At 32.6% G+C, this 71,645-nt stretch overlaps 7 protein-coding genes across 10 annotated transcripts in view; 4 read left to right on the forward strand and 3 right to left on the reverse strand.

Moving 5' to 3' along the window:
• Positions 1-10,440: 10,440 nt before the first annotated feature.
• LOC8269517 (receptor-like protein 4) lies at positions 10,441-17,969 on the reverse strand. Its single transcript, XM_015722517.3, has 9 exons — positions 17,627-17,969; positions 16,478-17,527; positions 16,235-16,385; positions 15,977-16,048; positions 15,276-15,344; positions 14,753-14,821; positions 12,906-12,983; positions 12,553-12,758; positions 10,441-10,871 (listed from the first exon to the last, which is right to left on the reverse strand). The coding sequence occupies exons 1-9, from the start codon at positions 17,685-17,687 to the stop codon at positions 10,765-10,767; spliced, it is 1,863 nt and encodes a 620-aa protein (XP_015578003.1). The 5' UTR covers positions 17,688-17,969; the 3' UTR covers positions 10,441-10,764.
• A 4,200-nt stretch (positions 17,970-22,169) lies between these two features.
• Positions 22,170-23,761, forward strand: LOC8269516 (probable galacturonosyltransferase-like 3). Its single transcript, XM_002524361.4, is given in 2 exon segments — positions 22,170-22,305; positions 22,308-23,761. Coding segments are annotated over 2 exon segments (951 nt in total). The 5' UTR covers positions 22,170-22,298; the 3' UTR covers positions 23,252-23,761.
• A 6,204-nt stretch (positions 23,762-29,965) lies between these two features.
• On the forward strand, positions 29,966-35,558 carry LOC8269515 (serine/threonine-protein kinase STN7, chloroplastic). Of its 2 annotated transcripts, XM_048373264.1 has the most exons (11): positions 29,966-30,515; positions 30,612-30,698; positions 31,042-31,164; positions 31,312-31,410; positions 31,777-31,945; positions 32,040-32,133; positions 33,196-33,289; positions 33,389-33,445; positions 34,082-34,495; positions 34,583-34,752; positions 35,259-35,558. In XM_048373264.1, exons 1-10 carry the CDS (start codon positions 30,078-30,080, stop codon positions 34,745-34,747), a joined length of 1,740 nt encoding a protein of 579 aa, XP_048229221.1. In that variant the 5' UTR covers positions 29,966-30,077; the 3' UTR covers positions 34,748-34,752; positions 35,259-35,558. The 2 variants fall into 2 exon arrangements, with proteins under 2 accessions (XP_048229221.1, XP_015577981.1); XM_015722495.3 differs by lacking the exon at positions 35,259-35,558 and having other exon boundaries at positions 34,583-34,977.
• A 3,736-nt stretch (positions 35,559-39,294) lies between these two features.
• Positions 39,295-39,903, forward strand: LOC107261665 (small polypeptide DEVIL 4-like). Its single transcript, XM_015722504.3, has one exon. The coding sequence runs from the start codon at positions 39,498-39,500 to the stop codon at positions 39,639-39,641; it is 144 nt and encodes a 47-aa protein (XP_015577990.1). The 5' UTR covers positions 39,295-39,497; the 3' UTR covers positions 39,642-39,903.
• An 8,060-nt stretch (positions 39,904-47,963) lies between these two features.
• Positions 47,964-52,200, reverse strand: LOC8269514 (SUPPRESSOR OF GAMMA RESPONSE 1). 3 transcript variants are annotated; one of them, XM_015722497.3, is made up of 6 exons: positions 52,008-52,200; positions 50,697-50,829; positions 49,826-50,012; positions 49,237-49,739; positions 48,450-48,848; positions 47,964-48,345 (listed from the first exon to the last, which is right to left on the reverse strand). In XM_015722497.3, the coding sequence occupies exons 1-6, from the start codon at positions 52,013-52,015 to the stop codon at positions 48,289-48,291; spliced, it is 1,287 nt and encodes a 428-aa protein (XP_015577983.2). In that variant the 5' UTR covers positions 52,016-52,200; the 3' UTR covers positions 47,964-48,288. The 3 variants fall into 3 exon arrangements, with proteins under 3 accessions (XP_015577983.2, XP_048229375.1, XP_048229374.1); XM_048373418.1 differs by lacking the exon at positions 52,008-52,200 and having other exon boundaries at positions 47,964-48,171; positions 48,266-48,345; positions 50,697-50,861; XM_048373417.1 differs by lacking the exon at positions 52,008-52,200 and having other exon boundaries at positions 50,697-50,861.
• Positions 52,201-62,376: 10,176 nt separating this feature from the next.
• Positions 62,377-66,374, forward strand: LOC8269513 (leucoanthocyanidin reductase). Its single transcript, XM_002524358.3, has 5 exons — positions 62,377-62,641; positions 63,742-63,882; positions 64,313-64,550; positions 65,536-65,739; positions 65,866-66,374. The coding sequence occupies exons 1-5, from the start codon at positions 62,441-62,443 to the stop codon at positions 66,120-66,122; spliced, it is 1,041 nt and encodes a 346-aa protein (XP_002524404.2). The 5' UTR covers positions 62,377-62,440; the 3' UTR covers positions 66,123-66,374.
• A 338-nt stretch (positions 66,375-66,712) lies between these two features.
• LOC8269523 overlaps positions 66,713-71,645 on the reverse strand; it is a 7,726-nt gene continuing 2,793 nt past the window's right edge. Inside the window, exons 6-15 of the mRNA XM_048373261.1 lie at positions 71,035-71,104; positions 69,746-69,815; positions 69,029-69,074; positions 68,679-68,928; positions 68,382-68,587; positions 68,191-68,265; positions 67,665-67,725; positions 67,478-67,558; positions 67,313-67,392; positions 66,713-67,157 (exon numbers count right to left, since the gene is read on the reverse strand). Coding sequence (XP_048229218.1) covers positions 67,079-67,157; positions 67,313-67,392; positions 67,478-67,558; positions 67,665-67,725; positions 68,191-68,265; positions 68,382-68,587; positions 68,679-68,928; positions 69,029-69,074; positions 69,746-69,815; positions 71,035-71,104 — 1,018 coding nt within the window. The 3' untranslated portion in view covers positions 66,713-67,078. The remainder of the gene's footprint in view (positions 67,158-67,312; positions 67,393-67,477; positions 67,559-67,664; positions 67,726-68,190; positions 68,266-68,381; positions 68,588-68,678; positions 68,929-69,028; positions 69,075-69,745; positions 69,816-71,034; positions 71,105-71,645) is intronic.

The raw sequence follows: 71,645 nt of genomic DNA on the forward strand, positions 1-71,645 counted from the left end.
CATCAGCTTTTAAGCAACCATTTATAAAAATTTACAATTTATTTATATAATACTTGTTGTCCGCAATAATATTTATTTCTTTACTTTAAGCAATTCTTTAAAATAAAATAAGAAGAATAAACTGAGTTAGAATTTAATTTTTAGCTCTTATTCCGGGTAGTCTGACACCTCTAAATTAATTTGATCTGTTTTATAATAAACCATTAATTAGCACATATTATTAATTTACATAACCTTTATTTAAAAAGAATTTCATGCATTAATGTTGTTCTTATATATCAAATCCAGCAATAGCAGTCTGCAAGAAAAAAATATATATAAAAATTGTGGGTTGGGGAAGGGGAACAAAAAATATTGCAAAACAAACTTTTGTGTTGCACGTTGCAAAATGTTTAATGTTAGTACTAAGATTCTTGAGTGGGTGCTGTCTCCTTTATAACAAAAGATAAGATAACTTCTAATGAAGGTGAAACCGGATGATTTGATGTATACGTGTTTGAGATATATTTCCACATTCCATACGTCTTTTGTGGGTCATTCATTGGTTCCCATAAAGTAACTCAAACAACATTAACTATCCATATTCAATCATCATATCTGATGGTTCTAATCCGAGCTACCCTAACCTGGAAATTCATCAGTTTTTATCTTTTTTTCCTGTGAAAGATTTAAATTCTGATAATATCGTGGCAGAATTTTACATTCTTGTTAAGGTCAAATTTGGGTGTCGAAAACATATGTTACATCCTAGTGCACTAATCGACCGTGAAAGGTCCAAAAAAAGAATCCTTTCATTCGTCCAGGTTAATTAAAGGGTTGGGTTGACTCTTTCTACCATTTTATCTTATCAATATCTACAAGAACCACATCTTAACATGTGCCCATTAGATATATATTTAACTATACTTTTTTTTTTTTAATACTGTTAAGATTTATTATGCATGTCTCAATGCAAAATTACATATACAAAAATAATAAAGAATTAAAATACTTTTAATTTGGAAAATTCAATTAATATATAACAGAATATTTAAATTTTTAAATATTGATTCTATTCGATAAATTTTCAATAAAAGTATAAAAAAGATATTTATTTTGAAGAAAGGGAAGCTAACCCCATAGAAAATTTTCATATAATGGCTAAAAAAGAGTGGCTAGTTGGAAGTATAGAAGTTTCTGCTACGTCAACAACAACAGGCATTATTTAGTGAGGCAGAATTTGTTTGTTTTCTTATATCTTCCAACTCGTTTCTTCAAAACGTTCACACGCAATCTCAACCCCAAAAAATAAGAAAAAGAATAGCAAAATAGACTAATGAAATACAGATACAAAAACATCAATTTATTAAATATAAGTATTATAATAAAATAAAATCTTTGACTGTTGCTTCCCTCCACTCAATTCAACCGACGTGGATACTGACCTTTCCTTACGGGTCAAACCACGTGACCCAATCAACCCTACTAATTATTGTAACGTTGCGTTACTTTAATTTTCTTTTAGTTTTGAATAAAATCCACCATTTAAAACAAATATGTATGATTACTGAGCGTTCCACTATAAAGGTCCCTCCTCTAAATCGGTTCCATCTTCTTATTTTCTTTTTCCTCTTACAGAAAATCTGTGCTAGTATTAGAATTTCAACGACTTATTCAATTTTGTTTTGAAGAAAAAAATAATTCGAGTTAAGAATAGAATCCAGTCGGTAGTTTCATAATTGTTAAGTAGAAATATCAAAAGATTTATTAGTTTATAGTTGAATTGGGTTTTGATTGCGAGATAATATCATTTATTTTCATAAGAGATTATTCCTTCATCACCTTGTCTAGGAAAAGAAATATGCCCTAATTTCTAAGTAGGGCCACACTTGGTGAAAATTAAGCCCGAAACCTAACATTTTATAAATATTTCAACATTTTGATTAGAGATTAGAGGTATATGTAATAATTGATAGCATCAAATTGGTAATTATTATCCTCTTGAAATTGAAAGATCTTTCTAGTTGCATAGTTGTAGCAAAAACAAGGAAAGAGCGCCTAACATTGTTTGTTTGTTTGTTTTTCTTTTTTACCAAAATGTCTTTGGTCAAAACCGGCTTTATTCTAGTTCTAGAGACAGTGAATAGAAAGATTCTTCTTCTAGTCTGTCTACTTAAACAAACAAACAACTAGCCAAATACCCAAAGTGTCTCATTTCAAAGTAAACCCAAGAAACAAAAAAAAATTGAAAAATTAAATAATAATAATAATAATAACAAAAGGACATTACCATAGGTTGCTTGGCTGGAAAGGAGAGGCAGTCCACACCAATCAAGTAACTAGAAGTTGCATTTGTTGACCATTACTCTCTCCCGATTGGTCATCCTATTGGGTCCCTCCATCCCCTGCATGCCACATAACTCTTCCCATTGGTTGAGATGAGGTCTTTGTCACACTACTCTCAACTTGGCAATTCAATGGTTCTGACAAGATAAAATGGATACAATTTTTCTTTTTTCCTTTTTCCTTCCTGTTTACATTAGATATAATTTGCTGGCACTCTTTAACTATTATTTTAATTTATAATTTTTTTTTATTTTTTACTATTTTTACATCTTAACTTCAGTTTTTTATTTTTAATATTTTTTATTTTTATTTACTTATATTATGAAAATTTATGTAAAATAGAATCAAAATATAAAAATATATATTTAAAGAAAAAAAATCAAAAATAAAGATTAAAAGGAGTCATAGATTAGAAAAGGCACCAAGAAATGTCAGGATTAAATTGACAAAGTTTAAGATTATGTATTAAGCCAATATGACTAACTAAAATTTAGCTATTGAATATTTACTTTATTAAAAATTATAATTTAGGAATTTAACATTCGAATGTCTTAATTCTAAAACCGACAAAATATATATTGTGATAGTTCCATTTTAACTTACAAAGTACTATTCATTATATATAAAAATAGAAAATAATAATTAAGAAAAAAAAGACTCACAAGTGACTTTACAATTGAACTAGCCAAGCCTTAAAATGTAAAAAAAAAAAATTCAGTTTCTCCATTTATAAATAATTACATTTGATATATGAAAAGTATTTGATTATTGCATTATTGATGGAATGATAAGATATGTAAGAAGGGGGAACAGTACAAAATTGAACAAATGGGGTCTCAACAGAATTGACTTGCTCAACCCTTATATATACCATCAATGAATTTCTCAACCAAATCAATTTCTTCATTTATGACAGACCTAACATGACCTCTTTGTTACTCATCTATTTCATGCCTTATGCCTTTCATGTTTTTTCTTATTCCTCTTACTAGTTTCTTCTCACATTTATTAAACTATTGCCTAGTCTTTTTACTTTTTTTTTTTTTTTTTTTTTATGTAGAAAAGCAATTAATCATCAAGTACAAATGAGAAAGGTCTACCAAGTTACTCTCATTACTTGTCAAGGCACTTTCTTCAATTTAAACCAAATGTTTTAAGAATTAAGTCGAAAAAATTAGCTAGCTGAATCAATTTAGTAGAAAATCAATAATTGGTTGGACTAAACATTAGATTGCTTAGCTAATTTTTCTTTTTTATTATAAAAATAAATAACTGAAAAAGTTTCATTATATACTAATGAGATTGAAAGTCCAATTAATTGGATTAACAGTTTAACTGATCCAACCGGCCGATTGAGTAATTAAATCGGATTATTTATTTGATAGTTAAAATTACATATCAAACACAAAAAGAATTGAAAATTAGTTACAGCACCTATCCGGCGAGACACTTGATTGCTAGCTATTGGGATGCGAGACCACATAATATTCCTGAAAATAGAATTGCATATCAATCATAAATGACCCCGTAGCTCATTGAAGGTAACCTCTGCCTTTTTCAATTACCATTTCCCGTAACAATATCATGAAAAGCTGCTTCTGTAAGGCAAGCTTCGGCTTCACCAGCATCAACCTTACAAAATAGATGGGTCAATGACATTAGCAGATAACATTACCGTCCCTTTGTCATCTTCCCCCCACCCCCTCAATCCCCAGTGCCCAAATCTTAGTGGCTAAAAATTACTGATTCACTTTGTAAGGAAGAGAAATTAAAATACAAAACTCTGTAATCACATATAATGTTTTTTTGTTCTTTCATGTAAATACAAATTAATATAATGATGATGATTTGTCGTCTGATAATAAATGGGTCCCCCAAAAATAATGTTGTTAAATACCGAAATAATCACATGTATAATATCCAGTTGTGATTCTAAACTATTGTTAAGCACGAAAAGTGGGTTCCGAAGTTGTCGTTTCTTAAGTGGAAAAATTGAAGCAGAGACTGATGTTTATGGCGTCATATGTTGCCGACATGGCACGCATATAAAACCTAAAATATGTTTCATAGTTGGAAATAAAATAGTATTATTTGTTCTTTCTATAAGGAAAAGGGACCAAAAACAAAAATGAATGAAATAATTATTAGCTAAGCCACTTGAGTGTTGCAGTTGGCTAGCAATAACTAACGGCCAAGAAAGACAAATTGTTTTTCATTTATTTTTTATTTTTTATTTTTTCATCTGTTGCATCAAGATTACCCATTTATATATCGAAATTAAATTAGATATAATTTTTTTCAATTTTAATTTGGGTTTAATTTATTTAATTTAAATGTTTTTTTAAAATATATAATTATTATTTACTCATAACTTTATAAAACAAACTAAATTTATGAAATGAATTATTGATTACAAATTTAAAGTCAAAACCTATGAACGCGTCTTGCCGCCACTGGTTGCCATATTGCTTTATTTGATAAGTAAAATAATGCTTTTGGCATCACTTCACCTCCCGTTGTTTTGAGCTTAATAAAACCACAATCTCTTTGTCTTTGTTCCTTTTTTTTTTTTTTTTTTTAAAGCAATATTGCTCGTCGTTATATTGTGAATCTATAGAAAGCTCTAATCACTGAGAGACAAATCTACGATCGCAAGGCAAATTGATTAAAGAGATACTAGCTACGCCTAACATGCTCATTCCCTTAATTGAGAATAATCGAAAAGAAACCTTAAATATTATTATTAATTTTCTTTTTTTGTAAGGGTCTTTTGCTCTAGTGTTGGTGCATCTAGTTCTTTCTTGTGCATTTCCTTTTTCCATCTATAGTCAAGTCTTATCATAATATCATAAAATTTAAATTAAATAAATATTTTTATAACGAATTGAACCGATTAAGATACTAATTTTTATGTTTATCATTTTCAAATTTTTTTAATTTTTGACAATAAGGAACATCCCTTTGCATCTATATTTTAGAAAAAAAAATTAATATTTTCATGATGTGGTTCAATTAGTAAAATTGTTATATTTAAATGTTGATTACTCGGGTCAAGATTTACAGAGTTAAATTTTAGAAAAGAGTAAGTAATATTTTCATGATATGATTTAAATTCAATATTGATTAATTATGTAAAAGAACTATAGGGTTGAGAGTTGAGCGTAGGGTTGGTTAACGAAGAAAACTGTCAAATGATAAGGGAGAAGATTTCATTTACAGAAATCGAAGTCAACCGAGTCAATGGTTTTCCAGAATATATTTTTATATGTAAACATATTTTCCCCATAAATTTGTTGTAGGAGAATATATAAAAGTGGACCTGTACAGCAAGAGTTCACATTTACATGAAAATTGCTATTTTGGAAATGAAGCAATGTCATGCCTCTTTGAAGTTTCATTACAAAATTATGTTCTTTATATATTAATATATATATAGAGTATTTACCATAAGAAAAGTAATAATAAAATTGGGATAATTATTAATTAGAGAAAAGTCAACAAGTCATACGTGGCATAAATTAATTAAGATTTAATGTTGATCAAGTGGTCTTAAAGGATCTAGCTGACCAGTGGGGCGGTGACTGACTGGTGGGTTTCTTTTCTTCCAATAATTTGACCTATTGCAGAGCTACCGGTGCTTTTTGTTGTTAATTTTTGCAGTCTATTAGGTAATATCTCACTAATTGAGACTCTCTAATACAAATTTAGTTAAAAATGGTGCTCAATAAAATCATTCATTATTTACATTAATAAATTAACTCCCATGATAGATATATATTTTAAATTAAAAAAAAAATTAAAATCAAATTCTTTCATATTCATGATTAGAAAAGTCACTACTCAAAATGAATAACTTATTGCTTGTTAATTTGTCTGTCGAGAAGGCTTGTATTCAAGGTGCTCAGCCCACTAGTATAATGTTCTTGTTCTTCTTTTTTGAGTTTCAATAAGTGGAAAGTTATTAGGGTGAATAGGAAATGAATGGGAATGCCAAGACAAAAGATAACCTGAAAAGAAGATAAGGATTAGACTGAAAGCACATGTTTTTTTTTTTTTTAATAACATTAACAGGGTAATTCAAAATCCAAATGGAACCCAACTTCTTTGCCTTGTTTTTAGTTGATAACATTGCAAGTGGCAACCATATAGTTAAATAAATGAAGATAATTAGTTTCCATAATTAGATATGTTTTGGACTTTTCAAAGCCTCCGTGGCCTTACTTAGCCCTCATAAATTCACATTAAACAATTACATCGGGAAATTGATGAGGATCACAACTTGCTAAGTCTTTCCATTATTAAATAAGCATGAGGTTTAATGGGGTTATTTGTTTGATACTCAAACAGGAACATTCAAGTTTATAGTTGGAAATAATAGAAAATTACTTAAACAGTCAAGTAGATTAACAGATAGGCCTAATTGAGATATTTTTCTTACCCTAAAAATTCCAGAAATTGAATCTTCACAAGGGCTTCACAGAAAGAAACTTTTCCAAAACCTGAATATACAACTAAAAGAAATATATGAATATAACTATAAGAGTAAATAAAAAAAATTAATCGTTTTAATTGTATTATTATATAATATATGCTTGAATTTATTAGAGATAATATTTAAACAAAAACAATTCATCATTCTTTTAAAATGGTCTCTCACTTTCTAGGTGTAATATTAAAACCCTAAAAAACTATAGATTTAAACTATTTTCTTGTTAAAAAAATGAATCCATATATAAAATTCTCCAATTGAAACCACCATAAAGCCTGAGGTGGCTTTACTTAATTAGCTCTCATACATTAACAACCAATGAATCAAGCAGTCCTGCTTTAAAACATGCACAATTACTTGCGCAGTCTCGTTAGGTGTTTGTTAAGAATGAATTACAAAGTTTAATACATCTTTTAATTTCTTCTAAGTTGCAGGCGGAGGTCATATTCAAAACCACAATTGAAAAATGGAAGATATCGGACTCAATGAGTGAAAGGAACATCATTTAAATTATAATCTTTTTAGTCAAAAATGATTTAAACATTACATTAAGAAACAGTCAACTTGAGCTTTGATGGGGTCCCAATTGATCTCAAATTATTTGGGGTCGCTCTAACTACGTAGTTAAAGCACTTCTGGTGAAATTGTAAATATATTTAGCCACAAGAGCTCGGCTGATTCGATTGGAAAATTTAAATTTTTACATGAATAAAGAAAAAAAAAAAACAACCTTAAAAAAGTGGACAATATTACATGGATGTGTGAAATGGTTTGGAGAAGTCGGATCCAAAAACTTTTGAAGACTTTCTTGAAAAACAATCAAATGTTTTACATTTTTGTTTTCAGGAGGTAGAAATGGTGAAGAAAGGACTTGGTGAGAAGCAAACCAGAGGAAAGAAAACAGAACACTAACGTGGGGTCCTTTCTATTATGTTTGTGATGAATATAATTTCACGGCTCCAACTTGGGAGATGAATGGTACAATTTTTTTAATCTTTTTATCTGTTGTTGTAATGTTCAAAAGTCAGAATTAGGGTTTTTACTTCTATTTCTTTTTGATATATTTGGGGAACATTATCAGGTCAGGTGTGAAACCATCAGAGATTCCTTCATTTATGATGCTTAACATAACACCGCCTTATAACCAATGAACTTTCAAAAATGTTGGGTGCAGTTTAAAGATACAACACATGTCAGCTGTAGTGTTTACACATTGTTACAGAATATTTATATTTTATATTTTAACATTAGATAATTAATAATATATTATTTTATTTAAAATTAATAAAAATATGTCAATTATTTATTAATTTGATATATAAATATAATTAAATATAAAGAAATATTTTTTTTTCTACTTTGTTTCACGTGAAGAAACAAAGAAAATAGAAACTATTTCTTTTGTTTTTGTTTTTGTTTTTTATTTTTATTTTCTTTTTCTTTTTGCTATGTGAAAAAAGAATGGGTACTTTTGTACCTATTAGAATCTGATATGAAAATATGGCTGTTGAGGTTTGTTTGATTGTTTGTGGCCAGTGCAGTGCAGGGAGATGTCATGCCAATTCCAAGACGTTGCATCTAACAAAGAATGTTTAACCTAAGAAGGTCAGTCCAGTATAGCCTTACCTCTGAGTCTTGCAAATGTTCATTGAACTTTTCATAAGATGTCGATACTCAAAAATAGATTTGCAGATTCAAGCAACATTGAAACATAAGCTTATTTCCTGCAATGAATACTAGCTTTTTATGCACTATTTCCATCTCTTCCATGCACTATTTTTTGTATATATAAATAATGGATTTTTTTTATTTTTTTTCTTATAATGGTAATAGTCTATAAAACAAAGAGCAGTTATTTTTTATATTTCATTATAAAAGAAAAATATGTCTTTTTATATTCACTATGAAATAAAAAATATAAATAGTAAAAAAATGAAAATTTGAACTCAAGATATCTATCTTCCAAAAATAAATATTAATGCTTAAATTTTAAATGTATTTTGAATACATTTTTAATACTACCTTTTCTAAGCATTCTTTTATTATCACCGGTACAAATACATTTTGCTTTATTATATTGAAACAGTGATCATAAAATCTATTCGGGCAATTGGGCTCGTAGTCTACGAAATCCCTTTATAAAAATTTTATTGTTTTGGTTCATTTTTTAAAAATTGTGAATTTAATAATAATTTTATTCAATCAAATATACTTTTGTCTAAATTGAATTATCGGTCAAATTAAACCATATGATAAGTGATATAACGCTTCTTAAGAAATGAAAAACTTGAATTTTAAGTAATCTTAAATTATTATATTGCTTAATTTTGACTTACAACTCAAATTTAGTTAACATTGGACTTAATTATCATGGCTAAATCAACAGGTTTTATAGAATGGGCTAAAATCACTAATTTTCATAAAAGTTTGAGTTTTTAAGCTATTAGACCTTTTCTTCATTCATTATAATGTAAATCTTACTTAATGTACCAAACTAAACTTGTAGATGCTCAGAGTGCAATACTAATAGAAAGGGAACAACCAACCTTATGGATAACTTAAGTTTGATAATTCTTCCTAGCAAAATGCCAAAATGTTAACAGGTATTTGGTATTTTGGAGTTGGTGAACTCAATTGTTAGCATGCCACGGATTGTAGGTATTAACTTATTTATGAGCATTTCAGAGATTATAAACATCTTAATACTACGCATATTTAACTTCTTGAATCAAAAACAGAAATTATAGATTCTTAAACTCTTTTACATTTACTTGAACTCTAAACGATGCATTAACAAATTGTAATTAAAGACAGTAGATTTAACATTAGCAAGCTAAAGACATTTGAAAAATAAAGTTTATTGGACGGAAATATGTGAAAGTAAATACGAAGAAAGGTTAATGGGAAATAAAAGACAATATTAATAATAATGCCTGAAATTAAAAAACTTGAAAGATATAATGTGAAGGCTTGAAGTTTGTTCTGTTGATTGAATTGTCCGTCTCTCCTCTCTCTTTCTAAGATTCCATTTATAGAGCCTCCAAAGTAACCATTGTCTACATAATGCACAATAGCCTTCCAAGGAATAATTCCTTCCAGAATCTTCGTTTCTTTTTTCTCCACTTTCTGGACACTATTTTTATTAGGCTTGGGCTGGTCCAATTATAATTTTGGTACAAACACAAAGAAATATGGTTATTTAATAAAAACCAATCACAATCAACGAACGATAAATTAATTATGAACCAAATATTTTTCATCAATTCGGGATTGGTGATGAAGTTCAGCATGATTTCTGTTGTAAAAAATCCCGCTATGATCATTGCATATGCCCTGTAAGATAAGGATGCAGTCAGCAATAATGATTAGAGAGGGGAAGCTTTTTGGGAATTGCAGAGCAAAATATCCATAGCTAACCTATCTACTGGCATAGAAGGACTAGAAGAGATGAAAACTAGCTGCAGATAGGATGGCAAAACATTCAGGTTAGAGCAGAATCCACAGGTAAACAAATGATCGCAAGGTGTTTGAAGATAATCATCCAAAAATTATATCATCCCTGGGACCGCTTTTTGTGTGTGTGTGTGTGTGTGTGTGTGTGTCTGTGCAATGCTCTTTTTCATAAATTGAAAGATGAATTCGCAGAATATATTCATAGAATGCCGCAAAATGGGTATGATACATTAAGGAGGCTTATCCTGTTTCTGTCAGTGAGAATAAAAATCAGATACATTGCATTTTTATAGACAGTGTGACTTCTCAAAGACCCCATCTATGTTTTAGTTGTCAAAAAGATTCCAAACCCATTAAGTCATCTTTCTGAAGCAGTATGCGGCTCACATCCTATCTGTGCATTTTGTATTAGTCACATTTTATGTGTCCCTCTCTGTATGTCCTCTTGGTGCTCTCAAGACTATCAAGATCAGTACTTATACTTCCCAAGACGACTGTTAATGGGGACCATAAGGTGATGACAATCCTTTTGCATGTTGGCTCTCCATTTCTAGAAGCATCAATGACTTCTGTCTCTGGTATCTGTTTCTCTTTGCAGCCATTGCTGATCAAACAATCACATAAAATTAGATTGCAATTCAATAAAGTGATTTGCATACAAAATATGCGACATGGCTTGTTTAACATGGTTAATTGTTCCATCTCAAATGGACATCCAAACAAGTATAAAAAAAGATGGAGATAAGACCAGAATTGAAATCTCAGAACACATACAAACAGCAACAAAAATAAAGCAGGATGCAGGGTTGATTCTTTAAAGACAACCACAGTTCGTGATCAAGGATCTATTTGTCTCATATAAACATGTTTTGTAAAGATATTCATGCATAAAAGAAAGAATTAAGTTCTTTTCCATAAGACTAGATGGATCTACTAGAATGTTTTATGTTTTTATGTGCGGTATAATAAAGGAGAAATTATGTAAGAAAGGGTCAGTCAATTAAGATTGTCACTGGTTATCAGCAATGGCTGACAGCAACCATGATGGCTGGTGGTGTTGAGTGATTCTATGATTATCTTCTGTTCCCCTTTTATGAGTTTCTGGAAGCCTGAAAACATCACTCTCTGTTTTACAATTGACACGCTATTTTCCTTGAAAATTGCATTGCGTTTCCTTCCATTGCAAAACATCTCCTTACTAATTTGGCTATCATGTCCAAACAACACAAAATGCATAAATTTTATTTCGGCCGAACAAATAGAGCCTGCGTCTCAAATGCCATGACAATCTATGTAAAAAGAGTCTCATTTATTGCCTTCTCTATTTAGATATGCACGATAATTGAATTTACAGTGTCATTCAGAAGAGTTGAAATGCAGTAGAGAGCTTCAGTATCACATTTACAACCAATATGAAATAATAATACTACAATGACTAAGAAACAGAGATCAAACTCATTGCGAGATTTAGACAGAAGCTACATGGATGCGATAACAAGGAGACTTCTTTATGGGAGACAAATGATGAGATCAAAAAAGTTCAGGATGAAACACTTGATGAGAGATAATAGATCAGAAAAAGATAAACAACACTTCTACTGTATCTCGAAGAAGACTTCCATATTTATTCTAAGACTTGAGTCAAAGAATTGAAGGTAAGGTGAATATATTTTTTCATAATGTTTGTGTTGTTTTTTAATAATCCTAATCCAAACCATAGTATGTATACAAAAGTAAGGAATATGATAAATACCTCCACCATCTACCAATGAAAGAATTTGTGGATCCCAAACACTAAATCGTTCTATTAATGTCAATCTTCAGGCATGACATTATGGTTGTAGGGTGATATTTATTAGTAGCTGACACATCAACATTTCTAAATGGAGGTTTGAACAATACTACTGCTACGCATTATTTAACCACTTTGGTTTTATTATCATTTTGAAAACTAATTCTATCAAGAAATTATGGAGTTTATACTCAATAATCTCCAAGTGATTAACATAGAAAATTTAGCAAAATACAGTATAAGGAGAACAAAATTCTTAAAGTGAATGAAGGAGTTAAAATAAGGTCTATGTAAATAGGTGCTCATGAATTTAAAACTATATGTTAAGCAACAATGTCTGGCATGTGTGCAATAATGCATGAATAAATAAATTGGGATTTTACAGCATATTGACTGATGATACAGCAGACCACATATTGTCATATTCAGAATAGTACCGAATTAAAGGTATAAGACAATAGAGAGATCTGAACTTCTTTAGAATCATACTTACACATTAAATCGTGAGGGGGAGCAAAGTCATAATCATTCCTACTTCTCTTGATATATATGTATACCACTATCAGAAGCACAGAGATGACTAAAATCGAGGATAGGGCTATTCCAACTTTACCACCAGTGGACAAATGCCCATTTTCCCAAAATAATGAGCACTGTGGCAAAGAGGGGACACCGCATAGACCTTTGTTACCGGAGAGACTGCAAAGTTCATAATTCAGATATCATTAGAGATGAGCAGAAAATAGAGCTTACCATGCACATCCATTGGGATTCAAAGAGATATGGCTCAAAAATTGAAACGAAAAACTGAAGAAAGAATTGTGCTGGTAAGAAGATAGGACATACTCGATAGTTCCACCATGCAAACCAATTGAATAAAGCTCCTCTTGCACTCGCCCTTCCAATAAGTTATTATGCAGTAACCTGAAAATATAGAAATGATGTTTCAATGAGAAGCAAATAGCTAAGACCATAGAGAAAGAATGAAGAGAAAGGCTCAAAATGCATTAGAGAAAAGCTAAAAATGCATTGCTCGGAAAACGATTAGGCAATTCCTTAGGCAATCAATGTAAGTCATTAATCAATTGGATGCTTTTATGCAAGCATATGGTGTACTTGGGTCATGTGCAAATGGTGAATTCAATCATTTTATGTGACAAATAAAAGAAATGGATATATTCTCAATGCTATACATTTATCAACATGAAAAATTATAGTAATGACTTCCTTTTTCTATTTGAGAATATAACTAGTTAAGGATGGGCAAAGATGAGCTGGTGTCATCCAACAAGTCCAGCAGTTCATATTCTTCTCAAGAATCAACACTTAATATTTTACATCCTTTTTTCCCCCTAAAGGATCATATATTTTAATGCACTTGTGCATCTGTGCTGTTGTTTGTAGTTCTTATTCGCTAGCATGTTAGAGCTACAAAGTACAAAAACAAAACTAATTGGAGAAAAAAAAACAGCTTTTAGATCAAGTGATGTTTTTTACATGGAAATGTTATCCAATATCAGTAAGTACTCCAGCACTTAGTAGCATCACCATTACCTGAATAGGTGAATATACTATGCTCTGTTTGGTTATCAGGAATAAGGAAGAGAAGGTGGAAATAAAGACCCATTCTATTCAAGTTCTCTAATAACTACACAGCTAGGAATAAAATTTAATATAAGTCTTCTTTTTTAATTGGTCACTCGCGTTCCCTTCATCTAAGTTACTGAACCCCAAAGAAATGGAAATTGATGACTTGATTAGTTTACTAGTCTTATTCTTTTCAACGAGATGGAATACTAATACTATACATACCAATAGAATGTCAAGTATACAAGAAATCTAATTTATTTATTTTCAGTCTACCCCTTATTGTTAGGGAAATTAACACAATAACACAAGATGATACATGCAACAAGATTCTAAACCAAAATACTTTTATCTTCAAGAGATACCCATTATAATTGATGCAGTATACAGAATAGAAATTTGCACATACAAGCCTGTAGTTCAGAATGCATGTGAGCAAGGACTTCAATTTGTACTATGTTATAAAATGAAGGTGTTACAAAATTGCATAGAAAAGGACATTATATACAGATAATTACATATGTAGCTTTATAGAATCAAATCGATAGGAACAAAATGTTTAACACCTTATGGCACTTTAACATTTAGCTTGTTTTACCAAAACCATTGACTGATAGAAATGATATTTGAAATCCATGAGAGACTGCTTAGAGATTCTGGGAGTCCATCAGATACATTTGATATGACATGTTTGACAAACAAAACTATGTAGATACTTCATCTTCCACCGAGATCCAAATGAATATACAAAATTATCATAATTAAAATAAAAGAGTGGATAACATAAAAACCATGGAAGAAATTTAAGCTAAGAGAATAATAGGAAGATTACTTCAATTCCTGACACAAGATATCATTATAGACGTAAAACTATGATGTCTAAGCACAAGAATTGGAATTAACATAGCAAAACTATATGCAGACATCAATTAGTGATATACAGTTGGAATTACAAATGAGAAATTTGAATGGGCTTATGAGTTATGATATGTTAGTCTGAATGTTCATTTGTAACCATACTAGGAGGTGCATTGCATTATAGCTCTGCACTTATCTACTAGTTCTAAGATGTCGAGAGTCATGATTTGTCATAAGAAACTACTTACACAAGCTGTAGACTTGAAGATGCTAGACTTTCTGGTATAGGACCAGAGAACTGGTTGTTTGATAAATCCCTACAAAGTGCAATAGGAAAGGTTAAGTTATAACATTTTAGAGTCAAAATGCAACATAAGTATTTAAAAGATCACTGTGCGATCCATAAACCAGATTAAAGCTCCCTTATCAGTAAAATTAATAATTATAAAATCAAATTAAACAAAACCATCTTAACCTTAAAAAAGAGCTTTCCAGTAGAAAAAGACACATTGTGCATGAAAATTGGAAAGCCTGGGCCGAGGTCCCATGTATACCAAAAAAGCCACTCCCACTCTCATAAACACAGGCATACACATCCAATATATTAAGGATGCATCTCCCTGATATTCATAATTATTTATGAAAACAAGTTGATCAAGAAATGACCCTGAAGAAACTTTACTTTCAGAATATTATGGATATAATATAATGCATATTAACCTTTAAAACATGCTCGTAATAAGTGTAGTACGTGCACTCCATTATACTTACAGTCGCATTAGCGATTTATGACCTAGCCCTGGTGGAAGCATACCTCCCAAAGAATTAGAACTCAAATTCCTGCAAATTGAAAAGATAGGGGCAAAATAAGCATGAGAAACTGAAAAGATAAAGGCACAGTTCCAGAAAAATGCTGCATGCTCAGAGTCAAACTTAATGTAGAGGAATATTTTTCTATACATAGACAGGATGACATGCAGATGTTTACAGAAGTGTTATGAATGATAAAACATATGAACAACTATGAAGGAAAAACAAATTCGAATTGTATACATTTAAAATGAGGCTGCAAATAGCATGAGATCAGCAGAGAGGTCAAGCCATTATTTCATAAGAAAACCATGAGCCTTTTGCATTGGCATTTGGCAATAGGTAAAAGTCATACAACTGATGATAATTATATCTTTCCATTAAGAACTTAAAATTGGCAGGTTTCATGTTTTAGTCTTTGGTTTGAAATAGTTGAGGCCCCAACAAAGACGAATGCCAAAACAAGTTGTTGAAAATCAAAGAGAAGACATGGCTTTCTGCAACTTCAAATGTCATATATGCCCCCAAGATACAATTGAAAAGAAACATCATGCATACAACTAAAATACGCAGGATATTCTCCAAAACTTGCCATAAAATGGGATATATCAGCAATGCTTGAAAAGATGAAAAAGAAAAAAAGAAAGCTAACTGATACTTACAAGCTTACCAAGTTTGACAATTGACTAATCTGATCATTAATGTACCCTTTCAATCCTTGGCTTCCAAGATCTCTATTAACAAAAGGAACAACTTAAATAAGATTTTAAAGAAGAACTCAATATACAAAGAAAATCACAACAAAAATGAATCATGGCGTATAACATATTCTGTTCAATATGAGAAAGAAATGGCATATAACATATTCTGTCCAGTAGAAATGATTGGAAATGCAATTTGAGAAAGAAGCAAAAACTTACATTTGAGAAATGACAAGGGCAGTTCCATTTTTGTTAGGATGACAAGTAACTCCTTCCCAAGCATCCCAATTAGTAGGAGCACAAGGATCACCATTCCAACCCATTCTATCAGGAACCCGAAGCGACTCTTTTAATGCTCTCATTGCAGCAACTATAACAACAAAAGAAAACGAAAATTTATTCACATTGTAATTTCAAACTTAATCTCTCTCAGAAGAATTTTATTTTTAGAAAGAAATTGACCTTGGTCAGGAGCTGTAGATATGTCATTTGGAACCAAAGCATAATTTTCAATTCCACTGATCAGCGGTGCTCCAATATGCGGAACAATCTTCACAGTCAAGGCACCATTACTCAAATTACGCACCGCATAACTAAAACTATACGCAGCAAAACTTCCAACCGCCGCAAAAATATCAACTCTACTGGCATTTTTATCATTAACAACAACATCAAACACTCTCTGCCCCTTTTTAGTCACAGTAGAGTCAATCTCAGCAAAATGGAACCACAATAAATAATCCAATTTCGCGTCAACCGTTAATTCATACTCCAAAGCTCCATTTCCAGTAACCGCCGTCTGATAAAGCTTCATAGGAAAGTAATTCGGTGGCTGATCGGTACCGGATATTTTCTCACGTGTGGAGAGAGAACGAAACGCCATCGTTTTTGTTGTTGTTGGAGTTCGGAATTCTAAGTCGGATTGCCATGACCTTCCGAAATTATCGGTGTCGTTACTAAACCCTGGGCCCCACTGAACAGAACCACAAGATAACCGTCCATAATTCACGAGAATAGAATTGTTTCCGACTGTTATAGAGTCATACGACGCCGGATCCACTTGACGGATTTCTAACGATCCAATAACGGGAGGGTCAGTAGCAATGCTGTAGAAACAAATATCTGCTTCACCGTCGTCGATGAAGGTGAAAAGATCGGAGTAAGCGCCGTCGCGAGCGAGATTCTCGGACCAGGGAGAGCGCCAGGAGAAGACGAGAGTGCCTTCGACGGAGACGTCGAAGCTAGGAGAGTGCAATTTGCCGTCGTAGTTGTCGTAAACGGTGAAAGTACGGATGTAGTAACGGCCGTTGGGGAGGGGGAGAATGTAGCAGTTCTTTTTGCCGGAGGAGAGAGGGAAGTAACGGAGGTTTTTCTCTTGAGGGAAACGGAAGTGGAGTGGCTCAGAGACGACGGAGGTGGAGCCGCCGGTGAAGAAACGGTCGGAGAGCCAGGTGGTGTTGAAAGGATCGGTGGTGTTAGTGGGACCGCCGCAATCTATGTAGTACGAAATATCTGCGAAATTGAGAAACAAAAAGAAAATGTAGTTAGTGAAGACAGTTAAAAAGTTAGTTAAATCAGTTAGAGAGAGAGAGAGAGAGAGAGGGTACAAACCATAAGGGAAAGAAAGGGAAGAGGAGAAGAAAAGAAAGAAGGAGACGAAGAAGAGAGACATGAGTATGTGTGCGTTGTAGGGGCTTTAGCTGGAAATGATGTTTAAGGGTGCAAGTTTCTGTTGTTTGGACATGGGAAAGTGAAAAAGAGTTCAATTCTTTTAGGAGAAAATGATGAGGGTGGATGCGAGATTAGCGGGCAAATTGTTTTCCATTTCGATTTTGATTTGGATTCGGATTCGGATTCAATGCGCAACTGAATTTTCCTCCAAATCTTAATTTTAGTTTTTCTTTTTTCTTTAAAAAAAAATCTCCTTTTAGAAAATAAATAAACAAATCTTAAAAAGAAATCTCTTTTTCTTTTCTGAGGTGTCAGCAGAAATACTTAGTTGAAAGAACAGAGTAAAGTGAAGAAAATGGTTAACAGCTGCTTAGGTTAACTCTCAGCTATGAGAGTCCACTTCCGTTTACTGGGTTTCATTGACGCTGTTTGTTTGTTTGCTATTGGGTTTCCTTCTTCTCTTCTTTAGACGTGGCATCCATGCACTGCCTTCTATAATTATTTGAACATTTCCAAGCTCCGATATCTTCTTTTCTTTTTTTTTTTTCAGAAAAAGGAAATTAAAAAGAAAAAAACATATGTATGATTATAAACTTTTTACTGGGGTTACTTATGGCTTTTTGCTTAACATTACTTATAATTACTTACCAACTAATTTTATCAGAAATTTGTGATGTTTATGTTAATTAAATTGTTTATGAAGTGATTTAATGTATAATTGATTATGCCAAACTCATTATAAATAAAATCAAATATATAAATTTAAAAATATTTAAAAATAGAGACATAGTTTGTTTAACGCTATTAAAAGAAATGTTGAATTAATGTGGTAAAATAAAAAAAAATAACAATATTAATTAAATAAAAATAACTCGAGTCGGATGACATGAAGAGAAATCGAAATAAAAACAAAAAGATAAATGATTGGAAACGATTGGCTAATAATTTCCTTCATCTGTCTTATTCAATTCGCAGTTCCCTTTTATTCATTTTTACACCTTCTTTCTATTTTCCTTTTATTTTCTCCACCAACGATTAATTTAGGAAGGTCTTCAAATGAAGACCTAACCACGACCATATCAAAATAAAAGCCTCAAATGCAGGTCTGAGAAAAAGAGGTGCGTGATAGCCGATTAGCCAATTTCTTTCCGTTAATTAATATGCTTAAGCAAGTGTTTGCTGAATTAATCATCTAATTTTTTATTGTTGTATTTAATCAATTTCTCTGTTGGTGGTAGTAAGTAAGCTCTCACCCGTGACATGTAAACATTAATTGAATTTCTTTATTAATTTTAGTAGACTAGCTGACAAGGAATATTTCGAACCCTACATACATTCAGTGGGTCAAATCAATTACTTAAAATAAAATTTAGTTCAGCCAATAATTAACTAATCCTTTGGTTCAGTATATAGGGCTTACAAACTTGCATTTTTTTAAATGGTAAATTCTTTACAATAACAATTATTAGTATTTGCACATACAAATAATAAAAAAGTTGATCTAAGGAGGCCAAGATCAAATTTTGAAAAGAAAATAATTTATTTAAAAATATATATAAAAGATAAAATAAAACAAAATAAAAATAATAAAATTAAAAGAAATATTTTATTATTATGTAATATATTAATATAAAATTTATTTATTTTATTAAAATTTAATTTAATTATATAAAATTTTACTTTATTCAAACGTAGGAATATATAAGAATAGCTAATGAAAAAATTAAAAGATGAAAAGACAAGAGTACAAAAGAAAGTAGAAGTGGGTAGGTAATAGCTGTTTTGGGAGGGAAAAATATATGTTACATAAAAATTACTATCTTGGTCGGGGCAGTGGCTTTAATTCAGGGTCAATATAACCCTGATTATCTTTTCTTTAATTCTGTTTTATCAGTTTCTAAGAACAGTTTATCCAGTTGATAGAAAAGGAAAATAAAATGTTAATCGCATCACCAAATGTCCTCTTCTAGTGCTATCCAACTGGATGGTCCCCAGATTTGATACATATGTCTTGTACACAAATTTTAGCTATTATTTGATTGCTCTTCATTTCAATGTATTCTCAATAAACCTTTTATTGTTGGCGGGTCCAAAAAATTTACATATATTTTCCTACACTCATTCTTTAAAATTCCAGAGAAAAGTAAAAAAAAAAAAATACCAAATCAAGCATACGCCAGATCAGCAAGTTTGGCATTCCTCTGCGCTATTTCCTGTCCTATAAGCTTCGAGCTGACCCTGATGACTCCACTCACCCATTATTATTCAATAATTATCACCTGCACATATTTAAATATGAGATTCTACTACAATACCTTTACGGTACTATACATTGCAAATATATTTTTTTAATTGTCAAATATTATTAATTAAATTTTAAAAATAAATAAAAATAATTTATTTAATTAATAATAATTCTAACTAATTATATTAATAAATTATTAAAATTAAAATAATATTAATATTTATAGACTTATCTATATAGTATATTAAAATCACTAATGTGAAGTGGAAAGCACATAAATTACTGCAATAGAAAGTTCTGCTGCTAGATTTCGTTTGACTGTGTAACTGTCGTTAAACGGTCAAAACAATCCCCAGAAGAACTGTTTTAATTTGTAGCACACCATTGCTTGTGCCATAATTTTAGGCCAAATCATGTGTTACTACTGAAACCTTTTTGTAAGTGAGAGAGCGCAAAGAATGGGATTTTAAGAAGACTTGTAATTATCATTATTATTTCATTTTGTTAATTTCTAAAGTGGCTTTTAAGTTTGAAATTTAATCAGATCATGCATGTTTACTTCTAAGTTTGGCAGCTTCATGGACTTCAGCATTTTAAGCTTTCTACTCCAATATCTTAAGGAATAATTTAATATAATTCGATATGAACTAGTTTGAATTTATGTCTAGAATTAAATTTTGACCAGATACGTTCTAATTATTTATATAATTTTTTTTAAAATACATCTTAAGTTAAATGAATTATAGAAATGGATTAAACTCATAAAAATTTTAAATTAAATAATATGATATATGTTTGTATCTGAATTTCTTTGGATTTGAATAATTTTTAGATTACTTGAGATAGGTCATGTGAATCAGATCCGAAAAGCTGATAAAAGTGACGGATCCTAGGACACCAAACCCAATTGTTTTAAAAGGGACTCTCTCCAAGCTTAGGGATGCAGTGCAAATCATCTGAAATACCACGCGGATCATTTCGGAAATTGTATGAAGTAATTTAAAGGGATTATGTTTGAGCTATAGAAACGCGTATACTCGGAATTGCATGTGAATCAATTGGGGCTACTTGAACTAACTTGTCGAGAGTTGAAAAAACTATGATTAAGCAGAGTTAAAAAAAATATGAGTACTAAGTTTCGTTTATTAATGTTAGTGTCCATACAAATAAGTTTAGTTAATAAAAGAAATTTAGTTTGTTATTCCATCTAATTTTGATATATTATTTTCAACTTATATGAAGATTAAGAAATTTATTTATTTTTCAACCACTTTCTTACTAAAATATACTTAATAATTTTTTTTTAATATAATGCACGGTAATCGAAATATTAATAGATGTGTCGATCTATTTATGATTTTTTAAAATTTAAATCAAAAAATTATTTAGTAATCTACAATTTTAAAGTCAAATAAATAAAAAAGTATTTATAGGTGTTGATATTTATATTAACTAGTGGATGATAATTTTAAACTAATAAGAAAAAGTAGCTTATACTCTTTGGATGAATTAAAAATGAAAAATGGTCCATTAAAATTAGACGGAGGGAGTATTTTAGAAAAATTAGGTATTGTCCATAATTTATAGTTCAAGAATCCAGTTCTCAATCTTCAATCTAAATCCAGTCCATGTAAAAGAAATTTAATGTGAAATGACGAGAACAATTATTGCTTTATAAAAAGTTAATTTTTACAAAAATTGATAAAGATCTCCCTCGGCGGAGCCCTAAAATTGAACTAATATCGCCATATTATAGTTGAATTCATTTACGTCAACGTGATAAGAGCAGCAAAATGGGTGTGAGAAATCATTATTTACAATGCCCAATTGCAAATAACACAGGCACAAACTCGGTGGAGGACTACAATCCCAAGCCTACTTTATGTGCAACCACGTGATCGTCATCACTTATCACTCACTCTCCATTCTCCAATACCATAACGTGAAAACACACCCAATTTCCTTTGCCCGATAAAAACATTCTATCCAATACCTACACATTCTCACGGTATTACATCTCAGCATTTCCCGCTACACTGGTCCCACACACCAAATCTCCACCATCCACTCATCTAATATCAACAAATCTTACAGTGCAATCACCACCGCGTTATCAGCTCCCCCACCTCACCCCTCACAAAAACATCAATTACGCGTCTTTGCCAGCCTGTCTCTTCAAAAAAACAGAAAAAGAAATTTAATTTTTTTTTTTTAAATTAATTCCATTTTATCACTATCTTGCTTTCTCTCAACAAACACACCCACGCACACGACACAACACTATGCAACCAAAACTCCACTCTTTCTTCTTCTTCTTCTTCTTCTTCTTCTTCTTCTTCTTCTTCACTTTACTTGAACTCTTACCTTATGCGTCGGCGTTTGACACCCTCCCGTCATTTAGAGAAGCACCAGCCTTTCGAAACGGCAGAGAATGTCTCCAAACCACATCATCATCAACATTCATCCACATTGCAATGACTCTCGACTCCACCTACCTCCGAGGCTCCGTCGCCGGAGTATTCTCCGTCCTCCAGCACGCTTCCTGCCCCGAAAACATAATCTTCCACTTCATTGCCACTCACCGTCGCGCCGAGCTCCGCCGTACAATAACCGTAACGTTTCCGTACTTAAACTTCCATCTTTACCATTTCGATTCTGATTTAGTGAAAGGAAAGATATCTTCTTCAGTCCGACGTGCCCTGGATCAGCCCTTAAATTATGCTAGATTTTACCTCGCTGATCTGTTACCCGCTAGTGTACCAAGAATTATATACTTTGATTCTGATTTAATAGTGGTCGATGACGTGGCTAAACTATGGAACATTAATTTAGGTGTCCATGTTTTAGGCGCACCGGAATATTGTCACGCCAATTTTACTAATTATTTTAACTCAAGATTTTGGTCCAATGAAGGTTATGCGGCGTCGTTTAGAGAAAGGAGGGCGTGTTATTTTAACACGGGGGTGATGGTGATAGATTTAATGAAATGGAGAGAAGGCAAGTACAGAGAGAAACTAGAGTATTGGATGAAGGTGCAGAAGAAGTATAGGATATATGAATTGGGTTCTTTGCCTCCATTTTTGCTTGTGTTTGCTGGGAATGTGAAAGGTGTTGAACATAGATGGAATCAACATGGACTTGGCGGTGATAATGTGAAAGGTCTGTGTAGAGATTTGCATCCTGGTCCTGCTAGTTTGCTTCATTGGAGTGGCAAAGGTAAACCTTGGCTTAGAATTGCTTCTAAACGGCCTTGTCCTTTGGACTCGCTTTGGGCTCCTTATGATCTCTATCGCCATTCTTTACTCTTCTCCGATAGCTGAGCTGAACGGGGATTCATAAACATAAATAAAGAAAAAGAACGTGAAGCTTATTGAAAAAAACTGGCGGAGGAGGATTGTACAGTGTTGGAGCGTGTGGTTGACGGCTGTGATTTAATGCAGAAAAAAGGTGGGCTGGGCTGGTTAAAAATGGGGGAGGGAAGGAGGGTGGATGAGGTGATTGATGATGTCTGGTTGCATGGTGAAAATTCTTTAATATTGGTCTAGAACTAGAAGAGAAAGGCCAGTAGTGGTTGAAGAAGGTGGGGTGAATGATGATTATGGAAATGGCTTTTCAAGTGGTTCTCTTTTTCTTTTTCTTTTTTTGGCTGTTGTTTTATAAAACAGTGGAGATTAAGTGGAAAGTGAAAAAAAGAAGAAGGGCCTACCAAGCAGGTGTTGTACAATTGCAACAGATTGTTTTGATTAATGTTGGTCACGGGCACTTGTTGTTTGTAGGTATTGGTTGTATTATTGTGGATTAGAATCTAACCTTGTTTTGATTTTGGATAAGTTATTGGTTGTTCTTTTTTCTTTTCCTTTTCCTTTTTCTCTCTTTGCTACTGATGTGTAGGATCTTGTACATATCTTTATATTTGTTGAGCTATTCTTTTCCAAGTCCCTTGGCTGCTTCCTTCAACTTTGTTTGATTAATAAAAGTTATTGATCACTCGGTCCCTTATAAGTTAATTCCTTTCCCCTCTTTCGGCTTTCATTTTCATCTTCAGTTTTTCTATTTTTTTTTCCTTCTTTCTGACCCATTGTTGAAGCAGTCTTTAAAGATAAGTTAGTTTTAATAAAGACCTATTCCTAAGGGATGCCAAAGGAATAGGAATTAGTTAGCTGAATTTTAGTATCTAGTTAGCAACGTGTTTAGTGGTAGATTTGTTAGCCAACCATTATAAATATCTTTGTAGTAGAACTTTATATAATAGTGTGTTTTTCTTTAAAGCTTTATATTCTTCACAAATTGGTATGAGAGCCTTTTATAAGCAAAAATGTCAAGTGACGAGAAGGGTCTCACTACAATTTCACATTTTGATGGGATCCACTACGACCATTGGAGCGAGTTGATGGAAAATTTGCTTAGAGCAAAGGGTTTATGGCGTTTTGTTGAGAAAGGTTTTGCAGAACCTATGATGGGATTTGTGCTAACAGAAGAAGAGGAAGCACAACTAGAGGAAGCGAGAACTAATGATCACAAGGTGAAGTATTATTTGTATCAGACAATTGATCGAGTTGTTTTTGAACAAATACTTGATCGGAGGACCTCAAAGATCGTCTGGGATTCCATGAAGAGCAAGTTTGGAGGAAATGCTCGAGTTAAAAGGTCTCTTCTTAACACTCTAAGGAGAGATTTTGAAATTCTTGAGATGAAGAAGGGTGATACTATCACTGAGTAATTTGAAGTAATGGCAGTCACAAACCAAATGAGGAGCAACGGTGAAGTGATGCCAGACTCAAAAGTGGTTGAGAAAATTCTGAGAACGCTCACTGACAGGTTTACATATGTGGTTGTGTCGATTGAAGAATCTAACGATACAGACTCTATGACCATTGATGAGCTCCAAAGCTCGCTTGTTGTTCATGAGCAAAAATTTAAGAGAATAGATCGAGAAGAGGATCAAGTGTTGAAGGCTGCAACCGAAGATGAAGGATATGGATATCGAGGGAGAGGGCGTGGCGGTCTTTGCTTTCGAGGGACGAGGCAGAGGTAGAGGCGGGGCATGCATTCAACAAGGCCGTTGTTGAGTGCTACAAATGTCACCAACTTAGACACTTCCAATATGAGTGTCCGAGGTGGGATAATAAGGCACAGTATGCTGAGATAGATGAGGAAGAACTTGTCCTCATGGCCCATGTAGAGATGCGGGAAGCAAAGGAGGATGTATGGTTTCTAGATTCCGGATGTTCTAATCATATGTGTGGGGACAAAAAATGGTTCTCACACATTGATGAGAGCTTCAAACAAACTGTCAAATTAGGAAATGACACGGAGTGCGATCACGAGGGAATGTGAAGTTGAAAGTCGGAGGTCTCGTACAAGTAATTACGGATGTGTATTACATACCAGAATTGAAGAACAATCTTCTGAGTATAGGGCAACTGCAAGAGAAGGGATTGCAATTTTAATTCGAGATGGTGAATGCAGACTCTATCATCAACGCCAAGGGCTTATCATGAAGACCGCAATGACAGCCAATCAGATGTTTGTTTTATCTGCATCAGCCTTAACAAAGACAAATTCGGTGTCACTTGCTCCGAGCATGTTTTCAAGCGGCGACCGAAGACAAGCTGGACCTTTGGCATTGCAGATTCGCACACTTGAATTACAAAAGCTTACAGACCATGCAACATCAGAAATTAGTGGAAGGCCTTCCTAATCTTACAACAAACGATAAAAAACTGTGCACACATTGTCTAATCGGAAAGCAGCATCGAGAAAAAATGCCAAAGAAAAGCTCATGGAGGGCTTCTAAGCGATTGCAATTAGTTCATGCAGACATATGTGGGCCAATATCACCAGCTTCAAATAGTGGAAAGAGGTTCAAACAGCGTGTGGAAAAGGAAAGTGGAGAGTCCATAATCTGTTTGCGTATAGATAGAGGATGGGAGTTCACGTCTCTCGAATTTAATAGCTTTTATGTAGCAAATGGCATCAGAAGGCAGCTAACTGCTGCATACACGCCTCAACAAAATGGCACGGCAGAAAGGCGAAACAGAACTATTATGAATAACGTGAGGAGTATGCTATCGGAGAAAGAAGTACCAAAGATTTTTTGGGCTGAAGCTGTTCAATGGTGTGTCCATATTATGAATAGAAGTATCACAGCTGCAATAATGAATAAAACTCCTGAAGAAGCATGGAGCAACATCAAACCAAGTGTCGATTACTTCAGAGTGTTTGGGTGTGTGGCTCATGTTCATATAGCTGATCAGAAGAGGGTCAAACTGGATGATAAAAGCTTCAGTTGTGTGCTATTTGGAGTAAGCTCAGAATCTAAGGCTTACAGACTTTATGATCCGATATCCAAGCGCATAATTATCAACAGAGATGTTATCTTCGAAGAAAATAAAAGTTGGAACTGGAATAACAACCATGAGCAATCAGGAGCAGGTACTCTAGACTGGGAAGAAGTCGAAATCGAAAAAGGAGATGAAGCCGATGAGCAGAATGATGAGTCTGCTGGTGAGGAAGAACAAGAGGAAGCCACACCACAAGCTATGCAAGATGAGCTTCAAGATATAGCAGCTACACAAGATCGGGTGCGCAAACCTCCAACGTGGCTAGATGGTTATGTTAGTGGAAGTGGTTTGAGTTCCTCAGAGGAAGAAAAAGTCAATAACTGGGTATTATTTACAGCCATAGACCCAGTTAATTTCAAAGAAGCTGTGAAGAGTACAAAATGGCAAGATGCAATGAATCAAGAAATTCAGGCCATTAAAAGAAATCAGACATGGGAGTTGGTGGAGCTGCCAAAGAATGCGAAGGAAATTGGTGTCAAATGGGTATTTAAAACTAAGTTCAATGAGCTTGGGAAGGTGGATAAATACAAAGCACGATTGGTAGCGAAAGGTTACACACAAGAACATGGAGTAGACTATAATGAAGTCTTTGCTCCAGTAGCAAGATGGGACACCATTCGATTGGTAATTGCACTTGCTGCACAGGAGGGCTGGAATCTATATCATCTAGATGTGAAAAGTGCGTTCTTACATGGAGAACTACTTGAGGAAGTATTTGTCAGTCAACCACAAGGCTTTGAAAGAAAAGGAGAGGAGCAAAAGGTGTATCGATTAAAGAAGGCCCTCTATGGTCTCAAACAAGTTCCAAGGGCATGGTATTCAAGAATCGAAGCATACTTCATGAAGGAAGGATTTGAAAGGTGCAATTTCGAACATACACTTTTTATTAAACATGGTATAGATAATAGAATTCTTATTATCAGTTTATATGTGGATGATCTTATTTTTACTGGCAATGATGTTAATATGTTTGAAAGTTTTAAGAAATCTATGATGGAGAGTTTGAAATGACTGATCTTGGGAAGATGAGGTTCTTTCTTGGAGTAGAAGTGTTGCAAAATGAAGAAGAAATTTTTATTAGCCAAAAGAAGTATGCTGCAGAAGTTCTCGAGCGTTTCGGTATGTTAGAGAGCAATGCTGTGAAGAATCCAATTGTTCCTGGAATAAAGCTTGTGAAAGATGAATTTGGAATCAAAATCAACTGAACACTTTTCAAGCAGATTGTAGGCAGCCTTCGTTACTTAACTGTAACCAGACCTGACCTTATGTTTGTTACTGGTTTGATTAGCAGGTTTATGGAAAATCCTACACACTTACACCTGCAGGCTGCAAAGAGAGTTCTTCGTTACATTAAAGGGACTCTTGATCTGGGAGTTTTCTACAAGAAGGGAGGAGAGACAACTTTAATTGGATACACTGATAGTGACTATGCAGGAGATCTTGATGATCGTAAGAGTACGTCTAGATATGTTTTTCTCCTAGGAGGTGGAGCTGTAGCATGGATGTCTAAAAAGCAGCCGGTCGTAACTTTATCAACAACTGAAGTAGAGTATGTGGCAGCTGCTTCTGCTGCGTGCTAGGGAGTGTGGATGAGAAGACTACTGGAAACTGTCAAGCATCCTCAAAATGAAAGAACAACAATATTTTGTGACAATAGCTCAACTATCAAGCTTTCTAAGAATCCAGTACTGCACAAGAGGAGTAAGCACATCGATGTAAGGTTTCATTTTTTACGTAATCTTACGAATGAAGGAATTGTGGAACTAGTGCATTGTTCAACAGAAGATCAGATTGCAGATATCATGACCAAAGCTCTGAAATTGGAAACCTTCGAACGACTCAGAAAACAACTCGGTGTATGGTCAGCATGTGAGGTAAACTGCACGCAAGATGCATAGCAGTTTACAAGAGGGATTTGTTGAAGTAGTCTTTAAAGATAAGTTAGTTTTAATAAAGACCTATTCCTAAAGGATGCCAAAGGAATAGGAATTAGTTAGCTGAATTTTAGTATCTAGTTAGCAACGTGTTTAGTGGTAGATTTGTTAGCCAGCCATTATAAATATCTTTATAGCAGAACTTTATATGATAGTGTGTTTTTCTTTAAAGCTTCATATTCTTCACACCCATATCACAATATCTTTACAAACTATTCATTGAAAATCTGGCTATTAGCTTAGCAGTTGAATGTCTCAAATCAATGTTGGGGAACCAACAATTTATGAGATTGAATTGAAACCTCAGAATCAGTACCTCACTTACAAGTATCATTACTTAGGTTATTGTTTGTTAAAGAATGAGTCACAGAACAAATAGCTAATCATGGATAGCTTAATTTGTGCATAGATTATTTATTTATTTAACACTAAATTATGGACTAGCCAATTATATTGGGATATGATATTATGTATAATATATAGTATTAGCCACGGCTACATTTTAGCTATAAACTCTTTTTTCTTTACTAATGACTTCTTGCTAATAAATATTATGACAACAAAATTAATAATATCTGTAACATCTAATATTTTATTGATGGATCTTGTTGTCGCTAAATATTATTTTTTTAAGTGTACTTAAATACTTTCAATAATAATTATGTACTAATCTATATTATCAAACCATTTATATAAAGGAGTCATTTGATATAAAATAAATAAGGAGAATAACATATTATGAGAAGTAGAGATTTTAATTTGTTTGGAATTGTAAGATGAAATCAACTTCTGCGAAGACAACTTAGCTTCGGTAACTATAGAGGAAGTAACTTACTCAAGACTAGGTAAGTAGAACTTTATTAGTTAAGTAGAACTCAATTGATTATTAGACTCACTTAAATATATAAAAAATGTAATATTAATTATATTATGGAAACTATCATTTTTGTTAAAAAGATATAATAATTGAATAAAGTTTTTAGTTCGTAGAAAGTTAAATTACTTATCAAATACTATTTTAATTTTTAATTTTTTGTAATTAACTTTCGAGGAATTCAACTTTCTCTAAAAATATTGAAAATAAAGTGTTTATACCAAATAATGACACGCCAGTGGGTTCGTAGTAGAAGTCAACATGTCCTTTGTAATCAACCGATTTATCGTGATAATACAAGGCATAATGATGGGTTAATATGCTATTTTCAGAGGCGATATGACGAACTTTTGCTACAAGGTTACTGGGGGGTCTGAAAACAGACAGATTTAGCCCCGCGGTTACAGCTCTTCCATGGACATCTAACTTATTTCCATTTTTTTGTCTAATCTCACAGTAGCTCAATCATGGCATTCTTGTTAAGGAATCCAATAACGAATTAATAGGTTAATCTGTTTCCATTTTGGTATTCAGTGACCAAAACATCATTCAACTGTTCAAGATTCTGCAAGGAATGTGCTACCTTTTTCTTAAACTAACTGTTTTTTTTTTGGTTTTCTGATTGCCCAAGCCCAAATTTGAATACTTGGTTGTGCTTAGCCTTCTCTGTGTCCTAGATGGGCTTCCAAAAACTCAACTCTATTACACTAATATAGATATGAACAAAGTCGAAGCCCAATGCAAATTCACAAGCATCTATGTGTCATTTGTGGTACATATTTCTCTTCAATCCACTAGAGCTCTTCACATCCACAAAAAATACCTGTAATAACTGTCGCTAGAAATTGAAAACCAACCCAAAATATCAGTGAAATAAATAATTGAAAAAAATGAACAAAAAAGAATAGTGGTCTAAAATTGAAGCAGATTCAAGTAAACTAGTGTCTTGTACTTCTCTTCCCAACCTCAAACTGCGACTTCTTTCTACATTGTCATGGCTACCACCATTACATCAGGTGGAGCTGGTATAGTCCCAATTAAACTCCACACCCAGAAACCGATAACCTCGTCATTATCATCATCCTCATTTCTTGGCAAGAAACTTAGTCCAAGATTCTCTTCGAGACCAATTTTTTCAAACCCGAGAGCTGTTTCGGTTATTGCATCAGGTGGAGGGGAGTTCTTTGATGCAGTTCATAACTTGTTTCTTGGTGTAGGGGTTGGATTACCATGCACTGTGATGGAGTGTGGTGATATTATATATAGAAGTACTTTGCCAAAGTCTAATGGTTTAACACTTACAGCTCCTGGTGCAGTTTTGGCTTTCGGTGCTTTGTCTTACCTTTGGGCTACTCCTGGTGTTGCTCCTGGTTTTTTTGACATGTTTTTTCTTGCTTTTGTTGAAAGGTTGTTTAGACCCACGTTTAGAAAGGTATGTATTTTGTGAATTGTTTTGCTAGTATATTTTGGTAATTGGTCCTTGAATTTTGTGTTACATGTGGTTTTTGTGTTTGAGTTGTGTTGACAGGATGACTTTGTTTTGGGGAAGAAATTGGGGGAGGGAGCCTTCGGAGTTGTTTATAGAGTTTCATTGACTAAGAAGCCCTCTTCCAAGGTATTACTTCAAAGTGTTTGATGAAATCCTGATTTAGTTTTGTTACTTCTATGCAGTTCTTTTACGCTTCTAGGTCTCACTTGTACATTTCCTAATGATAAATTATGAGATGTGGGAACATTGATTTAATTTTTCATCATGTGAATTCTGAACATCAATTTCAATGAGATGCCAGATATAATGTAGTGGCAGCAGCTTGTCCTGAGATGACCAAACAATTGATATTATAAGCAGTAAATTTGAATGTCCGCTTTTGTTGTATAAGTATGTCTTGAGATATTCTGTGTTAAATGTTGATTTCGGGTTTGTTTACTTCTTCTTCCTTTTTCTTTCCTTTCCATAGAGGGAAGGGGATTTAGTCTTGAAAAAGGCAACTGAATATGGAGCGGTGGAAATTTGGATGAATGAGCGTGTTCGAAGAGCTTGTGCAAGCAGCTGTGCAGATTTTTTGTATGGGTTTCTAGAGGTGTTGATCTATTATGACTACTACTACCATATAAATTAAGGGTATCATTATCTCAAGAGATTATGAAGCTTACTGTGATAGATCATACCATTTCCGATTTTGAGTTTCACATGATGGCTTAAATTGTTATGATGAAACTTCTCTCAGAGTTCATCAAAGAAAGAAGCTGAATATTGGCTCGTTTGGCGTTTTGAAGGCGAGGCCACACTCTATGATTTGATGCAGAGTAAAGGGTTCCCCTACAATGTTGGTACAATCTCTCAGTTGCTTTTCTATAGTTTCATGTGTTAGCATAGCTATTTTATGCACTTGAACTGCAAAGGTTTCTCCAAGCCTACAATGTTAAGTTTGAGAACACAATAATTACTGTAGAATATTATTCTTTCCTGACAAGCATATATATATTTTCTGTATTTGATGAGCAAAGATATGTAATTTCAACTTTTCATTTGTTGCTGAACACCATCACTGGATTACTTGATATCATCAAATTCTGCATTTAGCTAATTTTTGTTTCGGAATTTGATTGTTTCTATGTAAGTGCTTGATTACCAAATATTGGTCCGTTTCAACTCTTAATACCAACTTTAGCGATGGTACATAATTTTTCAGGTAGAGTCTATGATTCTCAAAGAGGTTCAAGACTTGCCTAAGGGGTTGGAAAGGGAAAACAGAATCATTCAAACTATCATGAGGCAGCTTTTATTTGCATTGGATGGTCTTCACTCAACAGGAATAGTGCATAGGGATATCAAGCCACAGAATATTATTTTCTCTGAAGGTAAGGATGTCAATATATTTAGTGAATGTTAAGGGGCTAGTTTCAAGTTAATGTCAGGGCGACTGATTCATATCTAAATGTAATACTGGAACAGGTTCTCGTACATTCAAGATCATTGATCTTGGAGCTGCTGCAGACCTGCGAGTGGGAATCAACTATATTCCAAATGAGTTTCTTTTGGACCCAAGGTATTTTATTTCTCAACATGCTGCACTAGCAAGTTATTGAAGTCTGATTGATTAAGACTTGATATTCATCAACTTTTATCCACACTAGGATCTTAGTAATTCACATCCTAAATGATAATTTTTGGAACTAAATTAGATGAAATTGCTATTTTCCATGTCTGGTAATGTGCATAATCAAGCCAATTGTGAGTTGTAATACGCATGTGCACAGATACATTTCGTTAGAATCCTGACCTCAAATCATCTTCATTTTGTTTCCATTTAACTTGGTAAGTGATTATGGGTCTTTTATACTTTGTGGCTGAATGGATGAGAAACGCACCAAGTTCTTTATACCTGAGGGTAGTTGGTCATTGTTTTGGTTCCTTAGGTTCTCTCTTATGGAGGAACAATTAAAAGTTAGAATCATTTTTGCTGAATATTTTGAGGTATACAGAGAGAAGCTAATCACTTTTCAAATGCAAGTATGTCAGTTTTAGAGTACATACTAACTATTTTTCATATTACTGCGAAGACCAAACATGCCTGCCCTTCCTACCTGGCAAGTCTTCAATGGGGGAGTGGTTGGGTTGAGTTTTTAATAATGTTGCTAGGACATAGGTTGTTAGTTATGACTTATATGTGACACCATATAAGCTTCTGTTTTCTACAGTGTAGTGCAGTTTAATTTGCAGAAATGCTATCTTGCTGGTTGTCATTGGCACAACTAGATTATATGTTAACTAATCAGGTTCATTTTCCTCGTAAGTTTCTTAAAGAACTGAAGTTTTGTCAGCTTCTGAGCTTCTCTCAGCTGGGTGCACTAAATATTTGAAAAACTTTGAGATTTCTCATAGAAAAGCATTAACTGCTATTCAGAATTAAGCCATACTACTTGGATTTCTATCCATTGCAAAGTGGCTCTTAATGTCACTCTATTGGTTGATAATCAAAGGTTGATTGACTACGACTTGCTCTAATTGAACTCACTTCTCTCTTTCTCTCCTTTTTCCCCTAAGAACTTTATTTCTTCCCTCACAATCCTGTGGCATTCACAAGCTTTTCGGTTCCAACATTTCTCAGATATGCTGCACCGGAACAATACATCATGAGCACACAAACTCCATCAGCACCATCCCCTCCAGTAGCAACTGTACTTTCTCCAGTGCTATGGCAGGTGATAATTCTTTCCTGATCTGGGTATCATGAATCTGGCTTAATTTTGAAGGAAATTAACTTTTTCATGTTTGTTTCTTTGTGTTATTTTGTTAAGCAGTTGAATTTACCGGACAGATTTGATATTTACAGTGCTGGACTTATATTCCTACAAATGGTGAGTAACAGAAATTGCTGAGGTATTTTGATTGTCATGTTCACATCCTGAATATATATATATGTTCATGATTATTGAGTGCCTTTAGCCGAACATATACATTTCAAGAATGGTAGAATATTAATACTTGGCTCAATTATTTCCATGTCTGTAATGAGGAATCATGGTCTTTTAGCGCTACTCTCTACTGGTCCAAGCACAGTACCACACTAATATATGTAACCACCATTGTAACTAATAAGGCCCATCGAATTTACTGAAACCTTGAGATATCAAGAAATACTACAAGAAAATTAATTTATCTTTGACAATACATTATACTTCAAATTCAGGTTAAACTTTAGCTATCCTCAATGTTGAACTGATTTCGGTAAGTTATAGCTAAGGATCAAGGAAAATTCTTACTATTAGAAAATCTTACTTTTCAACTAAGATATGAGATACTCTGATGGTGGAATAGGTTCAAAAGAATGCTTGCAATTCACGTGAAGCTGAATATAATTCCTTAGACATTAGCTCTTTAAAATTGCAGAATGCTCAAGTCTTAGTTATGTGTACAATACCTTTTTTTTTCCATAATTCATAACTTACGTCCAGTTCAACCAGCTTAAATTAACAACATTTTTCTTCTTGCAGGCGTTTCCTGGACTACGCTCTGATAGTAACCTTATACAATTCAATCGTCAGTTAAAAAGGTGTGATTATGACTTAGTTGCCTGGAGAAAAAGTGTAGAGCCACGTGCTGGACCTGAACTTCAAAGGGGCTTTGAGTTGCTGGATTTAGATGGAGGGATAGGATGGGAACTTCTAACATCAATGGTTCGATACAAAGCTCGGCAAAGACTAAGTGCAAAAGCAGCATTAGCTCATCCCTACTTCGATAGGGAAGGTCTTTTAGCTTTGTCTTTCATGCAGAACCTGAGGATGCAACTCTTTCGAGCAACACAACAAGATTATGGGGAAGCTGCCAACTGGATTATTCAGCTAATGGCAAAATCTGGAACAGAGAAGGAGGGCGGATTCACAGAAGCTCAACTTCAAGAATTACGAGTATGTTCTCAAACTCTGCTGAAAATCATTTTGTGCTTGCAGTAGTGACTTGGAAAATCATTGACCATTTCTGTTCTTATAAATCAGGAAAGGCAGGAGCCTAGAAAGAAGGCAAGTGCTCAAAGGAATGCTCTTGCATCGGCCCTTCGTCTTCAAAGGAAGATACTAAAAACATTGAACGAGAGCATGGATGAGCTCAGCAGACGAGGCAAGAGCCTATGGTGGAGCAGGTGGATCCCGAAAGAGGAATGAGAATTGTATGTACATAATATTTTTAGTCTTTATGTAAATATCGTGACTCCAATTTTATAAGTTGACTGTCTTGGTTGTATGGAAATGATGGCTTAAGATAGAAGAAATTTAGCTGGAACCTCTGCAGAAATATACCTGGAATCTTTTGACCGCACGTGTAGCTCCTTCATGACTGATATAATTTAATTCATAAGAATTGAATGAAGTGAAACTGCTATGAGAGGGTCTAATTTATTAGTATTCAACTCTGCTCGATACTTCAAACCAGATATATGCAAATTTACTAGATGGTCCTCAAAGTATTTGCTTGAGAATTACATCATAGTTTTTATTGCAGAAAGAGAGAAAACACCTAAACGTGCACATAGTTACCTTCAACGATTTGATGTTAGGATAAGAAACCTTTGTTTAAAAATCAAAGATCAACACATGGCTCCTACATGAAACATCAAGGGAAGTACCACTGCAGCTTTTGTTTTTCTTTTCTCATATCTTCCCCTCACATTAACAGATAATGATTTAGCAAGAAAGCGCCCACCACGAAATCAACTTGACTCGACGAGGGCTCTGGGACAGATTCCTTGGTCCCAGGTTACTGATGAGTGTAGAGGTTTTGCTTTTACATTCTTACTGAACAAGCATCTAGTTGAGGTTCAGAAATGATAAATGTACTGCTCCTAAACCTTTTTTCTTTCATGTATTTATCATTTCTTTTACAGGAAACAATTGTCCTGTTCATCCAAGTTTGCCCTTTAGCAGACAATATGATGTAAACTTGCAGAATAATAGAAATTGGATGCTTAATTTTGCATATTCTACTATATATAGTTGAAAAGAAACACGCACACACGCAGACACACACATGGGAGGTGAAAAGCCATAGCTTATATGTATATAAATAGGGACAATCAAAATCTTCTCTCCTTGGTAGCTTTATAGCATATACTACTATAAAATTAATCTCTGGTAACTTTCATATCTGTGAGGCTTATTAATTTTCTTGTTGTGCCAACTTGATCCTACTGACCAACTCTTTTCTTTTTCCTAGTAAAATCCTGCCTAAGAATCTTTAAGAATGAGACTCCACATTCCTTCCATGCAAGCATGTCTCCTGCAACTAAAGATAAAGAGACACAAACAATCTAATTTGCATCCATTGCCTGCCAACCCACCATAGACATTTTTTGCATGTGAAAGAAAGAAACACAGTTCACATAAAATTGCAGATTAACAATAATAAAAATAACTTAGATACAATTAACTAACAGTATATCTCTTTCCTAATTAATCATGCCATTATTATTGTGTACCACATTACTTGGCTGGCCAAGTCTGGAGAGATGGTAATTGGAATGCTGGTTATCTCTATAACATGCACAATATCTACTATTCTATGATGGACAGCTGGCTACTTAGTCAACTAATTAAGGCAAAGACACATGATGACAGTACTGTTGGTAATGAAATAAGGCAGTAATTAGCTTATATAATTTGTTGATCAGGTTCTAATAAGCTTCCTCTCAATCAAGAATAGACAGAAATCCGATAATACATACATGTAATTAAGATTACAACTGTATTCCTAATCAAACTGTACAATTTAACACTTTTCTTTTTTGCCCTTTTAAAATGGCGGTTGGGATAATTGGAAAGTAAGAAAGCATAAGGTGTTGAGTGAAGAGACAATTTTCTTATTTAAATAGTAGGGCTCTAAAGCTATACTATAGAGATTGTAAAAGCGAGAATTAAAGAATAAGGTTTTAATGAACCCTTTAATTAATTTATTTATAGTGATGGGGTAACTAATAATAAATTATGAATTCAAAGCTTATAGAACTAAGATAACAAATATCAGAGTTTAAAGCATGTCATCACAGCAAAGCAATTGTAAATCACAACACCTTCACGTGCAACTCTGACCTTCTTGTTCAGCAAAACAAGGCCTTTTTTTTTTTTTTTCTTTTTTTCTTTCTTTATGTGTCCACAGCAGAACAAAACCAGCAAATAAAACCTGTAACACTTTGATCATAGTGCATCTCACAGATTAATTTAGTCATTACTGCCTAATTAGTCACCTTTTAATTAAATTTTAGTTGAACTCCTAAAACTTTGGGTGTCTTACACTCCATCGTAATTAATATCACCCACACATCCATTCTTTATTTAGTTAATTCATTGACTGTAATTTAGAATGCGAACGTGTAACATTTTATTTGAACAAAGGAAAGATAACTACTATTTCATTTGGACTAGAGATCTCAAAGACCAACTATATATATATATATATATATATATATATATACACACACTATGATCCAATAAATCATATTTAGAAACAGCTATTATAAGGTAATTAAGGAAATGTGTTATAACTAAGCACTACATATAGCATCTTAAAATCTTTCATGTCCAGTCTTTTAAAGAAATATATGTTTTTTTATTTCATTTTCACTGCTGATATGAGCTCCTAAACCGATATTGACAGCTTAAAATTGTACAAAGAAAGATTAGAAAATTAATATAATAATAAATTGTTTAGTGGAACGAGGGTGAATTATGGAAGTTGGTGTCCTGCCTGAGTGAAATGGGAGGAACACGAGAACAGGCAAGTTGTGCATTGCTTTTTGGTTAAGTATAACTTCAATCAATTTTATATAAGTTACAATTACAAAGTCTATCACTGAGTTGGGTTTTGAGCTCTTGCAATAAATTTATCAAGCTTCATAATGTAAATATATAATGGAATTTTGGTCATCACCTTCAGGTTTCACTTTTCCCTGGCCGACTTCTTTTTCTTTTTCTATTTTTTTCTTCTTCCTTTTTCTTGTCCGGGTTATATATTTTAACTTGCATAGGAATTAAATTAGGGATTCTTGAGAGATCTTTTCATCATGTTCTTGTGATTTGGGTTCGTGCAAATATTTCATGGCTGTACCTAAGCTTGCTCGATCTTTCTTTGCCCGTCAAGTTATGTTTCAGTTAAATTTTCAACGTGTTTAATGCCAGATGAGAATTAGATTCAAATTCCTAGCAAATCTCAAGAGTTAAAATGTCGGTGAGATCTTATTCTCATATATGGTCTGCTGCCAACTTTACAATGTAAAACATGATTCCAATTAATTTCACTTATTAAACCTATGTGTGATATGTTATTACAGATCGAGTTCTTTCAAGAAATCCATACCTTTCGTAACTTGCATTTCTAAAATAAATCCATGGCAACTGGAGTTGGGCACTCTCCTATATAAAAATTGGAGTCCTCTAAGATTATGCAAGAAACCATATATTTTGGATAACCTAAAGAAGGAAAAGGATACTTATATTGTTTTATCAATCAACTGATCAAGAGTGACAACACCATTGTTAGCATTGGTGGCCACGTCCCTACATGGGTACATGGATATGGTATTAATATTAGGGAGTCAAATAAGAGAATGATTAATTATATATTAAGATGATGATGATGATGAGCTCATAATAATCTTTCTTTTCCTTAAGCTTGCTAATTAAAGTTAGTTAATATGCATTTTTATGTAGGATTCCAACTGACCTTCCTCTTTCTCTCATCATCACCTATTGCCTGTTTAGGTGGATCCAACAAAAATCAAAGAGAAAAAAAGAGCACTTTAGAAATAGAAGAGGAGAACTGATCATCATCAACTTATAATCACATCATCATCTACAAAATTGAAAGGTTGCCCATATTAATAAATAAAGTATAGAAATCTGTCACCTTATTGAAGTAATGGCCGACCCATTGTGCTGGTGGGTGATGCCTACACGAGTTAGGATTTAGAATATGACAAGGCGAGTAAGAGGAAAGGATATGTTTTTTTTTTCTTCTTTTAAAGAAAAAGAAAAGTTCTATGGGGTAATTATACTCTACTTTAGCTTATATGTATCAATCACTGAGCCATCTTTTGTTTACCATTTTCCAATAATTTCAACATGAAATTACATTTTATAAATTTAACAAGCTATTTAAACAGATTTTAAAAGGGTTTGAGCATATAATCTTCTTGTCTGTGAGAGAGTTATTTGACTTTTAAACGAATGAATGTTAAACATGAAATTTTTTGATTTTAATAGCAATAGATCTCTTACCCTGACTTGTACCATGCAAATAAGTATAATCTAATAATTTTCAAACTTATTTCTCATATAATTTGAGAATTTTTTAAAAAAATTAAATTTTCAATATTAAAATATAAATATTTATATATTAATTTTTATTTATTTATTATGATATTGGTAACAATTTTCCTTTAATTCAGTACATTTAATCTTCCACGATAAAAGCATTCAACAATTAATAATTAATTAAAAGAGTGGTATACATGCAGACAAAGAAATTTGGGAAAATATGGAATTTGAGACGAGCAAATGCACGTAGAAGAAAAGTAATGGACATTGTATATTAGTATGAATGAACAATATCATGGAGGGTATGGTACCCAAGTGGGAAAGCGGACCCAGAAGGTATTGTCCGATGCTTGGTGGGTTAAGGGACACTGCACGCCCTTTCATGCCCCATCGTTGCCTCTTTTCTAGACCAACCTTAGCCAGGACCACACCATTCCCCTCCTTCCCTTCCTGTATATAAGCCGCTCCTCACCCTTCCCTTCCACATTTCATTTCATACACAAGCTTCTGTTTCCTCACCAACACCAAAACACATCCAATAACACCCATAAGTAATACTGGTTAGCTCAGAATCTTCACTACCCAGCAAGCAAGAAACAAAAGAAAGATGAAGATGAACACTGCTGCTAGCATTGGAAGCTCAAAGAGAAGGCTTTCTAGCAGAGGACTTGGCTCTGCCTTTAGAGAACAAAAGGCTAGGCTTTATATTATAAGGAGATGTGTTGTCATGCTTCTTTGCTGGCATGACTAGTTACTACTCATCATCATCAACCTCATCTCTTACCTAGACATGGCCATGAAGCTGAAGATGAAAGAAGATGAAGATCTTTCTTTCTTTTATTTGTTTTTTTCTTTTCTTTTCTTTCTTGGAGGAGTGTAAATAGCTGCGGCGGTGGAGCTAGAAAATCTTCGAAACAAAATTTTGTTGTGGGATTGGCCTTCTTTAATTTAGATATATGTACACACATCGGATAGTATTAATTAAGAATCAAGTCCTTTATGTTATATGATCACATATTCTTTTCATTCTTTCCTTTCTTTTTTTCCCCTTTTATCTCTTTGTTATATTATCTTGGAATTGAATTGATGTTCTAATTGTCTTCCCTTTTTCCATGGACAAAGGAGTGTTCTGATTCTGATATACACATTCTTGTTTTTTGCTTTCTTTTTCTTTTTGGCCTAATTTATGAGCAAGGACATGGCCATGTGAAGTTTGAACCACCCTTCTGGACCACAAGCTAGCCACCATGCATAATTGAAAAAAAAAAGAAAAGAAAAGAAAAAGAAGGTCAAAGCAAATTCTTTCTGCGGCTACTGATCCTTTTCCTTTTTGCTTTCAAACTTTTTTCTCTGCAATGTTTTAAGGAGTTCACTCTATAGTATTACAGGTCCCTGTCTGTCATTCTTAAACAGGATCATTTTCAGGATTCAAAACCGACCATCTTCATTCATTCCTAATCTGGATCACACTAGAAACTCATATCAATTGCTTATGCCAACAACTACCGCCATTCATGACCGATCACCATGTTCGAGGAATAACGTCAGACTCATTCTGAGCATATATATATCTATGTGTGTGTGTGCGCGCTCTCTCTCATGATTACTTCTGCAGAAGCAAATCAATCTGACCAACATGCACTGCGCAAATACTCCTTCCACTAGTATAAAAGATCACAAGAGACCCTGCTACTGCTGCATACAGATATCGAAAGGAAAAAAGAAAAATATACTACTACTACACTATTATTCTCCCAATTTCCATTTTCTTCTCCATGTCAAAACACTCTACATTTAATTATCACTATTCTCCATCTACTGAAAGATATAACATATTAAATTCGAGTTTTCCTCTGACGTCTTCTTTTAATAATTATATATACTGACTTGAAGCATCCAAGGCCATCCTTATATTTTAGCAGGTACACTTCATGCCTAAAAAATAATACAAGTACCAATATATTTTGGCTTAGTGGTATTAATGGGTCCGGTGAGGGAAGTCCTAATAATAGAGGAGTTTCCCAATTAAAATAAACAAATAGTTAATATAAAGGTTATTGTAATTCATCAAATCAGTATTCAATCACTACCTTAACAATTTAACAAAAAAAGGAAAAGAAATGTTCTGCGATTTGATTTACGGACGTCTTCATTATGAATTTTGGATTATATGTATATACTTAGTCTCAATTCAAGAAGCTTAATCATAATTCTCATTTCGATTCCAAAACGATGACAATTCTGATATTCGGACTACATAAATGGTTGGGATTTGAAATTGAGATTTCACATATAAATAACAAAATAAATAGGTAAATAATATAATACCATAGATATATAATAAACACAGACATAAGTAATTATAAACAATAAAGTAAATAAAAATTGAAAAGCATTATATATATTGCCCAATTACGATTTCGAATTCTAAGTTCAGATTGCTAAAGGGTATCTGAAGAAAAAGAAAAAGAAGAAAAGAATCGACCTATGACAATCAATTAAAATAAGAATTGGCCATGTAATTGTTGAATGAGAAGGAAAGCAAAATGATTGTGCGATGGTTTTGTCATGATCACATCATTCTATTCAACACACTTTTATTAAAGTAATTTCTTGTTATGAGATAATAGTGTTCTTATTTTATCTGAAAAATGTTCTTCATCATATGAGGTAATTTGGGCGGTCTAATAAAGTAGGAAATGACCAAAATAAAGGGCACTTACTTGGATAGAGTCAGCAGTAATATGGACCATATCATCACGTAGGGCCATTAATCATTTGAAGTGTAATTTAATGTTCATAATTTATAGTACAATTTATTCTGTTTAATGATCGAATTATTTGCTATCTTTTAATTTCAGCCAATGCTGCATCAAAGAGTCCAAAAAGTATGAACCCAATAAAGAAAAAAAATAAAAATAGGGAGAGTCCAAAAAGTGCTTAGACCTTAAATGACTGATAAGCCTTATTGTTTAATGTTATCTATCACTTAGCTTGGTGCCAAAAGTTGTACCTAAAAGTCTTTCATTTTATTTCTTTGTAATCCCTTTGTCTGTTATGGTTAGAAGTTCTTGATAGCACATACCTGTAACATCATGGTTTTCCTATACTACTATTGTTGTACTCTACCATGCAATTTATCTTTTAATTGTAAATAATTAGTTGGTATTATCTTAATTAGTTAATAATTTTTATATTTTTGTTAAATTATTAAATTTATATAATTCGTCTATGTCCTAATCTCGCTCTTGATTTTTTTGTGTACAACCAAACAGCATTAACATATAATTAAACCAACTTTTAACTCTAAACACATTTTCTTTGAAAAGAGAGAGAGAGAGAGGAAAGAGACATTGATAAACCCTTTTAAAAAAGGCATCCAAACAGAGCCTTTGGCGTTTGGCTCTTTGGATCATCTTGTAGCCGGTTGTGGTCAAAACTCAGTTATGTGGGGCTGACGGAATTATTGGGTTACAACCCATATTCACGTGCGCCACGTATACAGTTAGAGAAAAGAAAAAAGAAAAAAGAAAAACAATAAACAGAGAGAAAGAAAAGATGATTTTCTGCAATAATAATGATAAAGGTATGCCCTTTTGTTTCTTCTTGCACGTAAGGGAGAGGAGAGGGTTGATTTTACTCTTTGTTCTTTGCAGCAGCAATGTTGCTTTTCTCTGATGCACATAAAAGTCCTTTGAAACTGTTTATATTTCTTATGATAGACATGTCAGAAATACTATTGAAAGAATAAGGGATAAGTATAAATAAAATATCTGTGATTTACCTTTTCAATAATTTTTAGATAAAAGAGAGTATATACTTCTAAATTATAATTGAAAAAAGTTAGTACTAATTTTTTTAATAAAAAATATATAATTAAAAATTATAATAAAAAATATTTTATTATTAAAAATTTAATTTTTAAAATTTTAGTAATAATTGCTCGTATCAATTATTATTACAATATTTGTATCTCATATTGTAAGTTTAGAGTTTAATAATTTATATTTATATTTTTTATTTATAAATTATAGTTTAAAAAGTAATTTATTTAATGAGATTAGTTTGACCGTCAAATTAAAATTTTTATAAATTGTTAAATTTTAAATTTTAAATTTTAATTAATAGACATAGATAATTTAGAAATAATAATTTATCAAAATAAAAATTATTGCGAATGTTTTACTATTAATATTTTTTGTTATGATCTCTCTTTACATAAAAATATAATATTATATATTTATTCTAAAAATATAATATTCATCCTTAGGTTCAAACCTCAACAAAATAAAAAAAAACATTTATTAGATTAAACTATTATAATAAATTTAGGAATGCAGCAATCTTTTAGATTGTGATTAAGAAAAAAAATAAAGGGATTCTTTTCTTTTTCCTGTTAAATTGTAATAAGTCTTAAGCAAATGTGAATTTGCTTGTTAGTAAACTGGCAGCAGGTTTAGTTTGCTAGTTATACTTTGTAATTCTTTGATTGTGATCAGAAATAAAAACACTGGGCTTTTCAAAAGACAAAAAAGGAAAAGAAAGAGGATGATGCAGTTCAAACTGTGAGGCGGATGAAAGCTTGTCAAAAGACTCTGGAGATTCGAACGAAGAAGTTGGGAAAATTGTGAAGTGAGATTACAAACAAACAACAAACAGTAGCTGAATTTAGCTAACATCTACTGATTCTTTTCATTCTATTGTCGGCCACATAAGACGATGCCACCTTTCACTCTGTGTCTAGTCTCAAGAAAGAAATGGGAGAAGAAGGTACGTGTGATTGGTCAAAATAGCAGCTTTTCATGAAGCCCACGTGCGCTTCCCCTAATCCTAAACCCTACCACCACCATTCATGTCTCTTTCTTTTTTCAAATACCTAACCCTAAATTCATTCATTTACAAACCCTCTTTCTTTCTTTTTTTCTATTAGAAAAACAAACAAAGAGATGGGACCCTGAACAGGGAATTTCTCTTTCTCTTCTCTTCTCTTCTCTTCTCTTCTTCTCTCTCAATTATTGTGCATGAATGCTTTCTTTGTACACCTATCTGTCTATCTATCTATGTTAACCCCTCATTCTTATATGGTCCGCCTTTGTAGTCCAAGGTGCATCTTTCAACCTATCAAATTAATGATGTTTTTGTTTTTCCTTCTTTTTTGTTCTTCTGCTATATTTATTCTCTTTTTGTTCTTTTAATTGCATATGGTATTGGATTATAATTCCGATTCGATGCATCATTTATTAATTAATGTGCGATTTAATACTATCGTAACGTTAATGATTTTGGACGCAGAAATTTACTTCAAATGATTTTCCTAATGATTATAAATGGAATTATGTTAGAAGTAAATGCAGGACTAAAATCTCATCGAATGAAAAAAATATAAAATATAAAATTGATGAAAATTTAAGAATACAAGTTATATTCACCAGCAAACAAATTATTTTCTCTTGCTGTTGACCTTTACCTAACACTTTGTGGTTACTCTATCCTCGGATACTGAAATGATTAATTTGTCAATTCTGCTTAGCAATAAGTAGTTTTCACTTGGACTGTCAAAAGCTTAGCCATTCAAATGCTGATAATAACCCCATAATTAACAAGATATATATTCTTTGAAAGAAGAAGTGGCAGGAAAATCGATTCGTAGTATCACCCAAATAAAGAAGTGCCTGTATTTTCTTACAAAATGTGTACATTATTGATGTATTAGTTTATGTTAGAAGACAAACCACTCGATGCAGATAAGGTTGGTCTTAAAAATGAAAAAGAATTAGTACTAGTATAAAACTAATTAAATGACACAATATTCACATTTCACCTGCAGCAAACAAACACTTGCAAGTGGAAGACAAGTCGTTTGCTAGCATTATGTAACAATTGTCGGTTGTGGCTACATTTTTATAACAAGGCTGCTTCTTCTTTTTTCTGCTAATACCTACCCACAAAACATGCCTGTATATCAAATTCTCAATTAATATAAGTATATACAGACGCCTGCTGTTGGGTGGTTAAGTAAGATAATCACGACCTTTGTAGCTAATGATGAGATTTAATACCCAATCATTTGGAACAAAATCGTTTTTTATTCTATACTGTAAAGATTTTTCAGAGTCAGCCTATCATTAGCACACCGGCCATCAGTTAGCAAGGATTTGAATCGAAGAGTGGTAATATCTACATGAGCATTAGTTAATGATATTTAATTAGAATTTAATTAATATGTCAATAAAATCATATGGCACTGTTGGTTTTCAACCTGATTGGTACTAGAACAGTCTCCATAATAGGATAGCGGGATTCGGATTTGAACTCCAGTTGGAATCAATTAATAAAGAAAATTAACAAAACATATTTTGATGACATTCGTATCATGCTCTACTGAACATATAGCATGCCTACACGACATTATTATTTTATGTTCTTTGCCAATATCTTGAAGAGCTCCATGATATGTATCATTATAATTGTGTGCTTTTGATGCTAATTTTTTCTGGGGCATTCAAGGTGATGATACAGTCAAGATTTGCAGTTTCATTTTTGTTAGAGCCAAAATATCCAGGGTGTAGAGGCCCTATCAGTCTGTTCTTTAGTTGCAGGATGGCTCCAATAAGAGGAAAAAAGATAGGGTCCTAAACTAGATATAGGACTCTTTCATGGACAAACATAAATGCTTTTGCCATGGATTTTAAATTTTGGTTAATTGGAACAACACCCAAAAGGGTATAGGGTACCCTACTTAGTACTTAACCAGCTAATCCCCACAACATGATGCCAAGCGGCCAGCCGAACAATTACTAGGATAAGTCTTAATCAGGCTAACCCTACAGACAATCATAGTGTTATCAAACAGGGCAACAGGAGGAGCGACCGATGCTTGATACTTAAAGAGGAATAGGGTCTTAGCCCAGTGGTCTCTTTCTGGAGCCATCTTCAAAGCCACCTTATACAATCTGTAATGGTTCGACAGGTTCATGAATCTTCATTCCAATCGAACCCTTTGTCTGTTCCCCTACCTTCATTGACTAATCCACTCATGCCTTGTTAGTGTTGTATATGGTGTTGACATAGCACGAATTCTTCCAATTATTTCATGGTCCACACGGTATTCTACTTTGCTTTCTAATAGTAAAATAAGAGAAGATATTGCCAGGCTAGCTTGCATACATTGCACATTTGAAGGAAAAATAAACAAGAAAATTTCATGTACATTAAAAAAAAAAATTACTACAAGAGAACTACTAAGATTTAAACTCTTACCAATGTGGTGTTAGTATTAGTAAAATGATTTGCATATTTTCTTTGAATATAGTTCTCATTTCTCAAGTTGTAATGACCCAAGCCCATCCTTATCCTTACCATTGACAAGGCAAGACACTTGTCAAGTTTTGAATGAGCAAAGATGGAGATTCTTTAATGCGCTCTAGAGGTTATATTGGCATAATGTTCACCATTAAGCATTAGTTTTGTCCATATTCCTTAAAAGAGAAAGGAATAGAAGTAAATATATGATGAAGGGTATTGACAAAAATATGAAGGGATAAAGTGTAAATTAGCCCCTGAACTCTGCAAATCACAAAGTTTTGGGAACTAAATTGGATTTTTTAATAAAATAAATATTTAAATTAGAAACTAAAAATAATTTTTTTTTTTTTATAAAACCTATTGAAATGACTCCCACGCTGCTACTAGCACCATTAAAATAAATAAGTACCGGCATTGTTACTAAAAAATAAAGCATTAAAGCATATTTGTAATCCATAGCCACCACTCTCCTTAACATCAATTAAAGAAAAAATGTACTCACTGTCCCCGCAACACTCACAAATGCCTCCATCTTCATCACAAAAGAATAAACATAAAAGCCAAATGAAATCCATCACACTAATTTCATTACTTTCTCAATAAACTAATTAAGAACCTAAAATATATAACTTAATTAGATAATTAAATAAATTATAAGTAAATAATTTCATTACAAGATTATATTGAACCTGTAAAAAAAGTTAACTGGCAAAATGAGCTCGTACAATATTAAAATTTCATTTAGTTTTAACAAAATTAACTATTTTCTTCATCTGTATTAGTCGAATGACTAAATTGATAATTTAAAATTACGATTTGATCTTTAGATTTATTATCAAATATCAAACTCGTCCAAAATTAATTTTATTATAAGTTAATTTTGATGTCTAATTAAAATGATAAACTTAGTATTTTTTTTCTTGCTCTAATTTTTATTTTTAATATAATAAAATTCAAACAATTTAAAAACTTTAAAACTACTTATATTTATAATAATATTATTAAATTACTATATAATTTAATTTTAGTTATTAATATAAAATAGACATTTTAGTTAAAAATGTCATTCTATTATTATTTTTATTATATATTATAGTTAAACTATATAAAAAGTAAAACTTAAATTAAACAATCATGTTTTAATCTAGTGAAATAATCTAGACACCAAATTGATAAATTCATTATCAATGAAAAGATTATGTTAATTTTGTATGTTAAAAATAATTTTTTTATTAATTATTCAAATGAAATTAATACGAGAAAGTTTTTTATTTTTTAATATAGTTTAATTTTAATGTTTAGTAAAAATAATAACTTATAATTATTTATTTTATTTAAAAATCTAAAAATTAAACTACATTGTAATTTAATAATATTAAATAAAAATAAATATTTTTAATATGTTTATATTTTCTTAGAATTAGATTATACTAAAAGATATAAACAAATAAAATATATTATTTTAATTAAACACTAAAATTAACTTGTATTAAATCTAAAATTTTATTATAATTTGATAATAAAATTAATTTTAAATAAATTTAATTATTTAATAATAAATTCAAAAATTAAATTATAATCTTAAATTACGAGTAACAAAAAGAGTGGTTAGAAAAATTTTAATATAATAAAAAAAATTACAGTAACTAAATCATATATTAAGCTTAAAAACATGGACAAAGAGTACTTAACCCTTGTATATAAATTCATGTATATATAATCTTCATATTTATAGTGAAGTTTCTTGCTTCGTCTTGACCCGAAAGAATGACTGCAAACAGATGTTCAAGTGTTCTTTTTTTCTTTTGAAAAATGCACTTAAAATCCATTAGCATTATGCCGTAGAACCAAGAGTACTACAAAATCAGTGAAAAGACTTAAGTGTTGGTTGAAGCCTTCTACAACCTTAATACATTCTCTAGCATAAGCACAACTTTAATTACAGCTTGGATTGTGAGCACAATTACTTTGCCATCCTGAATCACAGATAGAGTTTCCATCAAAATAATTCAGTTTCAAAAGCAAAAGCAGGCGAAGTAATGAAAAAGAGCTGCACAAAATGATATTTACTGCCATGATCCAGTTTAAGTCGCTCAGTCAATCGTCTTCCCACCACCCCATGCAATAAAGCTTTCTTGTGATCCAAATTCCTACAAAAGCATAGCCAATTGCATTAACACTAGGGAAAAAGAAGCAATAGTAAGAAAGGGTTTAATGCTGAAGGCGAAAGATAAACATGCAAAACAGAACATACAAGCTGACTTAATCTGAAATCTGGAGGTGTATCGAGTTCTATGTTAGCCGGATCAAGTACTAGATTCTGGCACTCCTCAAGATCCTTCTTTAAATCCTCCGGTCCTAACCGCGCATAATCAGCAAGGCAGGGCTTGCCGTTGGCCCTCCCATTCCCACTTTCGTACCTGTTAGGAGATTGGCTTTGAAGGAACTCATCACACAAAGATAGGGCTCCCACGAGCTGTTGTGAATCCAACAGATTTTGTGACTCACTGTCCCACCATTTCTGATTTTCCTCAACACAGTCATCATTATTCTCCATCATCTCATTAGTATTTTCTGTCTTCAATTGATCATCATAAGAGGGATTTTCACGTTCAGGTTGCACCTGGATTTCTGCATGTTCCATCCCAGGATGCTTTAGGAAAAAAAAAAAAGGAATATCATAGATGTCAGTATCTCCTTTTGACATGAGCAAATGGATATAAAATATAAAGAGCATATGATCTCTGAACTAACTCGCAGCAAATTCTGTGTCAATAACAGCACATCATATAGCCCTACTGAGCAAAATAGCCTTAATCACAGTAAATGGACAAACACAGCATAATTTTGTCAGAGAAAACAAAACAAAAACAAAAACAAAAAAAATAAAAATAAAAATAACAAAATAAGGAAATATTTTGTGGAAGGTAGTTGCAGAGAACAAGCTCCCAAATTTGGATTTGTTCATGAAATCAAGATAGTGGAAAATGATCATATCTTTAGGCTGCAAGGAAGGAAATAGAGAAGAGAAGAGGTTTTACCTGAGCGTGGTCTGTGCAAATATTGGGAATTGTAGACTCTTTACCCAAATCAAGATCCGGACATCGCCTTTCAATACTTGGAGGTTCAGGAGTCACAGATACTGGTGTGACTGGATCAACTTTTGCAATCACAGGATCAATATTTTCAAACAAATCATCTTCAGTTTTGTCACCCTTGTTAATATGTTGCTGCTGATAAAATATCTTGGAAACTACATAATCCCCCTCCCTCTCATCATCACCTGTCCCCAAGTGATATTGATGCATAACCCAATTTGTTTTCTCAGCTTTGCCTCCTCTGACTGTGCTCATGTACAGTACCATAATTTTCTTGCAACCCCTCTGAACTCCATCCAACAGCACTGGTTTATTCCTTCCAGTCTTGTGCCAGCGGACATCACCCAAATCATCGCCTTGAATCTTTCGACGCTTTCGAGTCCCAGTGTTGTAAGCCTTGATTGCTCTGTGAAAGAAGTGAGATACACTTCCATCCTGCCTAACACCTAAAATTTACAAATTTAGAAGTAGAACTAAATCAAAGATGGTTAGAGCTCAAATTAGAGAATCAAGTTGAACTTCTGGCTCTAACCTGGTAGATTCTGAGGATGGGTATAACAGATCCCATCATCCTTGTTAACAGTAGGAATGAACTCATTAATAAAGGGGTGAGGTTCAAAACCGCCTGCACCAACTTTTGCAAGTAAATGCCAAATAATTTCTTGATCAGTCGGATCAAATTTCACACCTTTGGGTAATCCAGGCCACTGTTGAGTAACCTGCAAACAGGAAGGTTGTAAGAAATTAAATTTCCATGGCATATTTGTGCTATACAGATATTACAATAAAACATAAGAAAGTGCCAGAAAAACAATAGAATTATTGATAGATATATTTTAGAAGTGCATGGGGACATGCATAGTTCATAGAATTTACTAACTCAGCGGCATCCAAAGATCCCGATTACACATAATATTAGTTGCTGTAAAAACTAAAGGAAAAGAGAAAGGGTAAAAAAAGATTAAGACTATGCTAGAACATTAAAGACTTCAAGTTCTCTTTGCAATGAATACATCTTTGATAAGATACATCTGCTGCAAAAATCTAAAAATAGTGAGATGGAGCGTAATACTTTCTTTTTGATAGATGTTGCAGGTTTGCTGTAATCCTAAAAGAACTAACAAAAATATTTTTAGTACAATAGTCAAATCTGCAATCCTATGGCAAGTGTTTAAGGTCCAATTTCTAATGATAAAAATCAACTCATATTCCTTGGTATACCCCTACAGAAAAAATAAAACAAGGCAAACAACTCTACTTCCTGTGAAGCACAAATTGTAAAATAATGGCCTGGATAATTATAGCCTTGAGAAAGGTTTGCCACTCCAAGATATTAATGAGTAAATTACAAAATAATGAAGAAGCAAATTTAACCAATAAATAGGATAAGTTAGAAATCATACATCAGCGTTGTCAATAACATGTTGGCATTTCGGGCAAGGTTTAGATGGATTGCTCTGCCATATCACCTTTTCAGGATTTGCTGCACTTTTGATTTTCGTTGCAAATCTATTCCCATCAACCAACCATGATGGTCTGCAAAAATTAAACATGTCACTAAGTTCTATGGCAGCGGAAAATAATGTACTTATTCACCAATGTATAGAACGAAAGTAATTTAATCAGATATCCTTTTATCATAGTTTCAGGTGCAGGTGAAGTAATGACTAATACATATAAACAAGATTGAGAATAGAAATGATTTAAAAGCACCATATGTGTTATGAAAGTAAAGCCCAATATGAAAATAACCAAATATTCAGATCACCTATAACCATCAGGATATATAAACTTCATAAAATCAAAATGGAAAGTAGCCGAATAAATAAATTCTTTAACCCATGGCCACCAACTAAACTCAACCATAAGCATTCTAGCGAGCATGCACCATAACTAAAAGCTACTTCAGCTAAATTGCAATTTGTGAAACGTAAACTGGAGCAGGAAATAAATGGGATAGTTCTTCAAATCGTAGACAACTAATGGTAACCATATGAGAGTATTTTTTTCTTGCACCACTGATCCTAACCACACTTACGTTCTTCAAAGTTCACTCAAATAACATATATTGTATCTCAAGCTCAAGGTTGAGCTTAAAAGTTCTGAACTTTCTTGATACAACAGCAGCAAACAGGAAGTTGAATTAGTTAACTCCCAACTATCTCTATGAGATCACATAAGTTTTAGCACAAGGTACATGCACAAAAGCTTTAAGGTGCAAACATTGCAATTGGATATACATCTCCCAACATTACCCTCCAGAAACAAAAAGAGAAAAAAAAAACCCACATTCATGGGATACCCATTGCAAAGAGAATCAACTTAGCAGTACAACAGTGACTGACAACAAAACTGAAACTGTTATACTCAAACCAGAATCAACACTAAAAAGGTTAGTTCTTTCCGCTTCACTAGGTTACAGTATTCAGCCATGGCTATCAAAGACAAGAACAAAATGCGTTAAGACCAACACACACACACACAATTTACACAACTAGCCAGATGATCTTTCGTGCCAAACTTGAATTAGAGCAGCAAATGATGGCTAAATATGAAAAGGGTAAGTATAAAAGTAGTATCTTTATTGAAACTAAGAAAAAACCAGGTGAGAAATGAGTATCCACAATACAAAGACTCAATATGATTTTTCTAAATGGACAATAAAGAATGAGAAAGGGAAAGGGAGGGGGAAAGGGAAAGAGACAGATTATTACCCAGCCATAAGAGAAGCAGAAAATTTTGGTGATTGATCAAGGAATCCAGAGACTCAAAACCGCATGTACCAATCTCCTTTTCTATGATTCTTTGAATCTTAAAAAAAGAAAAAAACAAAAAACAAATGGGTATTGATTATTGACTCTCAAGTCTTTATTTCTTTTACTTCATTTTATGACTTTTTGAGTTTGAAACCGTGTCTTACTGTTCTTCTTTGAGATGAGAGGGGCATTAGGAAAATTACCGAAAAAGAAAATTAACGAATAAAAAAAATAATAAAATAGTATATATATATATATATATATATATATATTCTCTAACGATTACTCTTACTGTATTTTAAAATAATATTTTTACTCCTTATTGATATATATTTAGTAGAGTATGAAAGATTTTAATGTTTTTAATTTGATTTTTAAATTTTTTATTTTATACAATAAATTTATTTATAGCATTTTACATTATAGAATATTTTAATCTTTAATATAAAAAATTATTTTAATCTTTAACCAATTTTATATATAAAAAAACTAATATCTAAATAACAGAAAAGATATTTTATTAAACGGCATATAAATATAAAAGAAAAACAAAAGGTTCTATATTAGAATGAAAAAGTGAATAACCAGAAATCGCAGGACCTCTCTGTATTAATTAATGAAAAAAGTATTTGAGATTAAGAAGAGAAAAGAATAGGCGCCAGTTCGAGACTGTAGCGGTAAAAACTATAGTGTAAGTGAGTCGGACCCAAAGACTTTTCAAATTCGCTTTGACTGGCGGTACCCCATAATAATCAACGGTTTATAATAGCTTTGATTCTAATGGGTGATCTTGTTAGAAATGGACTGATTCGACATCTGCGGCTACGGTGGCATGAGATGAAATAGAGAGTTTGGACAATTGGAGGGCATGAGTTGGTCAACCAGTAATCATTAGTCAACTGATTTCTATTTTCTTTCTTTTCTTTTCGTCTTTTTTGTTTTCCCTGAAAGGAATATATCACTAAATTCACTGCTTATTTAGCAAGCTGAAGGCCTCATCCCAAAAATGAATAAAATAAGTTTTGTTATAATTTGATTGGTGCATTTTCTATTTATCTCGAGTTTGATTACCTTGAGTAATATTTATAAAATTTGATTTTGCAGTATTAATTATAAATTGATGTATAGATAAAATGTGCATATTTACTGTTGAATTTGTAAAAAAAGAATTAATTTTTCCTATTTTTTTATTACAGTAAAGAGATAAAAGTTCGAATTTTAATTTCGAAATGAAAAGTATCAAACTTAAAATTCTGCTTATAAATTAAAATTTGTGGGTGCAATTTACATATATTAGGTTTGAATATTCTACTTTGAAGAAAATATATTTTCATTTAGGCGATGCTCATAATTAAAATGGTTGTTGAATAGCACTTACTGAATTTCGACAATATTCATACCGATGATATTGTGCATGTTTTCTCATTAAAATTTTCATTATGTTTGGAAAAGTAAACAATGATGAAATCATTAAGCAAACTAAGTGAGGGAGGGAACCATTTTCTTCCTATTATGTTCTGTTTGAATGGTTAGCACAGAAAACAAAAGAAACAGCGGAAGCCAAGTTTTGAAAATTGCAGTTTTGAGTTTAAGTAGTTGGATATTAATATTAGAACCAAAAATAATTGTAACTCAAAAAAATATTTAGAGTGAATGTCTTCCTCATCAGAAAATAAAAGGTGGCTTATATACGCCTTTATAAAACAAGAATGAATCAAAAAGCCACGTACTACATGGCAACAAAACAAGAATATAAGAAACTGATTCTAAAGAATAGAACTTCCCTTAGGACTAGGACTTATTAACAAACGTGGATTAATAAAACACGTTAAATAACAAACTTTGACTAACATTCCCTCCCTTAAGCTAATGAATTAGCTTACTTCAGTGACCTTCATTACTCCAAGCATGCTTCGAAGCTTTTCAAACTGCTCAAGCTTCAATGGTTTTGTCATTATGTCTGCAATTTGTTCTTCAGAGCTACAAAACTCAATCGCACAACTTCATCATTTACTAAGTGTCTGAGAAAATGAAACCTTACTGCAATATGCTTGCTTTTTTCATGAAAAACTAGACTTCTGGACAACTAAAAAGTGGAACTATTGTCACATAAGATCACAGTTTATGCCTTCTCCTCAGCTCCAAGTTGCTCCAAGATTCTTCTAAGCCAAATACATTGACAAGCACAAAGTGTTGCAGCAATATATTCTGCCTCTGTGGTGGATAAGCTCACAACAGTTTGCTTTTTCGAGGCCCATGAAACAGCTCCAGACCCCATCATAAACACTAAACCAGAAGTGCTTCTTCCATCATCTAAATCTCCTGCGTAATTGTTGTCAATATAAGCTAGAAGACCTGTTTTTCTTCCTTCAGTCTTGTAGAATATTCTGTGCTATGTAGTTCCTTTTAGATATCTTAAGAGCCTTTTTGCTGCAACCCAATGTGACTCTTTTGGATTTGCCATGAACTTGTTGATCAAACTCACTCCAAACGTCAAATCAGGTTGAGTTACATTTAAGTACATGAGACTTCCAACTGCTTGTTTGAACTTCGTAGTATCTACTTCAGCGCCATCCTCATCTTTCAATAAATTTGTTCCTGGAACAATTGGATTCTTTACTGGATTACAGTCCGTCATGTTGAACCTTGCTATAACTTCTCGAGCATATCTTCTTTGACAAATAAAAATCCCAGCATCACTTTGTATCACCTCTACTCTAAGAAAATATCTTCCTTCCCAAGTCAGACATGTCAAACTCTAGCATCATTGAACTTTTGAATTCTTCACACATGCTTTTATCATTTCTAATAAAAATCAAATCATCAACATAAAGGCTAACTATCAGAATGTTACCTTCATTTTTCTTAGTGAACAAAGTGTGTTCACTAGAGCACCTTTCGAATTTTTTCTTTGCAAAATACGCCTTAATTTTGTTGTACCAAGCTCTCGGTGCTTGTTTAAGGCCGTATAATACTTTCTTCAACTTGTAGACTTTATGTTCTTTTCCTTTCTTGACAAATCCTTCAGGCTGCTGTACAAATACTTCTTCTTTGAGCTCACCATGAAGAAAAGCGCTCTTCATGTCAAGTTGAAACACTTCCCATCCACATTGAGCTGCCAAAGCTAATAGTACTCGCACGATGTCAAGTCTTGCTACTGGTGCAAATACTTCTGTATAATCCACTCCATACCGTTGTGCATATCCTTTTGCCACCAATCTTGCCTTATACTTTTCAACCTTTCCACTTTCATTGAGCTTGGTTTTGAAACTCCATTTAACTCCAATAGGCTTAACTCCTTTTGGGGCATCAGTTAGTTCCCATGTCTTGTTCTTTTTTATTGCCTTCATCTTCATGTTCATTGCTTCTCTCCACTTCATGCTCGTGAACGCTTCTTTGAACGAGTACGGATCACTTCCATTTTCAGCCATCATCATCACCATTAAGCTTTCTTCTTCCTCAGATAAGTTTGTTTCCTCTTCATAATCTGCCATCCAGACAGGTTTTCTTCTATTTTTTGCTGCCCTCCCTTCAACTAGAAATTCATGTTCACCATCATTTTCTTCATTTGCTAGTGGCCCGATCTCGTTTGAACTGCTTGAGGATGCACCTTGATTGATATCACCACTGTCTGCTTCTTCATTTTGCGCAGGTTCTCGGTCTTCACGATTTTCTTCATTTTCTTCTTCTTCCCAATCTAGAACATCAACTTTGCATTCTTCTTCAGTTCTTTCCCAATCCCAACTCTTATCTTCTTCAAAAACTACATCTTTGCTCACAATGACTTTCTTTGCAATAGGATCAAATAATTTGTAAGCTTTAGATTCATCACTAACTCCCAAAAGTACACACCTTTTGCTTTTGTCGTCTAGTTTGCTTCTTTATTGGTCTGGTACATGAGCATGAGCTACACATCCAAAGATCCGAAAATAGTTAACTCTTGGCCTTACACCACTCCATGCTTCTTCTAGGGTTCTCTGATCTACTACTGAAGTTGGACTTCTGTTTTGTACGTGTACACACCATCTAACTGCTTCAGGCCAAAATACTTTTGGAACTTGTCTTTCGTTCAGTATCGTCCTTACTACATTCATGATCGTCCTATTTTTCCTCTCGGCGACTCCATTTTTTTTAGGAGTATAAGCAGCCGTCAATTGCCTGCAAATTCTTTGATCCTTACGAAAATCTTCAAACTCCTTAGAGGTAAGTAAATTCACCACCTCTATCTATCCTTAAGCAAGTGATGAAACCAACTTCTTTTTCAACACTAGCTTTGAACTTTTTGAACATAATAAACGCTTCTTATTTTTCATGTAAGAAATAAATCCAAGCTTTACGAGAAAAGTCATTAGTAAAGCTTAAGATATACCTCTTGTCACTGTTTGAAGATGGTGTGATAGGACCACAAATATCGGCATGAATTAACTGAAGCTTCTTCAAGGCACTCCATGAGCTCTTCTTTGGGATTGACTCTCTCTGTTGTTTCCCAATGAGACAAGTAGTGCAAATCTTCTTCGAAGACCTCACATAAGGTAGCCCAATGACCATATTCTTGCATGAGAGTGTACTGAGCCCCTTGTAGTTAAGGTGCGCAAAGCGACAATGCCATAATTGAGTTTATTTCTCCGAGACCACTTCAGCTTGTAGACACATGGGATCTTTTAGTGTTGCACAAACTGTCAAACAGAACATCCTATTTCCCCTCATACTAGTGTGCATAATTAATCATTTATCCGGGTGAAATACTTTGCAAGTGCCATTTTGAATTAAAATTGCTAACCCTTTTTCTTGTAGTTGTCCTAAGCTTAGCAAATTGTTCGTAAGCTTAGGGACAAAGTAAACATCGGATATTACATGAGTAATGCCATTTATTTGCACTCGGATGCTTCCTTTTGCTACAATAGCCATTGTGGTATCATTCTCAAGCTTCACAATTCTGCAAAATCCTCCTTCCATTTTCGAGAACCATTCTTTGTTTCCTGTCATATGATTGCTGCAGCCGGAGTCCAGAAACCAAGCTTCTTATTGTACGGTTTGATGCAACTCTTCGTACTCCATCAGTAAGAGTTCTTCTTCTTTCTCAAGCTCCGCATAATTTGCTTTCTTCTCCCAGTCAGGGCACTCATACTGAAAGTGACCCAACTTGTGACACTTAAAGCACTCAACGATTGCTCTGTTTAGAGACTGTCTTCCTCTTCCTCTACCACGTCCTCCTCTGAATAGACCTCTACCTCCTCCGCCTCTGATTGGTCTATCATCATTGGTTATCTTCAATACATGTTCTTCTGCCTGAAATCCCTGCATTCTTTGCTCATGAACAAGAAGGCTGCCATGTAGTTCATCAATACTCAAGGTACTCAAATCATTTGATTCCTCTATTGAGCACACAACATAATTGAATTTAGAGGTCAAAGATCTGAGTATCTTACTAACAACCGTACTTTGCTCCATTGCTTCACCATTTAATTTCATCTTGTTTACCACATTAAGAGTCCTTCCCAAGTAGCTATCGATCTTCTCGCCTTCTTTCATGGCCAGTAGTTCGAAATCTCTTCTCAATGCTTGGAGTTATGCTCTTTTCACCTTTGTGGACCCTTGATACTTTTGCTGCATAGAACTCCATATTGCCTTCGAAGTTCCCTTGTCAATAATTGTTTCAAGAATCTTTTTGTCAATAGCTTGAAACAAGAAATTCTTGACCTTCAAATCTTTAAGCTTGGCCTCTTCCACACTCTTTCGTTGCGCTTCACTTGTTGGTGCTGTTCCAATTGCTAGTGTCAATTTTTCTCCTTTTACGAGGTGCCACATTTCCTTACTTCGTAGAAAATTCTCTATCGTCATTGACCAATAATCATAGTGGCCATCGAACCTTGGAATAGCCGGCTGTACGAACTTCTCAGATGAAGACATATTAATCTCTTGGTGTTTCTTCTCTTACTCACTTCACACACACTTTGATCTCTCAGTGATTCTCTTCTCACACATGCTCACTCTCCACACAATACCATGCCCCTTGTAGAGCTCTGATACTAATCATTAGAACCAGAAATAATTGTAACTCGAGAAGATATTGAGAGTGAATGTCTTCTTCATCAGAAAATGAAAGGTGGCTTATATACGCCTTTACAAAACAGGAATGAATCAAAAAGCCACATACTACATGGCAACAAAATAGGAATATAAGAAACTGATTCTAAAGAATAGAACTTCCCTTAGGACTAGGACTTATTGACAAATGTGGATCAATAAAACACGTTAAATAACAAACTTTGACTAATAATTAATACGTTTTAGCAAAATTATATTTTGAGGAAACCGAAATATATATATATATATATATATATATAAATCGAGTTGATCTTTGGATAATTCAAATTTAGTCTGAAATATAAAATAAAATAAAATCTCATTTTAGCGACGGATTATATATATTAATGATGGAAAAGATTTATAATTAAATTACTCTAACTAAAGTTTTGATAATATAAATATTTTCAATTGTAAGAGTAATATTAGCAATGGATCATTTGTGCTTTTTTAATGAGGACTGATTATAGCAATGAATAATCTTTACTAATAACAGCAACCCCGATAAACTTCATCACTAAATTATTTTAATTTATTATAAAAATATACATATCTGCTACTAATTTAACATTTGATTTGTCAATTATATAATGAAAGTTCATTCCGACGCTAATTGTTGGTGAATTTATTATATTTTCTAATTCATATAAAATTATTAATTTAGAACTTAAAATTGGAAATGCATTATCATTCAAAGTATGAGAATTTACAAAACCAATACGAGCATTTAACAAATATAGAAGAAAATTAACTAAATATCTTTTTATAGATATTTTAAAATTTATTATATTTATTTTAATATAAAAATAAAAAATTAATACTACATTAAATATATAAAAATGATAAATAATTAAATTCTTTTTTATTTGCAAGAGCGACAAATATAATAGAATGAATGGAGTATCTTTTTCAACACTTGTCTGCATTAATTAAAGCCTCTCTTTGCTTGTGGTTCTTGTATTATATAATTCATCGGATCCTTCCTCTTTCAGGATGGTTAAAACTTAAGGTTGATAATGTAGCTTTAGTAGGTCCAGGAAGAGCTACTGCTACCTGCGATGTGCACTTAGAACATCCTGAGGCTTTGTCCATCTATGTTATATTATTTGCCAGCCTCTTGGGAATATAATCCTCAGGTTTCATGAATTTATTAGAGAGACATATTCTTACATATAGAAAGTGGAAAATATATTCTTATATATATTTTTGGCTATAGAGTTTTCTGTTTTAGGTTTATTAGAGAGAGATAAAGAGAGAAGAGTGTGTAAATATTTAATTAGTTTTCACTTTTTAGGAATTAAATGCAGCTTTATATGAATTACAATTTATAAAGAATGCATTTATTATTTTACCCTAAAGTTGATATGACTTTAATGCTTATTCAATAAATAAATTAGCTAGGACGGTATATTATCTAATTTTGAATATTTTTATTAAAATATTTTCATTTTTAGCTAACTTTATTTTTCCGTTTAACATTGATCAGCTGACAACACTAAAAGTGAAATTAGAAGGACAGATATCCAATGTGAAGAATATATTTTTCTTTTCTTAAAATTAAAAAAAAAAGTAAAAAGTAAAAAAGAAATAGAGAATGAACGTGAAATATCTAATTTTCATAATACAACACGATCCATTCTATGTGCTAAAAAAACCTTCATAATTCAAACTTTTAATTATCTTAGGATTTAATCTTTCTAGTATGTTTAGGATAGTTTATTATTTTTAATTCTTTATTTCTTTTATAATTATTAATGATGTGTGTTTAAGTGTACTTCTAAGGTTTAGATGGTGGAGATTGGAATTCAAGTTCATTACTTACTATGCATTGCAAAATTCCAGGGGAGTATTCTATTTTTTTTCCCTCTTTTTATTCTTTATTTTTATATATGCAATGATATTGAGGACAATGCCAAATTTAAGTGTGGGGGAGGGAAATAGAATATTTCTTCGATTAAACTTTATAGGTCATATGCCATGAGAATTAGCAACTTTGGTTAATCTTTTGCAAAATTTTAAATTTTTCCACTCAGTTTTTTTTTATTATTCTATATAAGAGTCGATGAAAGAATACTATTATGTTAAGATTCTTGAACCCTTGAGTTAGTTTTTAATATGTATAATGTGAACTCATGAGTTATTTATACTTAGTGTTCATCTTTTGCATATGGAAATGATGAGTAGTTTAGTAACATTTGACATGGGTATAATTAGAAGTATATGATTTAGGTTATTATTTCCTTGTTACTAAATTGGCTTACCTAAGTTTGTGAGATATGATATAGGCAAGTTAAAGCTCTAAGTAATATGTTCTATTCCACTAATTTTAGTTGCTTAGTAACCGGGAATCTTCATGACCAATGTTGATTTTCGGGTAAAAAGCAATTAAGATTATGAGTATGCAAAGCATCTTGATGTATGTTTTGTTGAGTAACCAGGTGCATTCATTACCCATGTTTTGTATTTACGTAAAAAAAACATCTCAAGAAAGAAATAAGTACTCCAAGTATCAAAAATTAAAATCCAAGGGGTATAAAGAAAAGAGAAGAAAAAGTTTAAGAGCTTCAAAAGCAAGTAATAAATGCCTATTGATCTCTTGTATTTGAATGAAGGTTTTGCCTTTCTGAATATGGTTATGATAATTTGGATTATGCGTCATAGTTGGATCCTTTGAAAATGAGTTAGACTATTTGTTATGAAACATGTGTGAAGGATTGGATACTAAAGAAGGAGGGGAGTTTTCTCCTACCTACTCTCTACACATGCGACTATTATTCTCTCCATAATTCTCTACAGTTTTCCATAAATACTTTAGTTTTAGTTTTCATTGTTCTTTCAGGATCTAAGGAGTTTTTCAAGAAGTGAAGACTGATGACCAATATTTTTCCTACTTGAAGAAATTCTGGATCTAAAAAGAGCTTTTTACTTTACTTTTTTATGTCTTTCTATTTAATACCATGATCATTGGGTTAAATATGTTAGGCTAGTTTTCATAAGTGTTTAGTTTAGTCTTTTTACTTTTATATGAACTTTATTTTTTATTTATTTAATAAATAATTTTTTTATCTTCATATCTTTATTAATTTCAGTTATTATTGTTAGTTAACCATCATATTAATTTAACAATAGTAATTGTTATGAAAATCTTTAGATTTAAAAGCATTAGAAACATCATCTTTACTTTAATCTATATTGGTATAAGAAACCTAAGTTGTATCATTAGCTTGAGTAACTTAGGGAAAAAGGCACATCACTATCTCATTCATTAAATCTAAGCTTAAAGTAAAACAAAGAGATTACTAAGTAAATAGCTAGACTAAATACTGTTTTAGCGTATAGTTTTAGATCATAAGTATTTGCATTGCATATTTATTTATTGTTTAGTTACTTTACTTTATGAATATCATTCTCTCAAAATACTGATTTAGAGTGTTTAAATTTACTTTTATTATTTTGTGTTCATAATAAGTCTTTATAATAAAAAACTTCATAGTTCTTTGAGAGATCGACCTCGTGGTGAACTTACCCTTATTATAGGTACGGTTCGTACACTTACGAGTACTAAAAAAGACACATCAATAATACCATATGTTCCATCACAATATCCATTATACAACAAATTCAAAAGAAATTAGAACAAGTCTTGATAAAAGTTAGCAGCTTAGACTGTTAATATATATACTAACTTGAGCAAAGTTTCAAATTCGAGGTTCTTTCTATTTATTTATAACTAAAACAAACTAGCTATTAAAAAAAAACAGTATAAACGGAGCAAAGATTTTGGATAATATTTCCTGCCATATTTTATAAAGATATCATATAATTTACATGTCCCTGGATAACTAGAATTATATAAAGATTTAATTGATAATTTCTTTTATTAATTACCATGTCTTATTGGAGTAGAAAATCACACAAAACTTGGAAAGATATTTAAGTGGGTTTATCCGAAACTGCAAAGTTTCCTTTTATTAATGCATGTATGTTTTAACACGAGGCTTAGCTATCAGTCAAGCTTAAGAAATATACTAAAATAAGAGTTCATAACGAAGTCATATTATCCTGATTGTATATATATGCATAGGGATTAAGACATACACCTACCCTCTGTGGACCAGTAGCTGTATCTGAAACTGAACTTTTATGCCCTTTTTATCCTTGTTCCATTTTTGGTTGTGACATTTAAAACCCTACAACTACCTCGTCTCTATTTATAGCATATGATTTGCATTATTACCCTCCTACTACAACTGTTACTGCTCCATCCCTCTCAAGAAACATATAACTCTCAGTCTTTGAAAACCATGACTTCTCAAAATTCTCTCTCCATTTCCAAGAGCTCGGTTCTCATTGCCGGAGCTACTGGTTTTATGGGTCAGTTTTTGACGGCAGCTAGTCTACATTCCGGTCATTCTACATATGTTCTTGTCCGATCAACTCCTATTTGCCCTTCTAAAGCCAAAATTATAAGTTCTTTTGAAGATAAAGGAGCCGTAGTCTTGCATGTGAGTCTCCTATTCCTTTATGTGCTATGTGCAATCTATCTATCTATATATATATATATATATATATATATATATTTTCCCCGGAATGACGTCTCCAGAGGGGTTGCTTTATCTCATTTGAATTGCTTCACAAGGAGATTACTATGTTATCATGTTTTCAAAATTGGCTTACAATTTCTATTGTAATCTCAAATGCCAATGTCGCTTGTTTGATGAGACCATATAGGCTTTCTTCAATCCGCAAAAACATATATATATATATATATGAGATTTAAATTTTTTTTTATACGTGTGTTTAGTTTTTAACGTGTATAATTTTTATTTTGATATATATATTATTTTTGACACATAAAATTCTAGTTTAATATAATTTTATGGTTTTTACTATTAATTTATTAATTAATAATCTAATTAAATATTAACTCTAATCCTAAAAAAATATATTTATTATATTTTATTATTATATTAACTAATAAATAGTTTTCTAATCAGGATAATGATATTAATTTTATCCTTAAAGAATAACATATTAATTATATTTTAATATTATGTTAACTAATAAGTAGTTTTCTAATGAAATAATGATACTAATTCTATCATGAAAAATAACATATTAATTATATTTTAATATTATATTAACTAATAAATTAATTTTTGATTAAATAATAATTTTAATTCTAAAAAATAACATCTTAAATTATATTTTCTAATATTATATTTAATAATGAATTAATCTTTTAATCATATAATAAATCCTAATTCGAAAAATTAGTAATAGCAATTATAGTATTAAGTTATATAATACTAAAATTAATTAATAAATAATTTTAAAATAATTTTTATATTATTGTACTAATAAAATTTTAAAAAATTAAAAATATTTAAAAATAGTTAGTTTGCTCTTATTTTTTTAAAATATTATAAAATAAAATAAAATATTAAATTTTTTATTAAATTGTATATCAACTTAATTTGATAATCGAAATAATAATAATGACTGTGCAACACACATATAAACAACTAATATCGTTCATTTCTCGTAATATTTTTTTTCTAAGAAAAAGCTACTTATCAATTCTTCTTTCGAAATTTGATTTTAGGGTTTGATTAATGATACGGACAAAATGGAGAAGATACTAAGGAAGCATAAGATTGACGCAGTGATATCAACAGTAGGTGGGGAGAGTATATTGGATCAGATTCCTCTACTCCACGCTATTAAAACTGTTGGTACTGTAAAGGTAATTATACATTAGTTTGATATATGAAACGACATGACACTACGTAAGGTTTTTCTTTTTTGTCCTTTGAATTTTTCTATTTTAATTTATTGAGCTATTGAAATTTTAGATTATTTTATCGAGTCCTTATATGCTTATTATTGATTTTATTAAGAACATTTGATTCATATTTTATGAGACTTTTGTTTGTTCTATTGAGCCTTTGTATTTTTATTTTTGTTTTGATTAAACACTATTAAATCCTCAATATAAATAAAAATAAAAGTATAAAAATTCAATGAAATAAAATAAAAAATAAAAAAATAAAAAAATAAATTTAAGATGTTTAAAGGCTTAAAAATATTTTATTTTTTTTATTTTTTTTCTATGTTGTAAATTGAAGAGAAGTTTGTTTCAAACCTGAAATATGTAAAGAAAAATGTATCTACAGAGATTTTTGCCATCAGAATTCGGGCACGACGTTGACAGGGCTGAACCGGTGGAACCAGGACTAGGAATGTACCTGGAGAAGCGCAAGATCAGACGCGTGATTGAGGAGTACGGCATACCTTACACTTACATTTGTTGCAATTCCATTGCTTCCTGGCCCTACTTTGACAACACTCATCCCTCGGAGGTTCTTCCGCCGTTGGATCAGTTCCAAATCTACGGTGATGGCACCATCAAAGGTGATATCAACATTTGGGTGATAAATGATTAGCCTTCATTTTCTTTCTTGCTCTTACGTACAAGTTTTCCTAATGTGTTTTTCCCAAGAAAAAAGAAAATAATTCTGCCTGTGTTAAATATTGAGAGAGAAAATAATATCAGAAAAAAAAGTCCAAAATAAGGTTGTCATGAAAATAATTCCTCTCTCCATATATATTTTTTCTCACATATGTCCATAATTTTAATACATAGATATAACGATGGCATGTAATTTTATTTTTATATTACTCATGTTATAAATATTATTATTATTTTAATTAAATAATAATTTTAATTCTAAAAATAGCATATAATTTCTTTTTGAAATAGAGAATAGTATGTAGTTAATATGCTAGAGTGTTACAATACTAATTAAACAATGATTTTTAATATTAAAAAATAGTATATTAATTATGTTTTTATTATTAATTTATATAAATATTTTTATCATATTAATTAATAAATTAATAATATATATGACATATTATCAATTATACCATCTAATTAATTGATATTTATGATTCAATTTAGCACATATAAATATTTTTTTTTTAAAATATAGTTTAAATTTTATCGATTATCCTAACAAAATCATCCCATATCTATTATCCTTTTTCTTATACTCATTACAAAAACAATAACATCCATGATGTAGTCTCTCCTTCTGATAGTAAAATGTACATACATTACATATCACATATGTTAATTAATAATTAGAAAGGTATAAATTCAATCTCTGATCTCCAATTTTAGCCTTAGGATAATGAAAATTTCTTTTTTACAATTTATCTTAATATAAAATTACTAATATTGTTGATTATAAGCATGCTTCAGTTAGGGGAAGAAAAAAAAAAAAGAAGAATCAAGCAAATGGGTTTTAGTAGTAGAGAAACAAGAACTAAATTGATTAGAAACATAAAACAATTTTAGTGTTCAGAATTGTAGTAACCTACTAATATATTGCAGCTTACTTCGTAGCTGGAACTGACATTGGCAAATTTACAATGAAAGTTGTGGATGATGTTCGAACTATAAATAAGTCGGTACATTTCAGACCATCCTGCAATTTTTACGACATGAATGAGCTTGCAGCTCTTTGGGAAAAGAAAATCGGAAGGACCCTCCCTCGAGCTACCGTCACTGAACATGATCTACTTTCTGCAGCTTCAGGTTTACTCTCATTTTCCACCCCCCATATTTTCATTACATCTTAGTAGTAATCAGGTAGGGTCCTACGTTCAAGGTATGTATATTCTAACAGGGCTTTTTTTCCTTCTTTTTTTTTTTTTTGCGCAGAGAATCGCATACCAGAAAGTATTGTTGCATCATTGACACATGATATTTTCATAAAAGGATGCCAGGTAAATTATTCAATTGATGGTCCGAATGATGTTGAGGTGTGTAGTCTGTATCCGGAGGAAGGTTTCCGTAGCCTGGATGAATGTTTTGGTGACTTTGTTGGTAGAATAAATGAGAAGCATATCAGCAAGGATGAAAATGCTGCTGCAAACCATGTGGTTGAGCCGTTGATAGTAACGGCAACTTGTGCCTAGCTTCATATATAGTTCCTGAGTTGAGATGATGGGGAAAAAGAAATAATAGAAGTAGCAAGTGATTTTGTTTGCTTTGGTTTAAAATGGAATACCAAATGTGTGTATTTGTTAATTGTCATGGCAGGTAAAATTAGAATGGGAAATAGGAAGGGAAGTGTCATTCCTGTTAATAAACTTGATACTGTTTCAGAAGGTGCATGTTGAACATTATGCTAGTTATATTTATCAATAAATAAACAGCATCCCTCATTAGCTCCCTGCGTCTCTATGTGATACTTTACTATGAAAATCCAAGTACTGTCCTGTCCTAATTTAAGCCTCCCCGGTTAGACCCTTGGCAATTAATTATGGAGCTCGCCTTACAGTTCTGCATAGACTATTCTGGTAATGATTGTATGAATTATCAAAATGTTAGCCTCAGCAATAAATTTTCAATACTCTTCTTTGGTTCATCATTATCAAATCATCAAGCTTTAATAGTTGGAGTGTCCCCTTGGATTTTTGTCGAATGAAAGCAAAAGAAGAGGAAAAATGTTTGGTTGGACAAATGCCTCCTATCTCAATGCAGACCTCCCTCCAGACTCGTGCAATGCATTGGTAAAAGTAAACTTTCTTGAATTGATAAATATGATGAAGAGCAGTACAAGAACTGGATTCTATCATAGAATCCTGGCCAAAACAGACAAATGATTCTATTGTAATTTCGTTCAAAATCCTTCTTTCTGTACAAAATGTTATGTTGTAATAGCTATAGTCTTGTGGGGCTTCTCCCCATGTTCAGAAATCAGAACAAGAATATAGCTATTACAATTTGATAACTTGCACAAGAACTGAAAGTAGTTGCAATTTACCACCAACTTCCCCTCGGACTGACCAATTGCCGTCTTCTCTTTGCTTGCTTCACCTAAAACCAAGCAGCAAGGAAGCTTTCTAGCCATTTTGTTGATATACAGGAACTACACATCATATACGGATAATCTTTCTTCAATTGCAACGCGGCAGATTGGGCATTTTTTACACTTTTCACAGCAAGTGCTGAAGCAATAAGGATGTTAGCAAAGAGATTTGTAATATTAAAAATTCTACTAAATTGAGCATGGAAATTCATTGGGAAATCTTAAACAAAAAGTACAGAAAATGAATATGCCACTGAACAGAGGCAGAGCCAGGATAAATGCAGATCTAGATACCTGCAAAGGACGTGATGCCTGCATGGAAGAAGGACTATATTGATTTGTTCCTCAAAGCAAATTCTGCATAGGATTTTTTCCTGATAGGTAAATTAAGTGAGTATGCACATTAAAAGGATAGCAAACAACATTGAAGACAAGAAGCTTGCACATATGTGAAAATACATTTTGAAGTCTTTCACACTCCTGCTGACTAAACTTTGTGATTTCTGTTTGCTCCCCTAATGCAGCTTGTAATCTCCAAATCTATTTCAAAAGAATTGAGCATTTACTTTTACTCTTGACTTCAATTAAGAGAAGCATATAAAGCAGTAAACCAATCGCTGAAATATTAATGAAAATGATAAATAACCTCCTCAACCAGCTCAGATTTGGGCATCTTCTTGACAGTGTCTGGCGAAAAAGTATTGTAGCTGAATTATAAGGATCAAAAGAAGATCAGAAAGACTGACATTACTGCTCATTTCATAACCTAATAATTTATCATGCACAATTGGCGAAATAGAATATATTGCGCAAGTGACTAGTAAGCATGCCAGAGGCTTAAATTTACACGAGTGATTTGTACAGAAAATTACTACAAATTTATGAGAACAGAAAATAAGATTGCAGTATCACAATCTTTGGCATATCATTATGCACATGCAAGTGCATCTACGCGTGATACAATTGGTGCGTTAGCGAGAGATAGCCGTGAACATGCCATATAAAGTTTTGACAAAGTCTTAAAGGAATATATATTTTTATAGAAAGTGGCATGGCTAGTGATTTCATTTGCATGCTATGATTTTCAAAACATTAGCAGCTTCAACAGGAAAAACTACAGACAGATGATACTTGTGTTCCAACATAAAAAAATGACAGTATAAGAAACGTACCCTGAACCTCCAGCATAATACAGTCTAGCTTGCTCCTCTCTACTACCTTCATCAATTGACCACCAACCCAGTAGCCTTCAACAAGAATGAACCATAAGCAATGAGTACAGACCGTTCTAGCATTATAATCCTAGCTGGTGCAGGTTTAAAGGAGTTTGTCCAAGGACATCTGATTAATACAAGCCCATTACCTTGACCCATGGTGCATAAACCCAAGAAAGTCACGAGCTCTCGATGCAATACTAAAGTATGTGCCAGAGCCAGCTCCACCACGTAATAAGATGACAACTTTCTCCACCACTCTATATGTGGCAAACAAAACCCCAGCTCCTTGCACCAAAAGCAGTGGAGCAAAGAGAACTGGAAATGGGATATTTCTAGCACCAGGTGGTGTACCCTGAAATTAGAAAAAGCTCTTTTAATATGAGTTGAATTTGGAAGAACAATCCAAAAATATTGATAAACTCACTTTTGAGCTCCTGTTATACCTCCAAGCGCATGAAAAGAATGATCTGGAAACCAATAAGAGGAATTTTCATAAAGTGTCCACCAATGTCCTGCAGGTTGCATATTCTGCCATTCTGATGCCTGTCCTCATCAGAAGAAACAACCAAGCCTCTATTCCAATCAATATAACTAATAGTCATTGAAGAACTAGATCCAACAATATGTGAATTCCTGTGAATTGCTGGATTATGCCACTTAGTGCACACAAGAAAGGCAAAGCACTCTGCAATTCTGTAAAAGACTTGGGATCATTTCAGCAAGCACTGGCAAAGGCAAATCAGCATCAATCTAGAAATCATCGAAGAGTAGCTGTAAAAAGAAAAAATCATACCCATAATTTATAAACAAGTCCCACCAACCAAGAGCTGCAACATCACCTGCATACAAAAATAAAAAATTTGCCAGAATCAGGACATACTTTAAAGACTACGGAGTTGGTGTAGAGAGGATCTAAACTCAACCATACAAGCATCACCAAGCCTTTGGCAATTAATATTTTTTAACTACATTAGCATTTTAATTCATTTTCCTGAACCTACTTCCTAAAAACTTGATACTAATCATGAGGACCAACATATAAATGTTTGAAACAATAGCATGGAAATAACAGCTGTCAACAAATATGAAACTTCCTGGAACGCAGAAAATAACTTTCTCTCGTAGTTCTTTGAGTTCTTACAGAGCACAAATTATGTCTCATTAGAAAACTTAAAATGATTTTCCTTTTGTTTATAACTGCGTCCAGTTTCTTCTAGTACATAACGAAATCAAAATTTTATTAGCTCTTTCAAACATGTTTCTACCAAATTATGCTTTCAAGAAGATACTCCAAAAGTGTGCCACAGTTATTAACATTCATAGCAGAAATACAAATACAGCAATCATTTTTCATGTCATGTTGAGTTTCATCTTGGGTCAAAAGACACAGGAGCGGGTTGGGAAGACTTGCTGATCAAAATAAATATCAGCAAATTGAGACCATTTAGAAAACAAAAGCATGTCATTACTATATATTAAATATATGCTTGATGGAGAAATAAAAGCTTACCACATAGCTTGAGTAGAGTGAAAATTGTTGCAGCAATGAAGAAGACCATAGAGATTGCAACCCAAAAGTGCTAGAAAAAAAAAGCTTAGAATTATGGTATCCGCATTCTCAGGAAACATAAAGAAAATATCTCAAATACTAGAAATCCAATTTTCATAAAAGATTTAGAAACATTTCCCATCATAATTATCGAATATCTGATTCAACTTATTTTCTTTTCTTTTTTACTAGCAACTTAAAAAGGCATAACAACATTATTGGTCCTTTCTCCAAATACATAGGTCGAGATACTAGTCCTTGCATTTAGCTTATCACTATATCTCAAGTGATATTTATTGAATATCATGCTTGAAATTACCACATGTTAATTAACATCAAGGGTTTATATTCAAAGGTTAAGTTAATCCACTTGTCAGTAGATCAGTGTGAGAGAGTCCAATTTATCATAGAAGATTGTCAATAATAATCTGCACAATGTCATTATGATTGGCAGGACAATCATGACAGTAGTTGAGGCAAAATAATCAGAAAAAAGTGCTAAAGCAAAGTTTTCAACAAAGCCTGGTACGCTATGATGCAGATGAAAGTTAAAGAATCCATAAAGTTCAAAAAGAATTGTTGCTTTAAGTTGGATGTGATAATTGAATCCTTTCTTTTTCTTAAAGCATTGCAGTATCCACTATCTAAAACCTGCTATTCATCAAGACATATGACAGAGAGCACCAAAGCAAAACCTTTTTCTTAAAAAAAAAAAAAAAAAAGAAATAACACTTAAATCGAACATGAAAAGGTGTTTGTACAATAACATTTTAGTACATGCTATTAAATGCTCCACTACCCCTCTGCCCCCAGAAGCTCCATGAACAAGCACAACTAACATTTACCCAGCATTAAGACTATCACCCTACACTGTTTCAATCTTGAGAAAATGGCTATCCCTCTCTGGACTATCTCAACAAATATCAAAGCTGAAAAGTACAATCATGGGTTGTCTCTAAAATTATTGGGAAAAGAAAAAAATGAAATCATCTATTAAGGTATACAAAACAGCTAAATTAGATCAAATGTCATAAAAGTGGAAATATGAAAGACATTTTGAGCGTTTCATGTTAGCACTACTTTAACATTTTCAATTGCATGACTTGGACATGGGATGAATAATTGGCAATTTAAATATGGCCATTCTAATCTATAAAACAAAGTCCACACTCCATATGACATGTGTAACAAATAATTTTGCATACATGTCCCAAGAAATACTTTAATTCATAGAATATTTCTCAACTTACAGGAAGAGTCTCCCATATTGCTTCATCACTCATGCTTTCTTCATCTCCAGGCATTAAAGCTCTACACATCCTATATGAGGATATAGAAAGAAAAATGCTCAATATACGAAATCATTTGCTAAAGTAAGCTTTAAGTAGCAGTTTGACTTGAGACCAAAGAATGCCACCCTTTCAAGTAGATGAGTTTGGATTCCTCACACCATAGCTATAGTAGGAATGTTTAACCCCCGGCCCTCACTTTTTCTGGGTGTTAAAAGGCCCTTGTAGACAGGCCTTGGCAAGGCTAACCCTGGTACCGGCCTTGAACTATGCTCAGGTAGTGCAGTTTTAGAAATTTCTTCAATCACAGTGTGTATCAAGTAAAGTAGTGTACCCCATTCTTCTCCCACATTTGCCTTTAAGCCCATGATTTAGAAGTGAATAACAGCTAAATCTACTATGATGGCAATATTCAGTTATGTCCCATCTCTATAGGCTCGAGAGCACATTAGACATTTCCCAATCACAGAGTGTAACAAGTAAATTATTGTACCAATTCTTGTACCTCACAATAAGCAGGGCATGAAACAAGACCCCATCATATTGGATGCTAGGTGAAGAATGAGCCATAC

This window comes from Ricinus communis, chromosome 4 (assembly GCF_019578655.1).
Source record: "Ricinus communis isolate WT05 ecotype wild-type chromosome 4, ASM1957865v1, whole genome shotgun sequence".
Classification (NCBI taxonomy): domain Eukaryota; kingdom Viridiplantae; phylum Streptophyta; class Magnoliopsida; order Malpighiales; family Euphorbiaceae; genus Ricinus; species Ricinus communis.

What these genes read in the sequence shown, in the direction of transcription:
- LOC8269517 (XM_015722517.3), bottom strand. Translation starts at nt 17,687, where the DNA reads ATGTCTCTCTTCTTCGTCTCCTTCTTTCTTTTCTTCTCCTCTTCCCTT. An exon ending in ATCTACAGCTCCTGACCAAG is followed by an intron (nt 16,386 to 16,477) that starts GTCAATTTCTTT and finishes TTGTTGTTATAG; the next exon opens with TTGCTGCAATGAGAGCATTA. An exon ending in TCTTCAAGTCTACAGCTTGT is followed by an intron (nt 12,984 to 14,752) that starts GTAAGTAGTTTC and finishes CTATATTTTCAG; the next exon opens with GTTACTGCATAATAACTTAT.
- LOC8269515 (XM_048373264.1), top strand. Translation starts at nt 30,078, where the DNA reads ATGGCTACCACCATTACATCAGGTGGAGCTGGTATAGTCCCAATTAAA. An exon ending in CTAAGAAGCCCTCTTCCAAG is followed by an intron (nt 30,699 to 31,041) that starts GTATTACTTCAA and finishes TCCTTTCCATAG; the next exon opens with AGGGAAGGGGATTTAGTCTT. An exon ending in GTAAAGGGTTCCCCTACAAT is followed by an intron (nt 31,411 to 31,776) that starts GTTGGTACAATC and finishes ATAATTTTTCAG; the next exon opens with GTAGAGTCTATGATTCTCAA.
- LOC107261665 (XM_015722504.3), top strand. Translation starts at nt 39,498, where the DNA reads ATGAAGATGAACACTGCTGCTAGCATTGGAAGCTCAAAGAGAAGGCTT.
- LOC8269514 (XM_048373418.1), bottom strand. Translation starts at nt 50,846, where the DNA reads ATGTTTAATTTTTGCAGACCATCATGGTTGGTTGATGGGAATAGATTT. An exon ending in ATGTTATTGACAACGCTGAT is followed by an intron (nt 50,013 to 50,696) that starts GTATGATTTCTA and finishes TCCTGTTTGCAG; the next exon opens with GTTACTCAACAGTGGCCTGG. An exon ending in ATTTCAGATTAAGTCAGCTT is followed by an intron (nt 48,346 to 48,449) that starts GTATGTTCTGTT and finishes ATGCTTTTGTAG; the next exon opens with GAATTTGGATCACAAGAAAG.
- LOC8269513 (XM_002524358.3), top strand. Translation starts at nt 62,441, where the DNA reads ATGACTTCTCAAAATTCTCTCTCCATTTCCAAGAGCTCGGTTCTCATT. An exon ending in AAACTGTTGGTACTGTAAAG is followed by an intron (nt 63,883 to 64,312) that starts GTAATTATACAT and finishes ATGTATCTACAG; the next exon opens with AGATTTTTGCCATCAGAATT. An exon ending in TCTACTTTCTGCAGCTTCAG is followed by an intron (nt 65,740 to 65,865) that starts GTTTACTCTCAT and finishes TTTTTTGCGCAG; the next exon opens with AGAATCGCATACCAGAAAGT.